The sequence below is a fragment of the Neolamprologus multifasciatus genome, chromosome 17, assembly GCF_963576455.1.
Source record: "Neolamprologus multifasciatus chromosome 17, fNeoMul1.2, whole genome shotgun sequence".
Lineage (NCBI taxonomy): Eukaryota > Metazoa > Chordata > Actinopteri > Cichliformes > Cichlidae > Neolamprologus > Neolamprologus multifasciatus.
In genome coordinates, this window is record NC_140455.1 from 18,343,764 (window position 1) to 18,415,852 (window position 72,089).

The 72,089-nt window shown below is 40.6% G+C and overlaps 2 protein-coding genes and 1 pseudogene across 2 annotated transcripts; 1 reads left to right on the forward strand and 2 right to left on the reverse strand.

The window, feature by feature from the left end:
- Positions 1-781: 781 nt before the first annotated feature.
- On the reverse strand, positions 782-24,451 carry LOC146499259 (uncharacterized). Its single transcript, XM_085138259.1, has 9 exons — positions 22,099-24,451; positions 9,229-9,297; positions 7,312-7,431; positions 7,109-7,183; positions 6,555-6,650; positions 5,187-5,288; positions 4,692-4,724; positions 4,517-4,609; positions 782-3,323 (listed from the first exon to the last, which is right to left on the reverse strand). The coding sequence occupies exons 1-9, from the start codon at positions 22,156-22,158 to the stop codon at positions 3,246-3,248; spliced, it is 726 nt and encodes a 241-aa protein (XP_084994385.1). The 5' UTR covers positions 22,159-24,451; the 3' UTR covers positions 782-3,245.
- LOC146499260 (uncharacterized) lies at positions 7,423-16,245 on the reverse strand. Its single transcript, XM_085138530.1, has 5 exons — positions 15,987-16,245; positions 15,775-15,849; positions 15,265-15,369; positions 13,288-13,353; positions 7,423-12,510 (listed from the first exon to the last, which is right to left on the reverse strand). The coding sequence occupies exons 1-5, from the start codon at positions 16,104-16,106 to the stop codon at positions 12,445-12,447; spliced, it is 432 nt and encodes a 143-aa protein (XP_084994656.1). The 5' UTR covers positions 16,107-16,245; the 3' UTR covers positions 7,423-12,444.
- Positions 24,452-54,736: 30,285 nt separating the features above from the next.
- LOC146499261 (uncharacterized) lies at positions 54,737-58,032 on the forward strand (annotated as a pseudogene).
- Positions 58,033-72,089: the final 14,057 nt, after the last annotated feature.

Here is a 72,089-nt window from a genome sequence, read left to right on the forward strand (position 1 = left end):
GAGCAGTAAAATAAACATTTGAATTTAAGTCATTATTTTATCAACGAGTGCACTCTCAGTGCTGCTGTTTATCTCTAAGGTGATGGCTGCACATTAGAGTTCTGAAACTTTGGTGGTTTCAGACCATTTTAAACCAAAACTCTGAACAAAACCTGCCATTACCATGGTGATTTAACCAGGGAAAAAGAAAGAGACACTTTCATGACACAAAAAATTCTGAGTTTTAAACAGTTTTAAACTCTGGATGTGATAAAAGCAGTTATAAGTTGCAGCAGCAGACAAGGAAAGACACAGATGGAGATGAGCACTGGTTTGTTAGATAAAAAGAGGCAGTTCCGCTAATTTGATTGGTGTTAAACAACCGTAACATCCAGTCTCTGTGCTTGTACTCTGTGACAGATCCCTTTTAGAACGGTATTAAATTATCTTTGGATTAAAATTTCCCTTCTCCACTTTAACCACATTAGTCCTCCAGTCATATTCCATCACTATCATTGCAGACACGTTTCTGCTGTCTCACAATCCTCAGTGTTTCTTGCCTTCAGCTATCACCTGACCTCTCTGTGCACACCTGTTTCCAGTCTTCTAATTAGTCCCTGAACATATGAACCACCATCATTTTCTCTCTTCTTTGTCAAATTGCCAGCCCTGGGACTTTCAACCCATTCGTCCAGTTGCCAGTTTTTTGGATCTTTTTGCACACCTGTTTTGGGTCAAACTGCTGTTTGGTTTTTTTGGGATTTTTGGTTTTGCTTGTTTGTTTTGTTTGTTTTTAAAAATAAATAAATAAATAAATAAAAGCTTTGATCTTTGTTTTAATACATTCTCTCTCTGGGTGGTGTGGTGTGCCAGAGACAAGCGTCAACCTCTTAAAAACTGCACTTCCTCTAAAAACAACTTGATGTTCCAAAAATGAGTATGCGATGTGTGAGTTAATTAGGTATCACTGAAAACACAACTTAGAAAAATAATACATAAAATGATACAAAGGTGTAACCACAAGATAACCAAAATACAAATAAATAACCAGGATCCCAGATTATGGTGCTTTGAAATATGACAAAAAATCACAATTTAACCTTTAAGCTTAAATCCACTAAAATAATATTAAGAAACACCTATGATTATGAAAGTCACATTTTTACCGAACAAACATCTCTATCCTATCACAGAGAAATACAGAAAACCACAAGCTGCTGGCCCATGGCTTCCCTGACAAATGAGCAGAATGCACACCAGACATTCCTTTCACCCGCTGCTAGGGACCAGGCTAACTTACCATGCTAGCGTTACAGTTATACTAGGGGTGGGCAACTCCAGGCCTCAAGGGCCGGTGTCCCTGCAGGTTTTAGATGTGTCCTTGAACCAACACAGCTGATTTAAATGGCCAAATTAGCTCCTCAACATGTCCTGAAGTTCTCCAGAGGCCTGGTAACAAACTAATCATGTGATTCAGGTGTGTTGATCCAAGGTGCGATCTAAAACCTGCAGGACACCGACCCTCGAGGCCTGGAATTGCCCACCCCTGAGTTATACCCTGGAGATAAAATTGTTAAAAACTTCAGTTAGTGAACTCAGATCAATACTCACACTGGATGAATCAAAAATTTAACAGAATAAAATACAGCAGTTCGGTCATATTCATATCAAAACTAATGGCCTTAAGAAACTTTTATTCAGTTAAGAGCAATGTGACATGCTACAGTACTGCGACTGGAGCACACTTGCATGCTCCCACATCATCACACAGCATACAACCATATACACAAACACACACAGACTCAGTACATGTAGGCAGGAGGTTACAACCCAAAATAAATTATTTAAGAAAAACCAGGTGCTTCAACACAACTGCTACACTTCCAGAATTGGTGTTATCAGCCTCACTTGTTAACAGCAGTGGCCCTCTCGATGAGGCGCTTGTTAGTAACCAGTCGTCAATAATTAGAAGCCTGGATAGTGTCCCCAAGGGTGTGTTGTATTTTAAGGGGTAGAGTAACTTTAATACTGAAAATTTTCTGTTACTGTTTCGCGAAGGGTTAAAAAATGAAAGCCCACAATTTAGATTTGGCAGAAAGTTTTATTAAATCAATTTGGTTAAGAGCAAAGCAAAGGAAAAATTTATGATTATAACAATAACAAAATAATAATCGTCATTTCACCTGAATCTTATGTGTCTAATTAGCCTGCTCTGAGCTAACAATGATTTTGTTCTCATCTTTAGGAGGAGGGAGGTTAGAGGAGAAATGGGCAAATCCATGGCTGAAGATGTATCTTCTCCCATTGCTTTGTGTTAATTTGAGTGGTGGTTTGATCCCTCTTAACGTCTCTCTGCTGGAATTTCCAATCATTGACTTCTGAGATCTGATTTTCTGACTGTTCATCCTGAAGAACTTCCAGGAACTAACCCAGAACATCTACAGGTTTTCCAATTTATGTTCTGTCATGTGTCCACTCGTCTCCATCTTCCAACCTTAGATATCCAGTCACTGTGTTTGCATAAGATCCACTGATACATAGCCACTCCCTATCATCCTCTCTATCATCAATCTTTCACTCACTTTTAACTAAGGTTACTAAGGTTATTTTGTTTCACGTCTTCCTTCTTTCTTTTTTTTTTACCTTTTTTACCTCAAGTAGATTTGCCTTTAGCCCTTTCTGAAGAAGAACATTGATTTAGGCACAATCCCTTTTAAACCAGCCAATCACAATTTACTCTCTCTATCCATTCTCTACCCAGTCTCTCAGTTAGGCCTTTTTTTTATAATCACCATTATATTTTGTTTCTCTTATTCTTATTCATCATTTTGGGCCAATAAACATTTTATATTCCAATAATTATGTTATGATCAGTATTTGATGTTCTTAAAACCAGACAACTGAGTGGTTCTTGAACTTTAATAGTTTTAGTATTTTTTATTTATTTTCAACTACTCCACACTCCTAAGGCTTACGAAACTGCTTCTTTTATATATAATATACCCCATATAAGAGGACTAGAATACTGCATACTATCAAATAACACACACCAAAAAATGTTTTGCTTTTTAAGTTATGCTTTGTACAGCTGGGAGAAAAAGTCTACGAGGTAGCGGTGTAATCCTACAAAACACCACAACCTCAACATTTGTCTCCTGCTTCTCTTTCTCTCAAGGCACAAATCCTGACCATTGAGTCTTCTTTTTATACCCAAACCCAGTGCAATGGTTAAAGGTAAGAGGACCTGCATTTGTAGTTCCTTTCATTTATCTTCCAATGGATTCATCAGCATTGTTACGTTTGACCTGACGGATCATGCAGATGGCCATGAGCAGGGCCAGCAGCTATAAAGACAGATAGATGAACATGGGGTTAGTTCACGAACAGACAGGCTATACAATTGAAAAAGGTGCAGTTTAACAACACTAAAGCCCACTGAGAAGGAAAATGAATGCTATTGCTCCAACACTGGAATGAATAGCTTTTACTCTGGAGCTTGTTGCTAGTAATGCGATGGAGGACACACCACCTGTATCAACTTACTATACAATATAGTTAATACACTAGGGCAGACCTTCCCAAAGTGTGGGGCCCGCCCCCTAGGGGGCGCCCTTTCTCACTTTCTCTCTTCCCCTCTGTTTTTCTTTCCCCCCTTCTCTTTCTCTTACTCCCTTTCCTTTCGGGGGATAGGAAAGGGAGAAAGAGTCATGTCTGTCCCGTCTGTAACAACTGAAAATAAAATAAAATAAATATTAATAACAAAGGTCAATCAAATGGACCAATACGGCAAGGCCGTGATGATCCACTTGGTAAAGTATATCTGTTGGGCATCTTTTTTGGCATTCAGACAATAATTCTGATGGCTAAAGAACCAAACGAGACAGGCAAAAAAAAAAAAAGAAGAAGAAGAAGAAGAAATTAAATATGAAATCTGCCAGTTTCAATGAATAGCTCTTTGGGAATCATGTTGTTGGTTCAAAACTACAATTTTATGTCAATGAAATTGTTATCTTTGGCATTTTCCATACATTAAACTAAAGAAATGGAAAAAAAATGTGTTTTTGTGAAAGGCTGATACTAACAAAGATGCAAACAAAATGGATTCTTTTCTAAGTTATTTGTGACACAAAACTGTTCCATCCCTGAAGTTTGGTGCCTTTATGTTTGACTCATTTGTAGGTCATTAATATGTAGTTCATGAAACAAACAACAAAAAAGGCCCATTCTCAAAATAGTCAAGTACAAAAATGAAAATGTGTCAAAGATCTTCAGAAACTCTCAAGCACAAAAACTGAAGCCCACTTTAAAAAACACACACAACAGCCAAACAAAAACAAAAAAACAGTCTGCTCCTTAGAATCAAATTTTAAAGAAATGTGGGTCTCATTTCCTGGTCATTGAGATTCTAAAGATGCCATAGAAAGACTGATTTTGTTTTTTAAAGTTATATGTTAAAGGTGGCCATGGTGATTTTTACAAAATCTTACAGAACCACATAGTCACGGTAACACAAAGGAAAAACAACAGTGGAACTTACTGCTGTAACAGCAAATGCAAAGAAGAAGCTTATAATCATCTTGAAGATGTAGTCCAAGAACCAAAAAACATGCTCCTCACAGGCCTGCAGAAGGGAAGAAAATAATTACCTGTAAACACAACTGACTTAGATTGTATCATGTTTGAATTGACTGGTCGCTTGATTGACTAAATACCTTTGCATAGATTGTCTGCGGACCTCTTTTTCCCTGCAAGAAAGCAGAAACACAACATGAAAGCAAATAAAAACAGCCCATTTTAATTTTCTGATACATTTTAGGAAATATAGTTTAACATAGAGTAGATCATAGGTATAACAGCAAACAATAGACTTTTTAAAAACCAAGAAAAAAACAATTCATTCTTGATGAATGTATGGCCACAAAATTCTTGAACTTTAATTTTTAAAAGTGACAATCTGACGCTGATTTTACACAGCAAAGACTTGATGGTGAAAAAGAGAGTGTTTACATTCACAACACCAGAGTCAATTTAACAGATGCTTCTGAAGAGATTATTCATTAGTCTGTCAAAATATTTAAAGTAACATGACTGACTACATTTAATCATTTAAACATGTCATGAGGATGAATTTTCCATGAAATTAAGTTTAAAGGTTTCCTCTTTTTTTTTCCAAGTCTGAGATTCTGGTTTTATTTTATAAAACTAACCTGAGGTCTGTATTTGCATTCAATTGCATCTGATGTGCATTCACAGGAATCTGGGATTTCGTTGCCCCAGTCCTCAGTACTCCCTATTCCACAGCATTTGAACTGTTTACACATGTCAAAAACAAATAGACAAATTAAAAATTTCAACACAATTCTGCAATATTGTTCATTTTTGCAATATGTAAACGAATTAAGTCCAGAAAATTATTAAAGGTTTTCTATATAAGATGCAATCAAAAAGTTCCTTGACTACAAGCAAAAATGATCAGTGATCATGAGTGTTGTTTCTTCTGTGTTAATGCAGTTGTGTGTATTTTTTCCCTGAGGTCTCACCGCCAGCGACAAGTTCTTTTTTAACACTATGAGAAATGTGAGGGCAAGCATTCACCCTAAAGAGCCGTGGCATGTGCCATGATGAACCTGCTCACAATGTACAGGAATTCATCACAGAGTTGCAGATACCTGAGTGCGTCTTGTTAGAGCAGAACTTCCTCAGAATGATCAGAAAGAGCAGCAGCCATTAATCAGTTCAGAGGTGCCCAAGGAGACAACCTTGAAGTGTAGCTCAAGGCAGAATTTAAAATGAGTATGAGTTTTACCTTTTATAGAACTTTCTGATCACGTTTTATATAGTAGGGAGAAATAGTTATTTTATCCTCTGATTAAGAAGTCATCCTATACCCTTAGCATAAGATTGGCCCGACAGCATAATCTTTCCAGCTCCGTGCTTGACTGTTGAAATGGTGTTGTTTGGGTCATAATCAGTGTTTATCCTCCTCCCAACTAAATGAGAGTCTACAATTCATTTCTAATGGCTGGTCATTTTTGATTGAAAAAAACAGAAGTGTACAAATGTTTAATAGCGCACACAAAATTGTATACAAACTAAAATAATTTATTTTGTGTGTTGAAATTCTCTTTGTGGACAACCCCTAAAATCTTAGGTCAGTCTAATCAAAAGGGATCAAACTCATTGTTTGATTGCACTCTCCTGGGGCTCTGTTGGTTTGTTTCATTCAGTGTTTCATTGCTCAACATTCTCGAACTCGTGACACTACATTTTTCAAAGATAAAACTTTTAAATTGGTAAAATTTGACTGGAATACAGCTTGAGATTGAATGTCTTTTGTTTTATTTTTCTGAATTTTTGGTTGACATTCTGTCTTAATCCATTCAAATTAAACTACCAAAAAATATAAAGTATTCATTTCTTTGTAAACGAGCAAATTAAGCAGGATATCAAAGAAGTATTTCCCCCATTGTATGTTTCTACTGGAATTCATATGTGTTGTGGAAAGAGTCCTGTCATATTTAAAAAAGAGAGGAAAAAAAGACTCTTGTAATGTACCTCTCATAGAGGTACATTACAAGTTCCTGTAGCATGTCAAGCATGTGTCTAATGCCTGGTACTTCCATGTAGGGCTCCACTAGTTCACTGGATTTACTTAGGAAGGCAGCCTTTATCTTCAAATAAAAAGAACATCTTTAGTATCATGGTACAGAAATGAGAGAATATATCATCATCATGACAGACAGAGAAGTCACAAGTCTCAAGTAGCAGAGAAACAATAACTAAAACCTAAAGATACTATAGAAAATTGAAGAATAGAAACCAAATGGTGTGCATCAAACTACGTTTTGACTTTTTGGAGTTGATTGATTTCTCCAAAGAAATACAGCTCTATGTTTTTGTCGCTAAGGTACTGAATAAATGAAAGAAAAACTATAATGACGAAAGAAACATCAAGGTAGTTGATCTCAAAGGTAGACAAAAAACAAGGTCATCAGACGATAAATGAGATTCTGACTATTCTAATATAGGGAGTATAATAACAAAGAGGAAGAGAGGACAACAGGATTAGGATAAGGAAAAGAAAATTCGCATCTGGACAGATCACTGGATAGGGAGAAGGACAGATGACCTGGTTTCTTCTGACAACTACAGTGATGCTACAGATTATCATGATGATCATTCCAGTCCCCACGAGACCTGCAAACTGTACATGAAGCAATATTTTAAAAATTAACACAATCATCACCTTGATCTTGTTGTTTTTATTGTGAAATTAAAAACACATGATAAGGAGGTATCAGCTCTTTATCTTGTTTGAACTCTTGTTCTTACTATTTTGATGGAAAGGTCTTTCTCACAGCAGGCAGCAAAGATTCCCAGGAAGGAGACACCGAGGACACCAAACGCAAACAGCCAAAACCAGCCGATGCTTGGCATGCCAAATGATGAGAGCTGGAAACAATGCCTTTGCCAGATTAAATTGGAACGTTTCTTTATTTGTTGAGATAAACCAAATACAACTAATGAATCTGAGTCTCCTCACTAATATCTAATAATATAGATCATGACTCAAGCATTTCAAAATCTGAACAAGGCCATACCAGGACCAACCTGCAACTTGCCACCCAGATTCAGATAGTAAACATTAACAGGTCCCACGATCTACCAGTTTCATGGTGTTTCTCTCTGCCCGAAAACTGTCTGTTTCCATATAAACACTGCAAACATTTCTAGACGAGTGTTGCAAATTTCAGATACATAATTTGGAGAATGACTGATACTACCTGGCTCAGTGCTCACAATTGCAAATTAGCTGCTTTTTTCTTCTGAGCATTTGTTTCAGAGCATTACTGCACTCAGTTACATTTTAGTAACAATGCAATGATTACAATGACTTCATTATTTTTACCCTGTTTTTTGTTTTGTTTTGTTCCCCCATAATTCTGCTGCTGCCCAGAAGAATCTGATGAAGGCAAACTGATAGTATGACTAGTAGTGACCATTAGTGAGGGCATTATTCTCACCTACCACACACGATGAGATTTTGAGACTTTTACCTGACAAACAGTCATATTTCCAGTTGATGCATTCGAGAAAGAATAAAAAATACTGGGCCAAGACAGCTGTTTTTATTCTTGGTGGGGAAGAAACTGAAAGCAAACTATAGTTACTATTAAACTATGCTATTAAATTTTGTGCCTTTTGTGAGAGCCTTCAATTTGTATGGCATAGTTCAGGGTTCGGGACCTATAGTTTTGCAGTTTTTGACTTTGAATTCTTGTTTATTATTGAACATTCTCTGTCTTGCGAATTTTGCAGTTTAGAAAGCTTTGAGGTTTTTCTTATTCTGGGCTTATACTTATCACATGTATCTGGTCTTTAGGATTCTTAGTCTTTAGTTCATTTTACTGTAATGGTCTGGTTTTGCTCGTGTTTACAGTTTCTATTTTTATTTGTTACTTTGTGTTTTAGCTTATTCTAGCATTTTTGATATATTCCTTTATTTTGTTAAACTTTTATCTGCATGTTCAATGGCTCCCTGTTTAATTACTTCCTGTTCCATTTTGTGAGTCATCCATCTCTTGTACCTTGCTATTAGTTTTATTTTCCTCCATGTTATTGTTGTCATTAATTTCAGATGTGTCTTATTACCACCCTGTGTGCAATTCCTTGATGATCTTGTGTGTACATTTGCAGCCCTGCTCTTCCCTTTGTTTTTGTCAGTGAAAACTTTGTATTTAGTTTCACTTTTCTTCAGATTTTGGCCAATGGTCTAAAGAAGAGGCTAATTTTTTTATTAAAGTTTGCCTTTCAGTCTTTTCATTTCTGGCTTCTTCCCCCATCCTTACAATTTTTCCAATGTTTCCAATGGTGGTAAGAAAAAGGTCGCTGGTTTGACTCAACCTAAAGACATAGTCTTGCACTTTCAAGGTTGAACTATTTCTTTATTGCTGCAAAATAACAAATGTACATAACATCTAATTTTAGTTAAACCGTAATTCAGGTTTGGGGTCCAATTTTCATTGAATGTTCTCAATGGAGATCATGCTAAACTTAATCTTAAGATAAGTGAGTGGGTATATCATAAAAAATAAATATACTGTGGATGCTTAAATCTTTAATAATTTTACTATTTTCCATTTTTTCTCTTTGTGTTATTGTGAATAACCTGAAGACTAAAGTGCTAAAACTGAAGACACACAAAACATGTAGTAGATTCAACAGTCATGTACGGTATTGTTTTTTTACCTGGGTCGCAAAGGAACTGAAGAGTAAAGTGAGCTGTGCTACCAGGAAAATCATTCCACATCCTCTCAGCTGAGGAAACAGAGTCACAGTAGTTAGTGTTTAATAAAATTGGTACATGTTGTAAACATACACGCCAAAATGTATAGAGACCTAAGTGTGTCAACAAAACATGAAGTCCAGAGAACTAAACTTTAAAAATACAGTAAAATTTATACATTATATGAACAAAATAACGAGTGACTAGTGACCTGAAGTCGAAAAGGAGTCAGAAGAATGTATGGGTGTATCCTTGCCTTCCAGTAAAAAACTGCATTGTTCATAAAAGAAGATATGAGATATGTATATGTGATAATATTGAACTGTTAACTGAATAAAGTTGATGTGCAATAATTTAACATGATTCAGCCCTGGTGGCTGAGAGAGAAGTTGGGGGACATGCAGGTGGAAGCTCCACTGGTCCAGTGGATCAGTGGAGCTGACAGGCAAACCACAGTTTGTGAGACTGCAGAGCTGTGTGTCAGAGAAGCTGAACAGCAACATAGGAGCATCCTAGGGAACTGTTCTGTCCCCTTTCCTCTTCACCATCTATACAGCTGACTTTAAGTACATCACAAAAACTTGTCTCATCCAGAAATTTTCTGATGACAGGGCCATTATTGGACGTGCAGAGATGGGACAGGAAGAGAAGTACAGAGGACTGATTGATCACTTTGTGTGGTGGTGTGAGGAGAATCACGTGCAGCTGAATGTGGCCAAAACAAAGGAGCTGGTGGTGGACTTGGGCAGAAACAGATCCCAACCCTCCCCTGTCCGCATTGGTGGGACTGATGTCAAAATAGTCACATCCTACAAATATTCTAGTACAACTGGATCACAAGTCATCATACATCAAGGAACACAGCAATGTGTGGAGGTTTGACAACAATGTGAGGAGGAGAATGGAGGCCATAAAGACACATGAGATAGTAAGGCAGAAAAAGGACACATAGGAACACAGCTTAAAAAATAAACAAAAGAGATCTGGGGAAACAAAACTAATGCACATGAGATGAAGACCAAAAAAATTAAAAATGAAGTGACAACAGAGACGGAGACTAGACAAGACACAGGGAAGGTAACCAAATCCAAAAAACCTAAGTTGAAAGCTGAATCATCATCAAAAACCTAAAGCTCCAGCATATAACTAGGGATGGGTACCGGTATCGGTTCTGACATAAAAGGTAGTAACCAGACCGAAAAGCAGCGCACATTTTGGTGCTTTATTTCGGTGCTTTTTTTCCTGAGATGTCATACACTTTGGATTCTAGCCAATCATTTTACCTTCACAAGCGTAGTAGGCGGGCCCAGGTACGTACGTGCTTTTAGAGCAGAGCTACAGATTAAAAATGCCCAAGGCGAAGCGGTCAAAAGTATGGCTGTACTTCACAGCAAAAGATGCAAACTCAGCAGCCTGCAACAAGTGCTTTAAGGTGATACCGTGCAAAGGAGGTAACTCCTCGAATCTGATGAAACACCTGGCAACGTATAGCATTTTGTTAAAAGCCGAGAAATGCGCCGTATTTGATAGCTTGCTGCGAGACCTCACACCGTGCACATCTACTGCGGGTGGGTTGCCTGTTATCGGACCCAGAGTTAGCAACATCCCCCAAAAACCCGAAGAGGAGAGTCCTGGCCCCTAGCCCTGTCAGTGTAGCAGAAATGATGACGGATGATGATGGCAGCAGCAGCCGTTCTTCTCTGCGCGAGTAGCTTAATGTTGTTCGTGTGTAATTTACGTTGAGTAGGCTAACCACGTTATTAAATTAATGCATGTAAGGTGAACTAGCAAACACCGTCATAGTTCCATGCGGCTGTCTTCTTGTTTGATGGCAGATACTCCCTTCACCCTGGCCAAAAAAGCTAAAATGATCAAAGAAAAAGTGGAAAACAGCAAAACATGAGAGGTTTTTGGACAAAGTTTGTGTTTTTTCCATTGATTAAGCACTGCTTCCAGCCAAGAGTGATACCATAAATCCCCTATAGCTGCAGAAAAGGCTAACATTGTTATCTTTTTACAAAAAACAGCTGAACATGAGAGGTTTTTGGACCAATTTTGTGTTTTCCATTCTTTAAGCACCGGTTCGAGCACCGTTTAAGCACCGGTTTGGTACTGGTATCAGATAAAACCTAAACGATACCCATCCCTACATATAACCCCAAGACATAATTACATGAACTGAAAAATGGGTAAGAAATCTCTGAAAGCAAGAGCGAAGAACAAAATAACTCAAAACAATGACCCAGAAGCCCTGACAAATACTCAGTTTACGCAAATGCACCTTAACTGGACATTGCTTTATTTTGTTTTGCTTTTACAACACAGAACAACCACAGAAAGACTTTTCAAATGAAACTATGACTGATGTGCTTCCTGCACACAAAAAACAACAAGATATTTTTTCAAAAATGCATTCATTGTTTTACATGTCTTTACAAGCACAGGCAGGTGTCAGGTTAAATGCCATTTTGACTTGATTACTTTAATGTGAGGAGGTTTTGGCTTTAATTTGAACATAATAAAAATTAAGATTATTAAATAAACAATAAACTTGACAGTTAATAAAGAAGTTAGCTAGCTTGTAACTAAGACATTTTTTTTTTGTTTCATATACTACCATACTGCTAGAAATTTACCTCCAATAAGATTTAAAGTAAGAGACTACTTAATGTCATGTGGTGCATGAATCATGTCCATGAGCCTATGGTTATTCTTTGCTATAGCACACTGAAAATGCTTTAATGTCGTACTTGACAAAACCGTTATTTTCTTCCAGTTTGGCACCATCCAGATTTTTAACTGGATGTTTCTACTATCCTCAACAACTTCAGTCTCCACAAATTAAAAAGGATTTCAGTATATTTTTTCAAATGTTTCTGCACAGGATTACTACAATACAACATAGCATCAAATAACATAAAAAAGATATGAGGCTTTTGAAATTTTTTTTTTGCTATTTATGTTGTACATAAAAAAGCTCCAAGAGAAAAGTCCTGCAGCATGCCACAGTGCCATATATCTCGTACTTCTCCCGCTCTATAAAAGCAAATATTACTTTTTTTTTCATAAAGGACAATTTAAAAAATCACCATCATGTCCTGACCTCTGAGTCAATTTGTTACTGCCTAACTCAGTGCAAAGGTTAAAGTCAGAGTGTGTGGCTTCACTTCAGTAGCTCCTCATGACAATGTGTCATTATGTTTGACCTGATAAATCATGAAGGAGGTAATGAGCAGGCCCAGCAACTATAAAGACAGGCAGATGAACAGGTGGTTAGTTCACAAAAGAGGCAGTTACATTTTAAAAAAAAAAAAAAGTTGCAGCTCGATAATGGTGGTGGTGAGAGGAAGAGAATGCTGTAACTGCGACTCCTTCAACATTACAATGACTAGCTTTCCAATGAAGCTTGTTACTAGTTGTGAAGGATATGCGTCCTATATCAACTTGGTTTAAACAGAAGTAAGGTTTATACATTCAAGCAACATTCACAGTTCAAAGCATCACAGTGGAGGGGAGAGGGGGGTTGCCTCTCCTTTCCGAAACTGTAGCAATCAGAATTATTGTCTGAAGGCCAAGAAAAATGCCCAACAGACTTTTTTTTTTTACTAAGTCGATAATTACGGCTTTTGCTATATTGGTCCACTTCATTGTCGTAGTTTATTTGATCTTTATTATTTATTTAGTTATTTTACTTTTAAATTATTACAATCAGAATAGACCAGACTGATGAACAGGAAAGAGAAAGCCAAAAAAAAAGAAGTTGGGAAGACAATTAACAGGAGGATCAATTTTAAAGTTGTTCATTTTTGCTAGCTCAGTGTAGTTTCGCTTTTATCACATGTATTTATTTTTAGGATATGGATCAACATGCAAAGGCATTCTCAGCAAACACTGATATCTGTATTATTAATAGATAATGGTGAACAAGCAAATAGAGTGAAATATCACTAAATATTATTTTATTAAATATAGAAATTTCTTAAAAAGCACTAGTTACAAAGGAAAACAACACTAGTACTCACTGCTATGACAGCAAATCCAAAGCAGAAGCCCATAGTGATCTCGGTTAGGACGAACTCCCTACAGGACTGATAAAGTGGAGGGAAAATGGTCATTATCTGGTATATAACTGACAAGCAGACAGCAACACCATTTCATGCAATAATAGGTCAAATGTAGACCTGGGAAGCAAAGGGGTACAAATATTTTGTTGCTGTACTTAAGTAGAATATTCAGGAAGTTGACTTGATTATTTATGTTTCTGACTTTTTACTTTTACTCCCTACATTTTAAAGCAAATATCTGTACTTTCTACTCCTTACACTTTTAGAAAAGACATGACTTGAAACATAAGCCTGAAAAGTAATATACTAGAAGACAATCCTATTAGTGTGTCACTATGTTGTATGGTATCACATGCAAAGATGTAAAAGACGCTAATCTACGTAATTTATCCAAAATATATAGCGCCATAAATAGTTGGTTAAAGTTACTCCAGTGTGGGTGTTTTTTGTTTGTTTGTTTTTTAAATGAGTGCAGATTGCCATAAGCTGTGACTGCAGAGTTTTCTGATCAGTCCTTGTGCCAGAAGAGGCATGTTGTTTTGTTTGTTTGTTAAGCCACTTAAATGAACCTAACAACTGGTTTGTGGAGTGCCCTAATGGACACTAATTTTTGCTCAAAATGTCATTAATTTGTATGTAGGGGTGAGAAGAGAGTGATGGGTGTCTACATTTTCTCCAGCCATCTGTAAAACACATGGAAAACTCTGCCATCGTTTGGGCCTGCTTTTCAGCCAATTATGTTAGGAATCTATTCCAAATTTATGAAATTATGAAGTTAATTATGAATGTAATATCATACATTTATACAGTCCAAACGTTTAACTGCACTGTTGGGTCTTAACAAGGTTCCAAGTAGAGCTTCAACATGCAACATATAGAAATGAGAGTGAGACAAAACAAAAAAGTCAAGTGGAAGACCCAAAAGATTTTCACCAGCACTAAGCTGAGAACTGAGGATCCAATTGGTTGTCTGTCAAAACACTGGACAATCCTCAACCCAAATTATGACCGCTACTGGTGCCAACTGGTGCAGTCAGCACCAGTAACCATCAGACGGCATCTGAGACTGAGGGGCTTCAAAAACAATAAGCATCTTTAACAGCCTCTTCTCCTTGAATGCCACAGAACTAACTGTTTGGACTTTGCAAGACAGCACCAAACATGGGAGATTGAAAGGTGGAAGAAAGTTTTATTCTCTGATGAGAAGTATGGCGGCACAGTGGAGGGGGCACCATAATGGTCTGGGGTGCTTTTTCTTTTAGTGGAACAATGCAGCTTCAGGAAGTGGAGGGGCATCGAACGCCGCTGGTTATGTTCAGATTTTGCAGAGAGCATCCCCAATTGGGTTTTTCAACAGGACAACATTACAGTATATAATATTGGATTGCATTTATATAGCGCTTTTTGAGACCCTCAAAGCACTTTACAATTCCACTATTCATTCACTCTCACATTCACATACTGGTGGAGGCAAGCTACAGTTGTAGCTCTCGGGCAGACTGATAGAAGCAAGGCTGCCATATTGCGCCATCTGGCCATCACCGGTAGGTGAAGTGTCTTGCCCAAGGACACAACGACAAAGACAGACAGAGCCGGGGATCGAACCGGAAACCTTCCGGTTACAAGATAAGCTTCCCAACCCCCCTGAACCACCATAATTATATAATCTCTGAAAAAATGTAAAAAGTATAGGTATACAGTGTGACAAGCTTTAAATGAATGTGCCCCTGGTGGATTCAAAAGACATTGCCATCATTTTTAATGAAATACTAAATACTGTTTAGTGGCATTACTACTCGTGGTTGCATAGTTTACATCACAGATAACAGATATCCTTATGGTCAAAGACCAGCTAATGACCAGCCAGGTGGATATTCTAAGTGGCTTTAACTACAAGGAACATTTGACATTCCAGTTCAATTTTTTAAAACCAACCTGAGGTTTTGATGTGCATTCATATCCTCTTGAAGACCCGCATTCACAGGAGTCAGGGTTTTGGTCGTGCCAGTCCTTAGCACTCATTATTCCACAGCATTTGAACTGTTAGCAAATGAGGGAGGGACTTTCATAAATGAAAATAATCAACAAAATCCTACACTACCGTGTTTTTATCACTATGATGGGTATAAAATCATTATCACTGCAAAACAATTAAATCCAGAAAATAGTGAATATCTGTATTAGATGCAATCAAACATTTCTTTGAATGCAAGAGTGAAAATGCCATGCTGGATAGCAATGTGCATCTCTGGGGCCTTCCAGTGCTACTGCTAAGTATGGACAGACTTGACTTTTCAAACGTGAGCCCTCAATCTGACCCAGAAACCAAACAGCAGTTTCCATTGGAAAAGCTGACAGAGTGAGAAAACATGACCAGGAGTGTGCTTGTCGTTTGTTTTATAATAATGCACTTGTATAAGACTGGCAGCATCAATTTTTTCTGACCTGGTTTCTTTCAACAGCTGCAATGACGCCAAAGATCATCATGATGATCATTCCAATCCCCATGAGGCCTGCGAACTGTACATGGAACAATGCTTAGAACATTACCACATCATCATTTTGTTCTAGTTTTGTTCATTGTAAAATTAACAACAAAAAGATAACAAAGAAAGTGATACCTGTTTATCTTGTTTAATGTGGACTCTTGTACTTACTATTGTGAGCATGAAGACTTTCTCAGAACATGCAGCATATATTCCCAGGATGGAGACACCTAGGGCGACAATGGCAAACAGAAATATCCAGCCCAAACCTGGCATAACCATATTTGACATGTCCTCCGGGAAAATAGGGAAACAACACAAACAAAAATAAACAAAGCATAATTTCTTGGAATGAAAAACATTGTTCTGTCTTGAGTGTTTATATGCTAATGGGACAGATAAGTAGCCCTGAATATTGTATTTCTATTGTTATACAGTGGGGCAAAAAAGTATTTAGTCAGCCACCGATTGTGCAAGTTCCCCCACTTAAAATGATGACAGAGGTCAGTAATTTGCACCAGAGGTACACTTCAACTGGGAGAGACAGAATGTGAAAAAAAAATCCATGAATTCACATGGTAGGATTTGTAAAGAATTTATTCGTAAATCAGGGTGGAAAATAAGTATTTGGTCACCTCAAACAAGGAAAATCCCTGGCTCTCACAGACCTGTAACGTCTTCTGTAAGAAGCTTTTCTGTCCCCCACTCGTTACCTGTATGAATGGCACCTGTTTGACCTCATCATCTGTATAAAAGACACCTGTCCACAGCCTCAACCAGTCAGACTCCAAACTCCGCCATGGCCAAGACCAAAGAGCTTTCGAAGGACACCAGGAAAAGAATTGTAGACCTGCACCAGACTGGGAAGAGTGAATCTACAATAGGCAAGCAGCTTGGTGTGAAAAAATCAACTGTGGGAGCAATCATCAGAAAATGGAAGACATACAAGACCACTGATAATCTCCCTCGATCTGGGGCTCCACGCAAGATCTCATCCCGTGGGGTCAAAATGATCATGAGAACGGTGAGCAAAGATCCCAGAACCACACGGGGGGACCTGGTGAATGACCTGCAGAGAGCTGGGACCAAAGTAACAAAGGTCACCATCAGTAACACACTACAACGGCAGGGAATCAAATCCCGCAGTGCCAGACGTGTTCCGCTGCTGAAGCCAGTGCATGTCCAGGCCCGTCTGAAGTTTGCCAGAGAGCACATGGATGATACAGCAGAGGATTGGGAGAATGTCATGTGGTCAGATGAAACCAAAGTAGAACTTTTTGGTATAAACTCAACTCGTCGTGTTTGGAGGAAGAAGAATACTGAGTTGCATCCCAAGAACACCATACCTACTGTGAAGCATGGGGGTGGAAACATCATGCTATGGGGCTGTTTTTCTGCCAAGGGGACAGGACGACTGATCCGTGTTAAGGACAGAATGAATGGGGCCAAGTATCGTGAGATTTTGAGCCAAAACCTCCTTCCATCAGTGAGAACTTTGAAGATGAAACGAGGCTGGGTATTCCAACATGACAATGATCCAAAACACACCGCCCGGGCAACAAAGGAGTGGCTCCGTAAGAAGCATTTGAAAGTCCTGGAGTGGCCTAGCCAGTCTCCAGACCTCAACCCCATAGAAAATCTGTGGCGGGAGTTGAAAGTCAGTTTTGCTCGGCGACAGCCCCAAAACATCACTGCTCTTGAGAAGATCTGCATGGAGGAATGGGCCAAAATACCAGCTACTGTGTGTGCAAACCTGGTAAAGACCTATAGTAAACGTTTGACCTCTGTTATTGCCAACAAAGGTTATGTTACAAAGTATTGAGTTGTATTTTTGTTATTGACCAAATACTTATTTTCCACCCTGATTTACGAATAAATTCTTTACAAATCCTACCATGTGAATTCATGGATTTTTTTTTTCACATTCTGTCTCTCACAGTTGAAGTGTACCTCTGGTGCAAATTACTGACCTCTGTCATCATTTTAAGTGGGGGAACTTGCACAATCGGTGGCTGACTAAATACTTTTTTGCCCCACTGTACATCAGAAAACTGTGAAGCTTTTATCTTGATATGTGCATAGACAGGAAGCAGGAAGTGCAGAGTACATTGGAAAAAGCATGGCTACACCTTTGAAATCTGTTGTGTTGAATCCAAAATAATCCTTCAGAGGAGTCCTTCAGAAAGCAATGGTGTTTTGTGACATTATTTTCTACCTGCAGTAGAAGGTAGAAAATAATGTACTTCAGTAGTACAGTAGTAGTTCATAGCTTTTGAGCTAATGATACAAATGTACGCTCACCTACTTATTTTTTGTTGTATTATTATTCAGATGTATATCTACACGATACTTATTTTGTAGTCTCCTATGTTACTGCCTAACTATAGTTACCTGCTGATTATATGACAATCCATTAAGAGTTTTGTTTTGTGTTTTTCACTCCAGTTCAATGATGTCAGGTCAACATGATTGCTATGTTCGAAATCATTAAAGGAGCAAGTATGCTCACCTTCCTGGCTCTTGAAAAGGAGTTTGGCTGGTTATTTATCTATGTTCACGCTCAGGGACTTCAACACATAGAGAGAACAGTACAAACACCAAAGACAATTGCCCCAGAAAACAGGTTTGTAGGTTAAGTTACATTTAAAATTGTTTAAAATATTTGAGGTGCTAGGTACTGGAGTCCAATAGAAATGGAAAGCATATTTAATTAGCTGAAATGAGCCAAAACATCACCCCATTATGACATAAGACATGGTTCATGACTAAATCATCCTCAGTGCTCATGAATGCATTTCAGGGCATTTGTTTCAGAGCACTACTGAACTCTTTTAGACTATAACAACAACAAGTCATCATGACATGATGACTTGTTATCATTCATCCATTCCTCTTCTACCTCTTGTCCAACTCCTGGAACCTATTCCAGCCACCTCCTGTGTACATCCTGGACAGGTCGCCAGCCTGTCCCTGGGCTAACACAGAGAGAAAGGCAAGTATTCCCACTCACGATCCTAATTTAAAATCACCAAGTAACCTAACCCCACTAACTGCATGTCTTTGGACTGCACAGACACAAGGAGAATATACACACTTGAGCAAGTATTTGCATATTTGGTCCTCAGCCGCTGTGGTAACTGCACTTTAGCAATGAGTGAAACCCCTGGAATGATAAGAATGCCTACGAGCTGTTTTAACATTTAGCTAAAGTGTGTACACGTGCACAGCGTTTATCAGCCAAAGAGCAGAGATTGCTCTCCACTAAGTAAAAGCTTTAAACACTGATGGATGACCTCAGAAGCAGTCTGTCATACATGACACTGATAATGATGTGAGCAATATTTGTGCATGTCTGCAATTTTTAATCAAAAAAACATCCATCTGCCCCCTAATATATATTTTTTTACAGTACTTTACTAAAGAAAACATTGGCTTAAAAGTCTTATGTTTTAAAGTTTACACTCCTAATCTGTCTTTCATATACGCATTTCACCAAAAACAAATGTACAACCAAACAGAAATTGTTCAAGCCTCTGATGAGTATAAACTATGTGCTTTATTGTCTTTCATTTCTCTTACGGTGTGCAGTAAGTAAAGAATGGTAGCCGTTGCTAACCATCATTGCCATATGTTAAAAAAAGATCTAGAGTGTGATTATAGTTGTGGGTGGGTTCTTTTACATTTTGGGAAAAGACAATTGAGTCAAATAACAGATTAAATGCTGTGTTGAGGCTGTCATTTTTAGCATCTATATGTAATGACACACTGAACTTAAAGATTAGGCTTGGACTGACTGGACATGAAAAGGAATTAAAATAATAAAAGTAGTAAGTCAGACTCGGGGGGCACTGGAAAATCAAATACATAAAATGAAATAATACAAAAATTGAACATAAATAATTTCTTAAGTCAAAAATAAAGAATCAGGAGGCAAAAACAAAAACTCAAAAGGCTGATTTGAAGACCCAGGACAGTAATAAAGTATATAATCTCTCTGAGTTAAAGCATAGTTTGTGTTTGGATGCTCAGTTCAGATTGTGTAAAATATTTTTTTCAGAAATGCTTGTATTATATCTGTCACGTCACTGGGTTTGGTGACCCAGTGCTTGTGTTTTTGGCTTAAGTTATACTCTTTGAACTATGGTTTTCTGTTTGTATTATATTTATAGTTCCTGATTTCTAGGTTTCTGTTCTCTGTGTGTTCTATGCTTAGTCTTATTTTTTCTTTCTTTATGTCTTCCCTGTGTTCTACGTGTAGTTACTTTTATCTCTGTGCTTCCTGTTCTCTCTGTTCCAGGGTCTGTCATGTTTCCACGTCTGTGTGTCAAATATGGGTCGTTATGTCTGATTTGTCCCAGCTGTGTTCCCACCCGTTCCCCATCCTCTTGTTGTCCTGCCTGTGTATTTAAGCCATGTGTCTACCTTTGTTTGTTGTTGATTCGTCTGCTTGTCATCCTGTGTTTCATCTGTGTTTCTCCTGCTGCTGGTTCCTCTGTGTTTCAAGGTTTTTTTCCCCTTTTCCTGGTTTTTTGTCTCAAGTTCCATGTTTCGGGTTAGCTTTCCCAGTTTAGGTTTATCTTAGTCTCTACCATTCTCTGCTTTTTTGTGGGTTTTGCATCCCACTGTAAATAAAGCTCACGCTCAGTAATCAGTGCCTGCTCTTGAGTCCACACTCTTCACCTCAAGTCAAATCGTGACACCATCATATATTAACTATTTTTTGGCTTTTTCAGTTTATTTAATATATTCAAATAATCTCTAGCTTGTTTCTAAATTGGTACAGGTGGATTCAAAGGACATGTTGTTGTTTCTTACCTGTGTGCTGTTGGCAGTGCGCTTTACTACCAAGGGAATAAGTGTACATCCCAGGATCTGAAGAAACAGAATCACAGTATGTTAGAATATGTGATGAACTCGTTTGCTTATCTTTCAAACTATAAATTAATAAAACGGTAACTATCAAATTTGATTTTCATACAGAACACTTAAAAACTGAACCTTACATTGTGCATTAAAAAAATGTTTAACATACATTTTCTAATGCTCATAACTTTTTAAGTTACGTGTCATACCATCAGTTAAGAAAGCACATGATTTTTCTTTTTATTCCTCGTGATTGAGATCAGAGCTTTTATCATTCCAGCTATGTGACACTTGAGGGAGCAAGAGAGCTAAAAGAAATGGATTGCTTGCTGGCCCAAACACCCATACAAAAAGTGTCTCACATTTATTCAGACAGAACTCTTCAAACTAGATTACTAATCTATATAATATGATAATTTGTCTAAAACAAATTCCACAAACATGCAGATATTTCTATTTAGAATTTTGTATTTAAAGATTAAAAAAAAAAAAAAAAAAGGAAACTGTGAATATGTGTGTTACACCTAAAAAGGAAAAATGTCTCTTATAAAATTGTTTAAAAAATTAACAGATTATTCTCTTGAACAAAATCATGCTTTTCAATTAAGTTATTGTATGAAAGATGTGTTTTCTATAGTCATTGATTTGATTGCATACATTTTTATGAAGTTTTTTTGTCTGACTGGAGAAATATATATTAAAAGCTAATCAAACACCTCATTTAATGCTTCAACCTCCATTGCCTTTTGGTTATTACATTACTACATTACTACATAATATTTTTTTATTTGATCGGGGTGTTATTTATACATTTAAAATCTATTTGAACTTTATGAAGATTAAAAAAAATGTATTTACATCAAGAATAGAAAAAAAGGCTGTTTTCTTTTCTTTGAAGTGACCTTGGCGTGACTGTAGCTCAGGTGGTAGAGCAGGTCATCTACTGATCGGAAGGTTGGTGGTTCGATTCCTGGCTTCGCCTAGTCTGCATGCCAAATATCCTTGGGCAAGATACTAACCCCAAATTGCTCTCCGATGCATCCATCGGAGTATGAATGTGTGTGAATGTTAGCTATAAAAGCACTTAGAGAGATGTGCTTGTGCGAATGGGTGTGAATGGGTGAATGCACAAGTTGTGTAAAGCGCTTTGAGTGCTCAGATGAGTAGAAAAGCGCTATATAAGAACTAGTCCATTTACCACTACCATTTACTTGGCCTGTCTGTTTTTTGTTTGGTTTTCTTTTTCGGGGGGTTTCCTCTTTAAGCATACCAAAGCTAGTAAAAGCTGAAAATCTTTTTTCCATCTTTTTTTCTTTCACCCCCCCCCCCCCCCCCAAAAAAAAAAAAAAAAAAAAAAAAGATAAGTAAGAAAAACCACAGGCACTGAAATAAAATCAGAAACACCAAAGTTTCCACTTACCGCAAAAAATGAGTTGGAGCCAATAAAAATACGCTTTAGTGGCAGATTAATTTTTCCCATTTTCACTTTGTAGAGGGTGACTAACAAGAGGTGAAGCAGAGTGGAGTGTGATGATGTGTAGCTTTGTGCACTCTGATAAACTCGCCTGAAAGTGAAAGTAACTACAGGAAAACACAGAAGTAAAGCACAACTGAAGACAAACCCTCACATGTGAACCCTTCATGAACTACAACCTGAAAACCGGAAACCATTTTCTTGTTTCATATATAGATTGTTTTTCTCTTGTTACTACTTGATGCTGATGACAACCCTCGATTGTTTTTTAAGAGATTAATTCTTTATAAGACATCATATAATGCAAAGTTTGTTTTTTAACAAAATGACACCAAATGTTATTTAAATTTTTATTCAAATACCACCAAAAGAATCATGTTTAACAATCAACACAACTGATCTAACCACACTAAACAAAGAATGAGAAAACATCCAATGAAAAGTGAATATCCTGATGAAATATTTCTTAAGTTCATAGCTAGGATATGTGATAAACAAACATGCAGAGTTCAAAATAAAGTCTGTGGACAGTTAAGATACTATGTAGATCGGGGGCATTAGACTTAAAGCCCCATTCAATTCTATCTGGCCCGTGCGATTGTTTCATGAGTCAGTTATTAATGGCTCGTTAGTTAGTGGGGGCCTCTGTTCAGGCTTCAGACCCATTGAGAATCCATACAGGCATGGGTGGGCACACCATGCGAGCACATAATGTAAAAGAAAGAAGGGGGCAAATGTTCCACAGCAAGTGTAGAGTACAGGCCACATAGAAAGAGAGAGAAGGAGCTGGATTAAATGCAAGTGTGTCAGAAAAAGTTAAATTAAAAAAAAAAAAACGTGCAAAAACGTAAAATGAGCATCTGTGTCACGATTTCCGGAGAGAGCGAGGAGTGGACCCAGATGCAGGCAAATGGAGCCAAAGGAGGATAATAACAAAAGGCGAGCCTTTATTGACGGCTGAACAAAGCTCCAAACATGTGGAATAGTGAAAACTAACCCAAAACCTAAATTGGGAAAACTAAGAATAAAATAATACAAACATGAAACTAGAAACAAGAAACTAGAACTAGCAAACCTGGAAACTTGAGGGGACTGAAAGCAGAGGTAACACAGGGGATGACAAGCAGAGATAAGACTCTCAAAACACAAGACACGGTTAGACACTGAGGGAGGGAAAACATAATCACTAACAGCAAGGAACTAAACAACCTAACATCAGAGAACCTAACCTTAGAATATTCTTTTAACCCGAAAACAGTCCAATAGAGACTGAACAGTAACATAAACACAAGAACCTTAACTGATAAAATAAACTTCTACAAAGTGTCTTAAAAGGCTGAGAAGCAGAAATGTATGCATCTAGCACAGAGCAATGGCTCAGAGTCTGAGTTTTTAAATGACTCTCACAGGCCTGAATGTTCACTTGAAACCACTTATAATTATAATTCTTAACTTGTTTGATCTGCTGCTCACCACAAACAACTATAAGCAGACATTTTGGACTTTTAACTGTATTTGTATTAGTTTTACAGCTTTACTGATTAAAAAAAAAAAACTCTCTTGGGGCCATTCATACTACACAAACTAGTCACAAAGTCTGGGCAATGAGCTGCCAGAACATTTTCTTTAATTTTACCCATTTATTTTTTACAATAAGTCCAAAATGTCATGCTGACAGATTTCTTTCTTTATCATGTAAAACAACTGTTAAACATGTGACTTCTTTACACAGACACAAAGGGGGAGTTTCAGTTTCACACACAGCCCACTCAAGATCAAAGTATGCTGTGTGTGGCATATAACGGTAAATGAGTTTGATTCCCTCTGGTGTAGATGATACAAAGTGACAGACTTCCTGTTCAGATCTGTCAAAATATTGTAGTAATGCCACACTGGTTTGCACCAAGAGTGCAACACACTGTGCCACATGCACAAATGCACATATTGCTATTGTTTTATTTATCTTCAGTTTATTTTATCTTCACCTTTCCTAAATAAATACCTGATGAAGGACACATTTTGTGCAAGATACAGTTATAGTGGCCCTTATTAATCTAATTAGAGTTTATTGGTATGCATATAGTAGTACAACAAACCCAGGCCCAGTCTCATTGTACTATACACTAGCTTCACAATAGCTACATGGGATCTGGGTTACAGTAACTTTCCACAAAATATCAATATGAGAACTGAATCTAGAACACAACTATCTGGCATCAGAAGAATCAAAATTTTAGTATCAATACACACACAGCTATTAACGAAAAGAAATTACACAAAATTTGCTCTGTGGATGCACTGCTGAGAAAAGCCCTCAATTGTTCACATGATAGTGCGGGGCAAAGCCTCATATCAGTTTCACCCGAAACCTCTGGTGGTAACAACCCATGCCTTTTTTCACATCTTGACTCATGTGATGATGCACATAGGTAGGTCAGTGACCCACTCAAGGGACAATTCCCACTACAGTTTAAATACCAGGGACTCTCCATCTTTTGGTCTTAGAACTGAAGAAGCTTCTTGAATGAGAGGTCAACAACATTCAAAAAGTCACCTTTTTATGCTCTTAAGAAACCTTCACTTTCACACTTCCTGCTATCCCTTTGTCACAAATCATCTCTGACACATGTCTCCACGCACTTCACCCTGCCTGCACTTTCTTCTTCATCTCTGTTGTGGACTGGTCATTGGTTTGAATGGTTGATCTCAGGTATATAAACTTATCTATATTCACTAAAGTATCTATATTCCTTGCATGTAGACCTTTCCACCTGTCTCCCTGTTATTCACACACAAGTATTGTAGGGTGATCGTGGCTCAAGAGTTGGCAGTTCGTCTTGTAATCAGAAGGTTGCCAGTTCGAGCCCTGGCTCGAACTGTCTCGGTCGTTGTGATCTTGGGCAAGACACTTCGCCTACCGCCTACTGGTGATGGCTAGAGGGGCTGATGGTGCGATATAGCAGCCTTGCTGTAGCTTGCCTCCACTAGTGTGTGAGAGTGACTGAATAGTGGAATTGTAAAGCGCTTTGAGGGTCTCGAAAAGCGCTTTATAAATGCAATCCATTATTACTATTATTCTGTTTTGCTTCTACTGACTTTCATTCCACTTTCCTTTTTCAAGCACCTTGAGGCAACTGTTGTGATTCGGTGTTATATAAATAAAATAAAATTGAAGTTAACTGAATTCTCTCTAATGTATACCTCTACCTCTGCGAGTTACCTTCTATCTGCTTCCTACTGTCACTGCAATTCCCAGTCATCTGCAAACATGATAGCACATGGAGACACCTGCCTAACCTCATGTGTCAACATATGCATTATTAACCACTATGAGCAAGAATGATGTCCAACACTGATAAAGTGACGGTGTCAGTAAGTGTCAGTAGTGCTTAGGTGGTACAATAACAGTTTTTGTCCATTATGCACAGAGAAGTCTCACAGCTTCTGGAATGACAATCATCTCCTTTGTCTTCTTCTCATTTAAACAGATATAATTTTTCCTGCACCAGTCCTCTAAGTGTTCCGAGTCCTTCTTGTAGCTGGTCTCATCATTGTTTGTGATGCATCCAACCACAGCTGTGTCGTCCGCAAACTTCAGCGTGAACAGGAGGGGACTTAGCGCACAGCCCTGAGGACAATGGAAGATGAGGAGACATTGTGGATCCTCACAAACTGCAGTCTGTTGGTCAGGAAGTCCAGAACCCAGTTACAAAGAGAAGAGCTCAGTCCAAGAGTCAGTAGTTTGTCTACTAGTGTTTGCAGGATCATAGTATTGAAAGCAGATGAGAAGTCCATGAAGAGCATACGGACGTAAGAATTCTTCTGCTCCAGGTGGGTGAGGGTGGTATGAACTACAGAAGAGATGGCATCTTCTGTGGATCGATTTCTCCAGTAGGTGTACTGGTGTGGGTCTGAAGTGACACTGATGGTGGCTTTGATGTGGGCCATAATCAGCCTCTCAAAGCATTTCGTGACAATCTGTGTGAGAGCTACAGACCAATAGTCATTTAGACCTGTCACAACAGAGCTCTTGGGTACTGGGATGATGGTCGCAGTCTTCATGCAGGTGGGGACCGCTGCCTGGATAAATGAGGAGTTAAAGATGTCTGGTCTGACAGAACCTCAGAGAGCTGATCAGCGCAGTTCCTCAACGCCCGCCCAAGGATGTTGTCTGGGCCGGCAGCTTTGCGGGGGTTAATCCTTTTGAGGCTCCTTTTCACTTCAGTTGCGGTCACACTGAGGGTTTCTTCTTCTGGTGGTCGGCAGAGTCTGATGCTGGGCGAGGGTGTGTTAGGGTCCTCAAAGCAGGCATAGAACCGGTTGACAGCCTCAGGCAGAGAAGGGTTTCTGGGGAATTGTGTATCCCTGGTTTTGTAGTCAGTGATGCGCTTGATACCCCTCCACATACTGCATGGATCCTGGGAAGAAAAAACTACCCTGAATCTTCTGCGTATATGTGGCTTTGGCTCTCTTGACGTCTACGGTCAGTTCTCTCCTAGCCCTCCTGAGTTTCTGTGCATCACCAGACCTGAATGCAGCATCCCTGGCTTTCTGCAGGGAACGGACTTCTGCATTCAACCAAGGTTTCTGGTTTGAATAGCACATCACAGACTTGGTGGTGGTAACATCCTCCACACACTTACTGATGTAGCTGAGGACAGCAGATGTATGCTCCTCCAAATCCAGCTTCTCCTTATGTACAGCAGCATCCTGAAGACCTGCCAGTCTGTGCATTCAAAACAATCCTGTAGTACAGAGTCACCATCATTGGGCCACACAGTGATGGTTTTCTGTGTCGGTTTGGAACGTCGTAGTGGGGAACGGTAGGCAGGGACCAGCATAATGCAGATGTGGTCAGAGACGCCGAGGTGGAGGTGGGGTACCCCTTATCAGTGAATCAGGCGGTGATGTGCCTGTATCAGTGAATCACTCTGTGGTGGTGAAGTTTTCTTTGGTTGATCTAATATCATCTTAATGATTTGAATGCCATGCCCTATCTTGAAGAACATCAGATCTCTTAAAACACTGCAATAAGAATAGAATAATCCTTTAATTGTCCCACAAGGGGAAATTTGGTTATAACAGCAGCAAAAGTAAAAATAAGCAAAAATAATCACACATAAACTGCACACTGGAGCATCTCAAACTGAAATAAAATGCTACACAAACATTATTTAGCAACACTTGTGTTCCATTTACCAGATTATGATTTGCTGAGCAGGTGATTGGTATATTGGATGAGCAGCCGTCACGTGAAATGTGAAAATGGATCAGAACCTCCAGTGATGAAGTGCCCAGTTACTATATTGAGGACTGATACTCTGTAATGTTTTATATAAATACATTTATATCTGTATCAATTTGATTTTTTTTTTCTTTGAAGCATGTTGCCATTTTGTGACTGCAGGAAAGTCAGCAGTGAACATTTGTCTTTAACCTCAAGCATGAGTTGAGGTTTTGGTAAACAACATGTCTGGCAGAAATTATTTTCACATCAGTTTCTGAACCACAAAGGGGACGAATGACATGAGAAGAAGATAAAAGCAGGTCAGTGAAAATTCTTGTAAATCTTTGTCTTTTTGCAAGTGGTTACTTAGAAATAGGTCATGGTGTCTGCACAACTCCCAGTCTGCAACCCATGCCTAGCAAGCCACATGCAGCTCTTTCGCCCCTCAGCTGTGACTTCTGCAAGCTTTTGGTGAAAAAATAAAACCAGGAAAATTTTAAATGTGTGGTTGAGCGCCTGATTTTTTTCTTTGCTTGTTTGTTTTTAACAGAATTGTACTCACAAACCCCTCCACCACAAGGTTTGCAATTCAAGGGGGGTTGTGTGTCCCAGGGATCCCAGTGACGATGTTGTCTGGGGGCTTCTACCCTTTATGGGGTATCCCATGGCAAATTAGTCCTGGGTCCGGGACCAGACAAAGAGCGATTAACAAATCTCCAATGAGCAGAAGATCAAGAGACTAGTTCACCCTGCCTGGAATAGGGTTACCAGGGCCTCGCCCTGGAGCCAGGCCTGGGGAGGATGACCAAGGATGAGCATCTGGTGGTCGGACCTTAGTCCGTGGGGCCCAGACAGGCACAGCCCAAAAAAGGGACATGGGCCCACACTCCTGTAGGCCCACCACCCACATCGGTCATGTGCAACATTTGTTGGGCAGTGGCCATTGAGAGCTTGGGACCACTAGCAGTTTCTGACCTGATGATGTTAGAGCTTGGGAAGATGAATGTGGTTTCAGCAGGTCACATATACACCGAGGAGCTTGACCAGGTAGGACCCTAAGGCTAGTACTAAAATTTTAAAATGAAACCTAAAATTTACAGTCAACTAGTGAAGGGAGTCCAATACTGGAGTAATATGAGACTTTCTGTTGGTGCCTGTCTGCGTTTATGTGCCGCATGACAGTTCAGAGTACATGGCCTTCTTGGAGTCCCTGGGCGGGGTGCTTGAGAGACTTCAACACTCACGTGGGCAAGACAGTGAGACCTGGAGGGGTGTGATTGGAAGGAACTGCCTGCCACATCTGAACCCTAGAGTCTTGTTCTGTTACTGGACTTCTGTGCAAACCACAGTTTGTCCATAACAAACACCATGTTCGAACATAAGGGCGTCCATAAGTGCATGTGGCACCATGACACTCTAAGCCACAGGATGATGATCTATTTTGTAATTGTATCATCAGCTCTGTGGCCACATGTTCTGGGCACTTGGGTAAACATAGGGGCTGAGCTGTCAACTGTTGGGTCAGGTGGCAGTGGAGGATGCTTGACAGACCTGGCGCACCCTATTAAGGGATTGTTAGGTGACAATATCACTCATCTGGAAAAAAAACCTCCAAATTAAAAAAAATCATATTTTATACAAAACATCTTTTTTGCTCTCTTATTACTTTGTGTTCTGTTATGAAATATCATCAGTTACAATTTTCATTGCAGTACCACTGATTTTAGGGGAGTGTCAGCACTCCATGGGACACCAACTTGGAATGGGAAATTATTTGTCAATCATTTTATTCACATAAATTTGCATTTCAAACTTGGCCTTTAGATTTCCTTTTAGGTATATTTTATTACCTTATTCCTGCATTCATGGATGTACCATTTGGAAGTTCGCTTTTTTTTTTTTTGATTAACTTTTAATACAGCAGCTAATGCTTCTTTCTTGGATTTTTGGATGCATTTACCATTATTTTTGCAACATTGGCACATTCTATATTCTATTGAAATTTATAGTTTAACTAATTTCTTAGCTAAACCAAGGGAATCTCCATCTGATCAGTGTAATGTGGAGATTAGGAAAATTTAGGTGAAATGAACGACACTAACAGTGACAGAAAAACAAAGACATTTGAAACAGAAATAGAAAAGACAATACCACACAGGAAATCATATTCTTTATATATACAGGGTGGGCCATTTATATGGATACACCGTAATAAAATGGGAATTGTTGGTGATATTAAAGTCCTGTTTGTGGCACATTAGTATATGTGAGGGGGCAAACTCCTCAAGATGGGTGGTGAACATGGTGGCCATTTAGAAGTCGGCCATCTTGGATACGACTTTTGTTTTTTCAATAGGAAGAGGGCCATGTGACACATCAAACTTATTGGTAATGTCACAAGAAAAACAATGGTGTGCTTGGTTTCAACGTAACTTTATTCTTTCATGTTTCCCATCATCATTTTCCAGTGTATTTAAGCCCTCAGTTGCCCTAAGTTTCTTGTCTCGTCATCGTCGAGTCCTTGTGTGTGTTTCCAGTCCAGCTCAGTCATTCAGTTCAGTCCAGTCCAGCTTAGTTTAGCCTTTCATGTTCAGGTCATCCAACCCCTTTGGGGTTTCATCAAAATGCCACTTTGATAAAACCCCAAAGTGCATTTTATCAAAGTTGAGGATTAAAGATGATTTTACCTATTTACAAACGAAGATGTTTACACTGTAACATGCAACCACAGATGTTTTCTGGTGGAATTTATAGCTTGAAATATTCATTCTTTGACTTTGAAGAAAGGATTAGAAAGTGATCAATTTAAGAGCCATTAAAGAGATGATAAAAACATGGGATCTTCCTTTTGGAATTGTTGTAAATCATGATCTTACGGCATAGTTTACAGTTTCTTATTTTTTTATACAATATTCTAGAGGTGTGGTGACAAACTCAGTCCACAATGTCATTTTATTAAAGTTTGTAATTCATATCAGTAATATTTGTCAAGGGCAGTTGCTGTCACTCTGGCTGTATCCCAATTCAGGATCTGCAGCCTTAGGCTGCATTTTAAGGCCGATTACGTCACAGCGACGCAACAAAGGCTGTCCCAATTTGAAGGCTGCTCGAAATGCGGCCCTCAAATGCGTCCTTCATTTCCCGGAATTTTAAGGATGTGACGGTGTAGACTTTGTGGCCCAACATATCCCAGAATGCATAGCACAGCCCGGCCAATTCAGTTTGGAATAATGGCAGTAAGTACAGACGCGGCAGAAACAGTGGCGGAGGGCACCCACATCCATAAATGTACATTACGTCGGAAGTACCGACACAATTGTCAAAATGCAAAAGATAATTGCAGTGTAATTGTACATGTCACGGTGAATTCATCCACAGCCATCACACGTAGGTGACTGTAAATACACAGCCCCGCTGATTTGAAACTGGCCGGTTTTTATATTACCCTGTGAGGGTCACCAACAAAAACCTGAAGATAACAAAATACAAAAATGTAACCGTGTAAATTCCAAATATCTGTGCAATGTGGCAACACATCACATATCTGCACAAGTGTGCCTACGTTGACGGAGACATCTGTTACCGATAACTTATCCAGCCGGCGAGTATTCCAACTCCATTCCAACGTCCCCACCCGCGCTCTGTCGCCACTCAGGTTGAACATGTCACAGAAGTCACCCAAGTAACTTACAAATGTTATTGCTTGGCCTATGACAGTGTTGTACTTGTTCCTGACAAAATCGGCTTGGCTGAGAGTGAAGTTGGGAGTCTGCACACAGCTGAATGTGCAAATGTATTATAGGGTACATCTTTCGCCATCTTACAATGCTGTGATTGCAGCCATTCCCCAACTCTCTGTGAATGGTACTCATGGCCATTGATCACTGGTCTTTGATCAGTGGGTTTTGGTCAGTGGTTGTTGATCAATGGTCATGAGAATTTGCATAATTACGATTAAGGAACTGACCTCCCAGCCCATTGTTCCTTCAGTTGGCTGGTTTCAGTCATTATGCAAATGTACTATTTATAAGATTGGGGAAACCTGCAGTCAGCTGAGACTGAAGAAGTCACTCGGATGAGTGACGAAACGTTTCTCCCACAAAACCCTACGTCCAGATGAACAGAATCAACTTTTGGAGATTTACTTTCCTGGATGATTGAGAATGCATCAAGACAAATGTATTATATTTCACGTCAAACAGAAAAATTATGACACAGAAGTGTAAGATGGTAGAAAAAGTACTCCAATGTCCTGTCATATTCTAGGGAGTAAGGAGGAGACAGCTGAGCTCATCAAACTCCGGGGTGAAAACAAACACCTGTTCACTGGTGCCAGGAACTCAGCCGTTGCGGGTTGGAGGTATAGCAACAGTATGCATGCATAAATCTGTCCTGCTCTGTAGTTGGCACATATTGCACATATTGCTGAGGATCCGGTGCAAGGATTAACATGGATTGACATGTCCTATCATATTCCGTCTACCAGGGCAATCCTGGAGCAGATGGGCCTGGCAGGCCAAATCACCCCGTTGCAGGCGGGAAAAAAAAATGGGACAACCGAAAGAAAAAATACAAAGTATGTGCAGTACCATTGGAATATGAATCATATGAACCTAGTCATGTAAACCTGTACTGTTGCTGTTGCGGTGAACTGCCACTTTGATTCCCTCTGCCTGTTGGATTGCAAGTATCCCGCATCAGGTGAGGGGGTGAGTGGGAAGACCACTGCTGCCACTTGGCCCTGGTTTGTCCCAATGGATGAGGTCCTAGGACAGAGGCCTTCTACCAGGTCTCCAGTCCCAATTGCCTCCATCCAGGAGGACACTCCAGGGCCCAGTACAGCAGTGGGCACCCAAGGGCAGGATGTGGAATGGCGGGAGAATGAGACCCAGCTGGAGGCAAGACCAGAAAAGAGGAAGAGGAACAGGGAGGATGAAGTCCTGGAATTGATCAAAGAGGAAATGAGGCTGCAGAAGGAGATTGAAGAAAGACGTGCGGAGCAAATGGACGGGATCATACGTCTACTGGTGAAGGTTGTGGAAAAACAAAATGAGTAAGGTAGTGTGAATAGGACCCATTGTACAAACTTACAGTTCTCATATTTATGTTTGTGCAGGATATGTGAAATGTGGACGAAATAATTTAAGTTCTGTTAATACAAGTTGCACTTTTGATTTGAATTGTTGAACAAATGTGAAAAATGAACAGAATGTACAAAGTCCTGTGAATAAAAAAAAATTGTTACACTCTGTGAGATCATTATTCAAACTATGTTATCTTATACCCATAGTCAAGGTAGACAGCTGTAGAACATAAATATATTCCTTAGTCTAAGTTGTGTGCAAAATATATAGCTTAGTTTTCCTTATATTTTTAGGTTAAAGAACATGACCATCTTCGCAGTATATTTTTGTAGTATGTTAGACAAATGTTCCAGTATATCTTTGGGGATTAAAAGAATGTGACCATCTTTGGGTTCTGTTAGGCAGGTGGGCGCCACCATTTATCTGCTGTGAATGTTTTACACTGTTTTCTTGTCATGTCAGACTGCTTAAATCATTTCTGAGAATGTTGTGTGCGAAGGACCTTGGGGCCGGTAACAGCAAAAGCAGACAACATTCTGTGCCCCCACCCTTGTAGGGGGTAGAAAGACAGGGAGCCCGAGGTCATAACTTAGGCGCCATGACAGATAAGGGACTGTGAATGTTTAGGTTTACGACCAGGTGGGGGCCAGTAGAAAGTATAAAAAGCTGTGTAACACACCACCATTTTGAGACTTGCTGTGACCCTCTCATGCATCTCTCCCCATCCGGATGGTTTATGCTCATTGTGTGAAAATTGTATGGAAATAAAGGATTGTTGATTGAGCATTTATACACCGAGTATTGTCCTTCCTTCAGCCCAAACATCAAAACATCAAAAGGTAAGCACAGCCTGTTGTATTATGAATAACAAATGTACATATTGGGCTTTCCAAATTAATCTGTTCGCTGAGTTACACGTATTTTCACATTAAATTGTCGGTGTCTGGTTTTCTAGCAAGATACTAAAACCATTCTACGTTGAGACTAGAATTCAAGTGTGTCATAGGAACTCCCTCTAGCAAGATACTAAAAACACACTACGTTGAGACTAGGGCGCAGCCCACTTTACCCTACATAATTAATTTTGTCTATAACTGGCTTCTGTTGCAAGAAATGGGGAAAAGCTTCCAAAACGCGGCCAAAGTGTAGAATATGAAATAGAGGTGAAATAGAGTCTGGCGTCTGGTGCGCTTGCATTTTCAAAGGTGAGCTCAGAGGTTTCCGTGTGTGTTTCTGCTGGTGAGACGCGCTTGTTGTGTTTCTGTGTGTTACTGCTGATGAGACGCGCTTGCTGTGTTTCTGTGTGTGAAATATGAACATGGTGACAGTGACGGTTGATGTGTGAATGAGAGGACATTAGAGCAAAGACACATTTTAGGATCAAAGGTTGATGCCTAGTGGACCTGTGGAAATAATTTTTGTTCATGGTGTGGCAACCCCCCTGCCTGTGGACGCGCAGTCAGGTCCAGCGGCGTCTGGTTAGCCGAGGTGGTGACTTGGGAACTGAGGACTCCCACATAGCTACAGAATAACACTGAAACGTCTGTGTAATCACGGTTTACATTTATTCTGGACTAGAGCAAGACACATTTTGCGAACAAAGGTTGAGTTCTAGAGTAGTAAAAGAGAAAAGGTTCAAAAAGGTTGTATTCCTCGTTTCAGTGGTTGAAATTGTTGTTTGCCTGTCCCCTGACGAGTGTTAAATTAAATAAAGAGGGCATTTGGAGCCACATAGAGATAGACGGGCTGAATTGGGTGTATTACTCTGTGGTGTAAAAAAAAAAAAAAAAAAAAAAAAGGAGAGAGAGAAAGAGAGTTGGAGGTGTGTAGTTTGTGTGAAAGCGCCGTTAGAGTCGGCGTCTCGTCAGAAGTACGGGAGTCAATTAAAGTAACAGAATAAAAGTGTGTTTGTTTTGTGCAGAAATTGCGGCAGGAGGCCAACAGGATAATTTGTGTCTAAAAGTGTGTTTGTGTTGTGCAGAAATTGCGGCAGGAGGCCGTGTCGTGAATTGTTGCAAACGGTGAAGTCATTTGGAGGGTTTAAAGGTGTGTAGTGGTGTGAAAATGTTGGGTTTTAAGTCTAACATAGAAAAAGGGGGTGTGCAGGGTGAGTGGAAAACTTTTGAGAAGCAGAGAGAGGAGTTGCTGAGGGCGCTGCAGGTCATGCGACCTGGGAGTGCACCAGAGAAAAAATTAGAGGTTGCAGCTGTGGCAAAGGAGATCAAGGAGTTGTGTGATAAAGAAGGAGTGATTGGTGAGTTACGAGGTTCATTGGCTAAAGTGCTTCTGGGAGTAGCACAGAAGCGCCAGGAGAAAGAGCATAAACTTCATGAACAGATTGATGCGGCCCCCATTTGGGAGAAATGGAGGCTTAAAAAACAATTGCAAAAAGTGCAGGAGGAGAGAGCCCGCGTAACGGGGTGGGCAGTAACGTGCCAGGGGGTGGAGCATTGGATGAGGGAGCCAAAGGAGGAGTCTGATAAGCTGATGCTGCCGGCTTCCCCGGTGAGGTCATCGCTGACGGCCTTCCCACCTCCCTATCAGGCTCCCGCCCCCCTCTATCCTGTGTTGAGAGTAGAGCAGGACTGTCTCACAGGAGGGGATGGCCAAATGTTAGAGGTTACAGGCGGTTGTGTAAATTGTGAAATACATGTAAAATGTAAAATGAAAAAGTCACCTCACATGAAAAAGTCATCTCATCAGGAAGAGTGTGTTGAAGAGAGAGTTGTGCAGCTGGTTGAAGAGGCTCTAATCACTTTAGAGCATAAACATAACATTTCTAATGAGACGTTAGGGAGTGAAGGATATGTTACAACACAGGCAGGGAAAGGTGTGGTGTGCGGCCCAGAGGAGGACGCGTATGAAGGGTGGTTATCTGGCACCCTCGATGACAACATTCAAGTGAGTGGAGGTAGGAAGAAAAAAGGTGAAGCAGGGCCGGAGCTAGGGGGGGCTTTTCACACTAGGGTAGCTAGAGAAAAGCAAGGAAAAGGCAGAGTAGTCAGATCTAAATTAGGACACGCACCACACCCCATGGTGCGCCGGAGTCAGGAAGATAAAGACCTTCTTGGCCCTCTTGGTGAGTTCCCCCTAGTGGCGACATCCGGAGGTCAACTGAAATATAAGCCATACGGGGTGGGAGATGTTAATGCTTTGATAAGTTTATTACCTCCTATTACTGATGGAGGTGCGGGGTGGCTGAAAGAGTTTGACAGAGCTACGACAGGGGTTCAGTTGGCTTTGGGAGATTTCAGAGCTGTGGTTGCCAGATGTGTTAAAGGTACAGCTCTGGATGACATAGAAAAGATAGCAGGTACTGCATTGATGGTTGACAGCACCCCATTTTGTCGTGTGGTGAATGAAATATCTGATGCATTGCGTGAGAACTATCCCACTCCAAATGCTTCTGCGATTTTGAAGTTATCATGGAAATCTGATCAGGCTCCAAGAGAGTATATAGAGCAGGCTAAAGCTTCGTGGGCCCTTAGAACTGGCCAGCATCCTGGTAGAGAGGGGATGCAACAATTGTGGTTCAGAGAAGCTGTGTTAAAAGGCGTGCCTGAACAGGTGAGAGCGGCCATGTTAGATAACCCAGATATGGAGGGAGCGGAGTCTCACGTGTGGGAGAAACATCTGGTGCACCGCCTGCAGAAAGCTTATGATGAGGCTATGAGTAAAGATGAGGACACTGATAAAATGAAAGAGCAATTGTTGAAATTACAGCCGAGTGAGGCGAGAGTGAAGGCAAATGACAAAAAGAAAGAGGACAAAATAGCAAAAGTCATGGTGGCCCAGGGTCACCAACAAATGGAGACAAATTTAGATCCTAATGTTTTTCCAGCAGACACATGGGGAACTACATGGGGACCAAATTGGGGTGGCCGTGGGGTCGGCAGAGGCAATTGGGGTTCACGTGGTGGCCAACGGGGAGGAGGCGGCGGCATGGGTAGACAAAGGGGTGCGCTCGGAGGAGGTCGCTATGTGCTAGGAAATGCGTGCTTTAAGTGTGGTCAGCCTGGACATTGGGCTCGAGAGTGCCCTGAACCATCTCAACCATGTTATCAGCCACAACCACCCGCCCCGAGGGGGCGCAGACAACATTCAGTTCCAAACACACATATGGCCCCACCGGGGCAGTTTCCGGTGGAAGCCTGGCAACAAGGACACTACTGACACACCCCACAGAGAGGCCTGGGCATAGGGGGAGGGGCAGACCCCCTGGTGCCACTGAGGGTTCAAGGACGTAACCTGCTCTTTTTAGTGGACACAGGAGCTACGGACTCCACCATTCATACGGCTCCTGACAACATCTCACGGTCAGACACCAGCATCAGTGTGATTGGCTTCTCTGGGGTACCAATGATCATGCCAGTAACTGTCCCTTTAAAGACTGAAATAGGACGGCAGTCCTTGACACATTCATACATGGTCTCACCACAAGTTCCAGTCAATTTAATGGGCAGGGACCTGCTCATTAAGCTCGGAGCTACTATCATGTGTGGAGCTGATGGATTAACAGTGACTTTGAAAGATGGAACTGAGTTGTCTTGTTTGCAATCAGGAATGAAAGGACAGTGGCTGTTATCAGAGGACTGTGAACGCACCGCACAGATCTACTGGGCGAGGCTGACCACATCAGATGGAATTCTGGCACAGTACCAACTCTGGCGCCCCTGGGTAATGTCCATGTCTGTTTACTCGACCCCGCGTGACCCCTACCACATGACCTTGTTTTATGACCGCGAGCACACCGAGTGGTATGAGGAGTTGTTTTATGAGTGTTTAGATGAGAAAGCCTGGGAGCTTAACTCTCAGGACATCTATGTTGGCTCGGCTGGAGTGGCAGCGTTTGTGGCACTCCCTGAACACCAAATGAGCTGGTACAGAATGGGGGATGAAGCAGTTCCACACGTGTCGCTGGCAATACATGCGGGTCATCAAGCAAAAGATTTAGGCCCAATGGTCAGAGCGGCCATAAGGGCCACAGATTGGCAACAAACACAACTCACTGATGTCGCCTACTCACTCAGTTGTAAGACTTACAGGATTTCTGTGACAGCCACTGATACGTGTGTTCTAGAACATAAACATTTAAAACGAACGCATGGAAGGGAGAGATCAGATCATGAGGAAGCTGTTAAAGGCCTGGCTGAACTCCCTGACACTTTGTGGTCCAAAGGCCCCACTGACGTGGGTTTAAAATGTTGTTCTCCTGTCACATTTGAGCTAAAAGATAACACACCAATTTGGCGCTCTCAGTACAGACACAGTCAGGAGGCAGAAAACGGAATTGCAGAAACAATCTCAGGGCTTTTGCAGGTGGGTGTGTTAGAGCTGTCTTCTTCTGCATGGAATACTCCAATCCTCCCAGTAGAGAAATCTGGAACGGGCAAATATCGCATGGCACATGATCTGAGGGGAATAAATGCTGTCCTTAAGACACCAACAGTACCTGTACCAAATCCCTACACAGCTTTGACTAATTTATCTCCAGACTACCGGTGGTTCACATGTATTGATTTGGCAAATGCTTTCTTTTGTCTCCCACTGCATCCATCTTTGAGAGATATTTTTTCATTTACCTATAGGGGCCAGCAGCTGCGCTACACTCGGTTGCCGCAGGGTTTTGCCCTTTCACCGGGGATTTTTAATCAGGTACTGAAACACGCTCTCTCTCCCTGTGTATTGCCTGAAGGATGCACACTGATCCAGTATGTGGACGATTTGCTGATCGCTGCTCCAACAGCTGATGCTTGCTTTCAAACAACAATGACGGTGCTTCGCCAGCTGGCCAAAACCAGTTTTAAAGTAAGCAGAGACAAACTTCAACTGGTCAGAACTGAGGTTACATTTCTAGGTCGTGTGGTGGCAATGCAGACGGTGGGCATGTTGGCATCCCAGAGGGAAACAATTATGTCACACCCCCAGCCACGAACAGTGAAGGAAATGTTGTCTTTTCTTGGGCTCACAGGTTACAGTAGACACTACATTCCTGACTATGTGGGCAAAACCAAGCCTTTGAGAGATTTGGTGAAAGAACACGGCATGAGAGACCTGACAGCTAATTTGAACTGGACCACTGAAGCTGAGATGCAGTTTATTGAGCTTAAACAAGCTCTGTCTCGTGCAGCGGATTTAGCAATCCCTGACTATCACTCAGACTTCTTTGTTGATGTTTCTGAAACAAATGGAGTGGTGAATGGAGTGTTGTTTCAGAAAAAAGGGGGAGTGAGACAGGTGCTGATGTATATCAGCATCGGTTTGGATAACATGGAAAAGAGACACCCCACGTGCACACAGCATGCAGCAGGGGTGGCAAAAATCATTCAGAAAGTGGCTCACGTAGTGAGGAGACACCCACTCAAAGTGCTAACTACACACAGTGTGGTGGCCTATGTGAACTCACAGGCATTCACAATGACCCCGTTGAGACAGCAGAGACTGACTAAGATTCTGGAGTCTCCAAACTTGACCTTCACACATGAAGGGATTAACATGGCAGATCAGATGGGAGTGGGAGAGCCTCATGACTGTGCACAGATAGTAGAGGTGGAGGAAAAAGTAAGATCTGATTTGAGAGCAGAACCTGTAGATGGAGCAGAAGATTATTTCACAGACGGATGTTGTTTTAGGGATCAGACTGAAGGTTTGAAAACAGGTTATGCAGTGGTGAGAGGAGTTGGAGACCAGCTGCATGTGGAGAAATCCGGAACACTGGAGGGACTCCAGTCGGCGCAGAGAGCAGAGCTTGTTGCAGTGATAGAGGCGCTGAGGCAGGGTAAAGGAAAACGAGTTAACATTTACACAGACTCAGCATATGTGTTCGGAGCAGCACATGTGGAATTAGGACAGTGGAGAAGGGCTGGGTTTAGAACAGCCACAAACAAACCGATTAAACACGAGGAGGAAATGCGACAGCTGGAGGAGGCTCTGAAAGAACCCATTGAAGTGGCCATCATAAAGTGTAGAGGTTATGATGCGTCTGACACTTGGGTGGCAAAAGGGAACAGAGCAGCTGATGAGGAAGCCAAACGGGCGGCAGGTTATCAGGAAGGAAAACAAATGGTAAGTATGGGGATGGAATGGGGAAACCTGCCAGCCCAACAACGAGAGGACATCGAAAAGGCGCAAAAGGGGGCCACGCCTGAGGAAAAGGCGATGTGGTGAGAGAGAGGGGCCGTACAATCAGAGGGATTGTGGAGAGGCCCTGATGGGCGGCCAGTCCTCACAGCAGAAATGGCCCGAGAAAGGATTAAAGAAGCTCATGGGTTAGGTCATGTAGGAGTAGCCCAAATGGAGAGGGACTTGTGCCATTGGTGGCACCCCTACATGAAAAACATAGTAAGGGAGCATGTGAGAACTTGCTTGATTTGTGGGCAATATAATTCAAAGCCCACAGTGAAACCAGAAATGGGTAAGTTTCCTCTGCCAGAGAGACCAGGCCAGGAGATTGTGATTGATTACACAGACATGATAACTACCGTTCGAGGGTTTAGATATCTGTTGGTGTGTGTGGACACTCTGACCGGCTGGCCAGAGGCGTGGCCGACACGTAGAGAAGATAGTAAAACGGTGATAAAATGTCTTGTGAATCATTATGTCCCCTGGCATGGATTTCCAGAAAAGGTAAGATACGACAATGGCACACATTTTAAAAACAGAGATCTCGCTGAGGTTGAATGTATGCTGGGGTTGCAACATAGATATGGTACCGTCTATCACCCACAATCTCAGGGAAAAGTGGAGAGAATGAATCAAAATCTTAAAAACAAATTGGCTAAAATCTGTGCACAGACAAACATGACTTGGGTTGATGCTCTCCCTATAGCACTCATGAGTGTGAGGTGCTCAGTTAATCAGAGCACCGGGTTTACCCCATATGAACTGCTGACAGGGAGACCGTTTCCAGGCCCTGCAGCAGGTGTAAGAGAAGAGAGGAAACAAATGTGTCTGACCATGTGAAACAGTTTAAAGCACTAAAGGCTCTTGTCTCTAGTTTCACTACGCAGGTGGGAGATCCGACCGGGAAGGAGCTGACCACGCCGGAGGTGAAGTGGGTGTGGCTGAAGGTGTATAAGCGGAAGTGGGACGAGCCGAGGTGGACAGGACCATTCGAGGTGACCACTCGAACCTCTCATGCGGTCCAGCTGAGAGGCAAAGGCGACACTTGGTATCACTGGAGCCGGTGTGCGGTGGCGGAAGAGCCTAGGAGGTCGGAGAGGCTCTTAGGGAAAAAGGGGGACACGGCCGTGACCCTAAAAACACAGGTTTGAGCGAAAAAGGGGCAGAATAATCCCCTGACCTGTGCAACGACCGAAGGGTAGTCTAACCCTGGAGGTTGAAGAAAGGCGAATCGACAACAGGAGGACATCGGTGGCTGCAGCAATAAAATAAAAGTTAAAAATTCCTTAGACAGAGGTTTGATTCCGATTAACATTGAAAAATCCATAAGGTGACATTAAAATGGCTGTGGGCAACTACCATGTGAAAATAAAGCTTTGGGAAAACGGGAGAGTGATGGGGATGTTAACTGTGCTCACTGTTGTCCTGGTAACGATTATTTTCTTATTGTGTGAATTGCCCAGTTTCAGAACTCATCCAACTTCTCTCCCTCCAGCGGACCCTGAGGTGACCCGACGTAAGCGCGATGTAAGTGAGACATCTGATCCTTGTTTATCACATTATGGAGGTATAGAGGTGGATTACGTTAAGGGATCCACCACAGCTTTCACGTTTGATCTTTGTTCGGTGATAAAGTGTGGAGGAGATAGTGCTAGTTGGCGCAACTATGAGATTTGGACTTGTCATGACTTTGAACTAACGGAGGTTTGTCTTCAAGGCCGTCCTACCGCTTTGAGGCGTGGCAAGTGTCTTGATTGGACGATGGTGACGGCCTACATAGGCACAGGTTGGAAGCATGCGCGGAGGTGGAGGGGGTTCGAGATTCAGCGGGATTATAGCAATCCAATTACAATGTCCATTGGAGGGTGGTGGAGGTCGCCTCAGGGGCAGGGTAGACTAGATAACGCGTTTTACTTTTTGTTGGGGGTAGAGGTGCCCGGCAAAGACCCAATGGGTGTGATAAAAGTAAACTTTAAAGATCCACCAGTGAATGCATCCATTCTGTGGCTGGATTGGCTGATCACAAATGCAAAAGAACAAAATGTCTCTGATTGTGTGGCGTGTGCTACTGCACACCCCCACTTATTTACTGAACCAGCTCCCCTGTACCCAGAGGACCCCTGGGGTTTTGATTGCATAATTAGACTTACTCGTAGAGCAGTATCTTCAGTGAAATGTGCTCCTTTGTCCGTTTTGTTTCCTCCCATAGATAATGACACCGTGCCAGGACCGTTTACAGCTAACTACACCTGTTTCAATTTTACAGTAGGCGGCCCGGGTGAGCAGGAGTATGACGCTGGAGAGATCCCGGCTGACTGGTGTACGGCGACGTATCCAGGAAGAGGGAATGTCTCGCGTACGGGCATCACGAATGTTGGCACTTGGGCTCGGGCCGGTTTGTACTATTATTGTGGAGGGGTGAGTCTGTACGTACGCATACCAAAGGAAGCTTTTGGTGTCTGTGCTATGGTCAGATTAGGAGCCCCTCTGCTGTTAATTGGAGAGAGAATTAAACCCACGGCAGCGACTAAAGGTAGTGCACAACTCACAATTAGGCGTAGACGTCACATGTTGTTTAAAAGGTCATCCTGGACTTTTGATTTGACTGCTAACTCGCCCACTTACATAGATTCTATAGGTGTGCCAAGAGGTGTCCCAAATGAGTACAAATTAGTAGATCAGATAGCAGCAGGCTTTGAAAACATTCCCATTGTTTCGGCCTTTTTTCCTGTCACCCCCAACAAAAATGTCGATAGGATTAATTATGTGCATTATAACGTTCTCCGGCTGGCCAATTTGACGCGTGATGCAGTTGAAGGGTTAGCAGAGCAATTAGGTCCAACCTCTCTGATGGCAGTACAAAAAAGGATGGCGCTCGACATGGTCCTGGCGGAAAAGGGGGGCGTGTGTGCTATGTTTGGACAAATGTGTTGCACTTTCATTCCTAATAATACTGCTCCTGACGGCTCGATAACCAAAGCTCTGGAGGGGCTGCGAACTCTGGCCCATCATATGCATGAACACTCAGGTATTGAAAACCCGTTGGAGGAGTGGATGACTTCTGTTTTTGGGCAATGGAAAGGTTTTGTCATGTCAATTATGGTTTCACTGTCTGTTTTCACTGCAGTTCTTACAACATGTGGATGCTGTTTCATCCCTTGCCTCAGGGCGCTGGTAGTTCGTCTTATTGACAGGGCCATAGCCTCGGGACCGGAGGGCCCCGGGGTCATGATGGCTCTGTTGAAGGAGGGCCCTGGGGAGCAAGTCGATGTGGATATTGCAACCCTAGAATGTATGTTGTAAGTGATCTCTCCAAGGAGAGATCAAAGGGGGAGTTGTGAGATCATTATTCAAACTATGTTATCTTATACCCATAGTCAAGGTAGACGAATTATGTTAAACAGCTGTAGAACATAAATATATTCCTTAGTCTAAGTTGTGTGCAAAATATATAGCTTAGTTTTCCTTATATTTTTAGGTTAAAGAACATGACCATCTTCGCAGTATATTTTTGTAGTATGTTAGACAAATGTTCCAGTATATCTTTGGGGATTAAAAGAATGTGACCATCTTTGGGTTCTGTTAGGCAGGTGGGCGCCACCATTTATCTGCTGTGAATATTTTACACTGTTTTCTTGTCATGTCAGACTGCTTAAATCATTTCTGAGAATGTTGTGTGCGAAGGACCTTGGGGCCGGTAACAGCAAAAGCAGACAACATTCTGTGCCCCCACCCTTGTAGGGGGTAGAAAGACAGGGAGCCCGAGGTCATAATTTAGGCGCCATGACAGATAAGGGACTCTGAATGTTTAGGTTTACGACCAGGTGGGGGCCAGTAGAAAGCATAAAAAGCTGTGTAACACACCACCATTTTGAGACTTGCTGTGACCCTCTCATGCATCTCTCCCCATCCGGATGGTTTATGCTCATTGTGTGAAAATTGTATGGAAATAAAGGATTGTTGATTGAGCATTTATACACCGAGTATTGTCCTTCCTTCAGCCCAAAGATTCAAAGAATTGGGAGATTTCAACAACTCCAACTGTATTTGAAGCAGTCAGTTATACTGCATACAACGTCACAATATATGTGTAACTGCATAAGGATAGTCAGTGTGTGAACTGAGGGAATACCATCAGTGCAACACAAAATGACACAAGACACCCAAACACAAAATGACACAAGACACCCAAACACAAAATGACACAAGACACCCAAACACAAAATGACAATCATTCACTAGGACTCATCACTCCAGTCCAGGATCAACCTGAGTGTCCCATTATGCATAGGCACTGTTAACTAGGCCTGTTATGTGGCTGAGCAGGGAGTCTCAGACAGTACTGCTCAATCTGCTGGACCAGGACCACAGAAAGGAATGAGGTGCCTCAAGTGAGACCCTTGGTTTGCATTTTCAGCTACTGAGTGGAGCATATATATCATATACATATCCAGCTTGGTGGCCGGGAGTCATTTAGGGGGTGCTCATTTCCACTGTCCACCACATCATCTCATCACTTGGGTTTACAAGGCTGGTGTAACTGACAGCTGCCATGTCCCTGAGATGTATGGAGAAAGATGTAAGGACAAAGTGCACACAATCCTGTTAATATGGATGTCACACGTAATATTCTAGCACTCTAACAATGCTCTACAAACAGCATACCTGCCTTCTAACAATAATTGTGGTCCAGGGGTACCCCCTCCAGGGCAGACACCTCTGCAGATAGCCGATCCCGCCAGAGAGCACCACTGCTGCCTCCAAACCAGCCTCCCCCTCATCTTGCACGTCATCCTCGGGCTCATCCTCCAGGGCCACAACATTCCCGACACCGAGGCAGATGTTGTGCAGGATGGCACATGCTTTTATGACCTGAAACAGATGTTTTGTGTTGTAAATAACATTAATACACAAACATACACTGTAGTCCCCATTATATCATGATGACTATTATTGAAACACTGCTTATGTATCCTACTGACTTACATGTGGCACAAAGGTGTGGTGCACCTTCTGCGTTTGGAGGAAGATAGCCCAGAACCTTGTCTTGATCATTCCAAAGGCACGCTCTATAATACAGCGTGCCCTGGAATGATGGGAGTTAAAGCGCAGGGCTCCCACACCTTGGACTGGCCTCTTGTAGGGAGTGATGAGGTGGAGTGGATGCTCGAGACATGGGTGCCCTCCATCTGCAAGGATGAAGTGCCCTGGAGGAGGGTAAATGGCCTACCGATGCAGTGGGCTGTTGCAGAGCACCCTGGAGTCATGCACTGACCCTGGCCAGCCCACATATGTATCAATGAAATGGCCCTGATGGTCACAAACCGCCTGCAGGATTATGGACGGGAACAACTTCCTGTTCCTGTAGCACTGAGCGTCAGGACTGCTGGTGGGATTGATGCGGACATGGCAGCAGTCAATTGCACCAGCAGCATTCACAAAGGCCCTGTGGCCTGCCAGCTGTGCAAACCCATTGGACATGGCATCTTGGTCTTCTGGGGTCCGTGGGGGGTGGATGACCTGATGGCGCTTGGCCACCACCTCCTCTGTGACCTTGTGCACGATGCGGTGGACAGTGGAACGGGGTATTGCGAACACCCGGAACACGACCCTGTAGGCTGCTCCACTCGCCAGCCAGAAGAGGAACACAAGGGCCTCGATTGGGGCACCCCAACCATGTCTCCGATCTTGGTTCAGTAGATTCAGCAGCGCACCGTCCGTAGTACGCGTACTGAGCGTATTCCGAAGCGTGCAGTCGCTGAACTGGGACACAGCCTGTCTTTATCATTTCTGACTCCTAAAGGGCTGAAAAACACAGGCTGTTATTGGCTGGCTGACACTGGGATTAATGTCCTTGAAGCAAGCAGTCTTTAATGTCCAGGTTCAGAATGGGCAGGTGAAAAACAGTCCTTTATGCTCTCTGATTTTCAATAAACAGTCCTGATTACTGAGGAAGCAGAGAAAGTGTCTCCATCACTCACCACAGCTGGATGCTCTGAAATCCTGGAAACCAGCTGTGAAGAGGAGCGCTGGCGGCATGAATGCAGTTTAGTAGTCAGGGAACGGGAGACAGGAGGGAAACACAGCTGGGACCAATTACACACATGAGACAGGAAACAGTAAAACAGGACTGTCAAAGTAAAACAGGAAATATAACACTGGGTCCAAAATAACGAGACGTGGGACAGAGTGAAGACACAGAAACAGAAACCAGAACTATATTCACGAAACAAACTGAACTCAAAAACATAAACAGTGAATCAGCTGACCCAGGACTGTGCCAAAAACTTTGGATCCTGGTTAATAAGTTTTATTGTTGAATTGTTTCTGTATTATTTTGTGTATTGTTCTTATAAGCTGTTGTTGATGATTTTTCAGTGAAATATTATTTGTTTTGTTGACTTTGAAGTGCTTAAGTTGATATTTTATAACATTGCATTTAATTTGTTATATTATTGTAGAGTCGATAAAACTGTAAAACGCACAGCTCCTTGCAGCATGGCCTGAGGAGAGGTGGCTGAGCAAATGCACAACACACAACTCACAGTTTTGGATTTCTATATATTGCAGATGTTGCATAAATTGACAGTAAAGAACTCAGAGATCCAGCACTGTCTCCTGCCCCTTATTTATACACAAGAACACAACGCACTGACAGGCGTAACTCACACAAACGGGTAACATGAGACTCATATGCTTTGGACATGTTCACATATACTGGACCCAGAATGATGAAGATGGAGCTGCCAGGAAGGAGGAAAAGAGAAAAACAGAAAAGATTCATAGATGTGGTGAAAAAGGACACGACGGTTTTTCTTTATAAGATTCAGAAATAAAGATAAGATCACGTTTGAATATAATATTAATGTTCTGTAATTACAACAAGTTGTAAAATATTTACAGAGTCAGACAGAGACTGTGCAGAGACTGTAGAAGGACAGAGCAGCAGCAGGGCAGTCCAGATACACTGATGATCCTCTGTCAGATCCAGAGGGACACACAGGGATGATGCTAGACTCTACATTGTGTCTGACAGTGGAGCTCAGAGCAGTTCACTCTGCAGCACTGACAGTCATCTGCACTTCTTCTCATTCCTCTGTCAGTCACTGCTGGATGATGCTGGACTCTCCACTCCACCTCCCAGTAACATGGCCCAGTCAGAGCGGCTCTACACACAAGCTGCTGCTGCTTCAACCTCTCTGGATCATCAGGACACAGCTCCTCCTCTCTCATCACATACACCCTCCTATATGTGTCAACGTTCACCTGCAGAGAGAAGGAGGAAGAGCAGAGGAGATAAACGAGTGTTTCCAGAGACTCTTCATCAGCTGTCAGTCAGTGATGCAGCACATCCAGTGTAAAGAGCAGCAGGGACTTGAAACTTGTTGAAAGGGAGATAAAGCAGCTAAAATCGGGTCTAAAAGTAAAGCAGAGGATGAGTTGAATATAGGACACTCAAGGCTGGCTTGGAAAGGAATGAAGTCCATGGTGGGGATGCAGAACAAGGACCAAAGATGAATGTGATGCTGAATCAGCAGAAGACTTGGACTCATTTGATTCCAGCTTTGATATCATTGATTTCAATGAAGAGCTTTGTGATTTTAGCAAAGGGCTGGTAGCTCTGAGAGTCCCACTGATAAGGTGTTTGTGTGGAAATCTCTTAGTGGGATCAAAGAGAGAAAAAGCCCTGGTCCTGATGCTTTGGGAGGGAAATGATTGAAGTGTGCTGTGAGGAACTGACTGGGAGATTTTCCACACATTTTCCAGTCCTCCTTGGAACAACAGGAAGTTCCCAGCATATGGAGACAAAGGTTAAGTGTCCTATGGCACTCAGTGATGATGGTGCTGTGGGCCCACCACTTCCACCGCTTTGTAAAGGAACTAACTGTAATCTGAAGCTTCAAATGGAACTAAGACTTCCTCCACTAGGTGGCAGTGTCTGATAAGAAAGTGTTAGTGGAGCTGGCCTGGAGTCAGAAACAGGAAAATGCAGGATTTGGGCTGAAATGGGGGGAAAGTGGTTAGCACTAGTGCCTTAAAGCAAGAAGGTTGTAGGTTGAAGCTTGTTGGTCAGCTGGGCCTTTCTGTGGAGGTTGGATGTTCTCCCACAGTCCAATGAAATGCTGCTTAGGTTCATTCCACAGAAAACTGATAGAAACTAACAGTTGATAAAGAATAAAGAGAAATGTGATGATTTAAAGCCTTTGAAGTGGTTCAGATGATCTCTGTCCACTTCTGTCCACTCATTCATTCATTCATGTAAGCTTTCTAATGCAGCTTTGATCTTCACAGTCTGCTTTATGAAACTCATTCTAACCCTGAACGTCAGAGTGTTCCTCCTTCTCTTTCCCATCATTCATGCTGGCAGTGGAGGAGATTTGGATGTTGGACTGCTGTCTGTATGTTTGTGTTGGACTGCTGTCTGTAAAGCAAACGGCCATTTTGCTATGGATTTCAGTGTCAGACAGACTTTAAGGTGGAATGAAGAGTTTGAGAGTTCCACAGTGAATTATGATTCAAAAGTTATTGAATCATTTTCCTCATAAACCAAACAAAATGATTGACAAACATGTTTTTACAAACTCAGAGTTGGACTTGGATGAGCAGATATTTAAAGGCATTTTAGTCTCGCTGTATGAGAGTCCAGTTATTGTTTATGGTCTTTCAGTGTTACACTTTGTAGACACTCCCTGAGCCTCACAGCCAGCTGCACATAGACCAGCTGACATTACCCAGCTTTAGAGGCAGGTATAAAAAAAAAAAAAAATTAATTTTCCCATTTAAATTGTTTTCATTTGAATTAATCGATTTTTAATATAAATGTATTTTGCCAGAATCTCAGGTTAAAGCTCACAAATTATTTCAACAACCAGCAAACAGCTAAAACAGTAAATGAGAGCAGCTAAACACACAAAGATGGAAACACAGAGCGTGGCTCTTTCACTCGACGCCACATACACGGACATGCCGTCGGGGCTGAAAGTCAACAGCTCACAGATCCTGAAGCTGCAGGTTTCATCTCTCTCCAACCAAAACTGACTAAACCAGCAGCAAAAGATCCAAATTCTGCTTCATGTTTGATAAATATGCTCATTAATTCTCTTAAACAATCTGCGTCGCAGATCGTCTGGAGGAGGATTTGGACCCAAACGTAAGCACAGACAATAGCGTAGCTGTGAGAAAATTTATTAACAATGAAAGGCAAAATAAAAACCAAAGCAGAGCATTGCAGGGAGCTATGCTAACAAAAACCTAAACTGGGAACAGCTACAAAATAACAATAAAAAGAACAAAAACCTGCAATGAGAAACTTGAAACATGAAAACCTGAGACGTGAAACCTTAGAACATGGTAAAACACATGGCAGAAATACAGGGGTAGACACACAGACAAACCAGCAACTAACACAGTGAAACGCAAGGCTTAAATACACAGAGGGATAATGAGGGAATAAGACACAGAAGGGGAACACAGCTGGGAGGAATGAGACCTAACGAGACAGGGGGAGCAAAGCTAGAAACACAGACATCAGACATGAACATGAACCTTCTATTATCTATAAAAATAATAAACAAAGCTCCAGAAAATAATCCATGATGCAAAAATAAACCAAAACATAAAACTGAAAATGCTGGGTCAACACTGACCCAGAACTGTGACATTCTCTCTGACTTTGGCTGTTACTGCCTGCACAGCTCTCTCTCTCTCTCAGCGTACTCCAAGAACAGTTTAGCTTCAAACATCTGTTTCTGCATCATTCACTGTTTATTAGCCACCAGTCTGCTGTTGTGTTCAGTGCTGTCGGCCTCTGACAGTAAAGCCTCATTTCTGCTGTTCAATGTAAACTTTTTAAAATTATCACAAATGACAAACTCTCAGCTGTGTCTGTAATCAAACCTCTGTAACTTTGCTTCACTTCAGCAGCATCAGGTCATGTTCACATGTTGATTCGTGGTTTTCTTTAGTTTTTGGTTGACTGCAGAATATTTTGAAGGTTATCTACTATAAAAAGCCAGAACAGGAAAATCTGCTTCATGTGTTTCTGTTTGATACTCAGTTACTTTGACACAAAGGCCTCTGCTGTGATGATCACATCTCTGATCAAGTCTCACAGTGTCAGAACTGATAAATGGTCAGAATTAGAATATTTCTGACTGTCTGTTGTTTGCCGTGACCTTTGACCTGCTAAATAGAGTCAGCTATGGATTATTCATTGTTGTGTCTGATACTTAGAACTGTGAGGATGAACGCTACACAGTTAATCAGGGTCCCCTCTCTCTGAATTAGGAAAGGTGGGCAGGCCGCGTGTGGGCCGCGGCCATACGTTGAGTATCACTGTTTAAAATGTGAACATTGTTCTGCTACAGTCAATGGACTAAACCAGAGAAGAAGAAAACAGACTTTACCATGAAGATCCTCAGTATAATATCAGCCTGATGTCTGCAGTTTAGTGTCAGCACAACTTTCACATCAATATTCATCTCAGCACAACTAAAAAATGCTGTGTTACCCATGTTACCCATGAAAAAAGATTATCATGATCTTTTACCCAGTGTAAGTGAGTAATACAACAAAAAATTTGCCTCCTGTGCTCCACGGTCTTTGTAATAAACTCTGTTTCAGCTTAGGTGGCTTTTTGTTCCAAATAAAGGAAGAAATGTGACTGTTCAGATTGTTAAAAAAGACTTTACTAAAAACATTGGGAGACATTGAAAAAAAAATACTAAAATTTAGGAAATATGCTCATCTCGATGATATTTATTCTACCACCCAGCGAAAGAGGCAAAACTCCAATTTTCCAAAATCCTCTTTAAGCTTCGACTATAAAGGAATATATACCCGTCGGAGCCAGTAGATTTTCCAGACTGCATGCTCCGTATGGCCGTTTCAATTTCAAAATTACAGATAGGTTCCTCCAGACTAGCGATCACATCTTCTCCCAAGGAGGGAATATCAAGTCTTTCAAAAAGGTTTTCTAGCGCTACCTCATCGTTTGCCTGGGAGGAGCTGTATAAAGTCTGATAGTATTTTTAACTTCTGTACCATTGATTCATTAATGCTGTATTCTATCACAGCTGCTCTATTCCCATGTTGTTGCAGTATATTAATGACTAAACTTCTATTGTGGATGGATTATCTTAGTTGTTCTCCTGACTGAAGTTTGGTCCGTTTACAGCATCCTGCCATGCGATTGCATTTGTCTCCAACCATCAGGAACCTTCACGTTAACTTTTATCGAGTGGAAAAAAAGTTAGCGTTCATCCTCCAGCTTCACTGTTTATGTTATGCTAACATAGCTGTGTCGCTAGCGATCACGTAGCACATCATTATATACCAGCTAGCCCAACTTCTGTAACCCTACAAACGTCACATCTGTTTAGTTTCCTGTCTTCATTTATGTTGGAAATGATAGCAGGGCTGTACGTTTGAATTTTTTCAGAAATTTCTCAGTCAGAACCCAGATTTAGAACAGTTTAGGACCCAGATTACTCTCAGATTTACGAGCACCTTAGTCCGACAAATACGGCAATAACGACGGCCCGCTTGCATGTTCTAAAAAAAAAAGTGCTTTGGTGGGTATCTGACGGACAAACACCAAACCAGTTCCACATCACTGAAGTTGCACCATTTTTACAAACCAATTCTGGTTCATCCGTTTCACTCAATGATCCACTTTCTCCCTTCTCATTCTCCGTTACCCATGCTTTTTTGGCCATATGCGTATGAAAACAAAGGCACTGCGCATGCGTGTTTTACCCATATTCTATCACGATATTTCATTTTCTTATCATTGCCTAACATTGTACCGGTATTACCGTGAATGGTAATTCCGGTACAATGGTAGTTAATCATCCACAACTATTTTCAGTTGCAGATGATAAAGGATTCAGAAAGTTTATTCATGCAGGCCCATATGACAGAGCAAGGGCATAGATTTGGTTTTGGCATTGGTGGGGACGGATGATTAAATCACGAACCGTGCTTGAAAGCCTTGAAAATGCAAGAATTTTAATATTGTCTTTTCAAGGTTTGAAAAGTGCTTTAATTTCAGATCTGGAGCTTAAAAGTGCTTGAAAATGTAATTGTATTTCATTCACCACAAATAACTTTCTGATTGAATAGTTTTATTATTAGATAAAGAAATAAAATGAGTTGCAAAAGCAAAATTTCTCTGCCTGGGCTGCCTTGCACGTCAGTCTGTTTCAATGTGTGACACCGCCCCTCCCCCGAGCAGTTGGAGCTGAGTGCAATAATCATGCCTGGAGCAGTGTTGCCAACTTAGCAACTTTGTCGCTATATTTAGCGAGTTTTCAGACCCCCTAGCGATTTTTTTTAGAAAAAAAGTCGCTAAAAAAAGACGTGAAAGACATTACAAAAATAATAATTGCTAAAAGAAATTTAATTTGTAGTTCTAAATAAATTCTAAATGCATTTAGGACGCTTTTTGCTCACTTTATGTCTCGTCCACGATGTTATTTCTCTCTCCAGCAGCGTAGGTTACAATTACATTAGCATGACCAATTATGCAAATTAGGTGATGACGTCATTTAGCGACTTCTAGCGACTTTTAGGACAACCAATAGCAATTTTCCTTACTGAGGAGTTGGCAACACTGGCCTGGAGGCTGCCGCTTTAATGAAGATTGGCTGGAAAAGGAGAATTACAAATTATGGATAAGAAGAGGTCCGAATCCACACGTAGCCACATGCAAAGTTTGCAAAAAAGATTTGCAGCTTTTCACGATGGGGGAATCTGCCCTTTTGAGTCACATGAAAGGTAGGTCTTAGTAACAATTTCTTTTTCTGTGCACGTTACAGTAATGCTAATTTGTTTATGTTCGCTAGCTAGCGAATCCGCGGGAGAAGTTATTAAAATGGATTGAGTGTGAAGCAGTATGGCAGCGCTAGTATATCATCTAGTTATGTCGTGGTAATTTATGGAATATGTTGCGAATTTAGCTAACATTATTTAGCAGTAGCACGAGTTACTTCCCTCAACTGAAAGCTTTAAACAGTAGCCTGGTACATAATTAGCTAATTCAAGGCATCCGAAAACAGTCTACAAAGCAGCGAAGTCAACACCTAATTAGATGAATACAGGGTTGTTGTTTTTTTATGTATTTTGCAATCTGCAATGTTTTTCAAGTATTATGTTGGTGCCTTGTGTAACGATGTAAAAGAATGAATATGGTTTTGTTGTTGTTAAATTCCTGTTAAACTTGGGATCGCAACCATGGGTTTATTTTGAAACTTTTATTTTGAAAATCCGCAGCGGAAGTCTGCTACCGGTAAACGGGCTTTCCCTAAGCTTATCCGTTAGTAGCAATGAAGCTTTTGCTGTGGTAAGTCCTTCCTCAGCCCGCCCTGACTGAACATGAGTTTAAAACATATTTGAAAATCCTCATTGAAGTTAACATGGCAGTGCATTAACAGCATGAACTGCCCATACAGTAGCATCTGAGTAGATTTCAGTTTTATGATCTTGTTTTGCAATTAACGGGTTAGACGGTAGGAAAAATGGACACGCTGAGCTAGCGGCTAACAGCTAGGAGGAGACTGTCGTGTCTAATAACTTTGAAACTTCTTTTGATAGTTTGGGCGGAATCCTGTTGCTGGAAACCCATGGTTATTCATGTCCCATGTTATTGCAGGTATGTGTATTTTGAAACATGTATTTGGTTGAGCTGCAGGCTAATTCTGTTTAAGAAATACTGCTTGTTAAGTTTTGCCCAGTAGATGGCAGCATTGTTCCATTTACTATTGTACATGAAAGGAAATTTGGCTTTGGTCATTTAAGTGAATTAATTTCTCTTTTGTTACCTAAACCACAATGCAGTAATGTTTTTATTTTATTTTCCGTAATAAGTTTTGTTGCCATTTTATTTTTCAATCAATATTTGTTTTTTTATTTATTTTAAGAAAACTGAGAGTTCCACTATACGATCATTAGCTTATCGTGAGTAGCAATGAAGCTTTTGCTGTGTTTGGGCGGAATCCTGTTGCTGGAAACCCATGGTTATTCATGTCCCATGTTATTGCAGAGACCCACAAAAAGGGGAATAAACCACGCCTGAGCCCTACCCATCTCGAGTCCAGAGAGTTTTACTCATGCAGCACCGGAGATAGAGACTGAGGGGGGTTACACTTGTTGGTGAATCTCAATGCATCCTGTTATTCTATGGCGTTATTTTTGTTCCACTGTTCTGAGCGCACGTAAAAAAAAAAAATGCTAGTCCAAGTGTTGCATTTTGAGGAGAAAATTATCTCCCATTTTGAGCAAAGAGAGGCTAATTTTCAAGGAACAAAATTCATATCCCCTGAATTAAAATGTTCCGTTCTTATTTAAACAGATGACTCTGAATTAAATCTAACATAAAAAAAATATTTAAATTCAGGAGGAAACATTTACATAATATGACCATTTCAAACTCTGCCACTCTGCACTCCTCCGCCTCTGCCTTGTTTGAGTTTTGGACGAAATGCATTCTGGGATATTTGCCTGGTTTTAACTAGAGATGGCACGATACCACTTTTTTATGTCCGATACCAATACCAATATCATAAATTTGGATATCTGCCGATACCGATATGAATCCGATATAGTGTGTTTTTAATCAATAAAACTGTTTTTTTAATATCTTGCTGCATTTTGTATAAGTTCATACTCAAGTTTAAATAAACAACAACACTAAAGCTATTCTGTTATACCTGTATGTAAAAAATACACTGCACCCAAAATATTTCATAGTTCAGCAACGCTGATCAATCTAATAAACGTAAACCTACTCAATCCTTCCTATTCTGGTATTTTAAAGAGCACTTAGCAGAAATATTAAGCAACCTAACTAATAGGGTTGCAAACTCCCAGCAAAAAATAAATAAATAGGAAACCACCCCCCAACCTCTACCTCATGATGCTTAATCGAGGTAATCAACTTTAATTTGATGCAGTGTGGGAAAAAAATGCACAGAAATAAATTATTTTTCAAGAATAATTAAATAGATTCAACATCTTCCTTCAACAGAACTGCAGATTGCACAGATGGTACCTTCCCAAAGGAAAAAGTACTATAGCTTACTAGGGTATATTAGACTTAACAGTTACTATATACAGTAATGGACTTCTATATATTTTACATAAGATTAAAACTTATGTAAAACTGGGTGTAAGATTCAGATAATTATTTATTAAAAGCTAGACATTTTAAATGAAAATAAGAAAGAAAAGTATGTCTTTGTGCCCCCTTTTCCCTGTTCATGCCCTATCTGATCATTAAGTAGTTTCACGATTGAAGTAGCAGCAAGAAGAGGCAGTCGCTCCAGGTATCGATTGTTAAGCTTAACGCGGGAATGCTTTACAAACATTCAGAGATGAACCTACACACTTGCTTTACTTCTCTCTGGGATAACTTTCTCGGAGATGAAATGCTGGTTTGGTAGCGAGGCTCCAAATACACACAGCCGCTCTATCACGTGAGCACACTGCTCCGAGTGCTACGGTTATGAGCAGAGTTACGCCGTGTCGCAAGTTTTGTGAGGTGCTTTTTTTATATTTAATGGATCGGATTACATTTTTTTATTTCTCTCCGATATCCGATCCAGTAATTTACGTCAGTATCGGACCGATACCAATACCTAATATCGGATCGGTCCATCTCTAGTTTTAACTACAGTAGCTAGTGAGCTGATTGGAGACCAAAACAATGAATCTGAAGTTTTTGCATCCAAGTCTGTGATTGGCTGGTTTTGTGGCACAAATATGATGGTGTATAGAAAGAGCTGAACAGGGGCAGAGATGTTGAGAGCGCGAGTAACACTGCGAGCAGGCCCGCAGAGATCTGAGCAAGAGCAAATGCAAAAACTGAGCAAGAGGGGCTGCTATTGTGTGTGTGTGTGTGTATATGGATAATAGCAAACCCTGAACTTTGTTCCTTAAAATTTTGCCTTTCTTTGCTAAAAATAATTTTCTCCTCAAAATGCAACACTTGTACTTGCAAATTTTTTTTATGTGCGCTCAGAATAGTGGCACAAAAATAACACCATAGTATTCAAGAACAACAGGATTGCAGCAAAATATTGTGTAATTGGGGGGAAATAATGGTAATAAGAGGAGCTGATCCATATAGGTTAAAAGAATAGTCACTTTTTTAAGCACTACCTAAGTTACAGTAACAGTTAAATGTCTTTTTTTTAAAAGTTAAACTTGTCTCCTGTTTCTCGTGTGTCATTTAGGAAAGAAGCATCAAAATCTAATGGCAAGGCTTATTAATCGAGGTCCGGCAGTGGGTGATTTTTTCCAGTCAACAAGCCACACCCCAAACAGTAAAGCTAGATCCACATCAACATCCAGCAGTGTAGAGAGTGATAGTGCAGTGGAAAGCGCCATTGTGTTAGAAGCAAGGGTTGCCCTCTACCATCCACAGAGACATTTAATCCACATCCGACTACCACAAAGACAGCAAGCACTATAACATCATTTGTTACATCAAATCCAACTCTAAAAGCAGAAATATGCTGGGCAACAAAAGTTGTAACGAGCCACTATTCCTACAAATCATGTGAGAATGTCGGGGACATATTCAGAAGCATGTTTCCTGACAGTGACATAGCAAAACAGTTTACAGGTGGGGGAAAAAAAGTGGCATACTTTACTGCATTTGGGATTGCGCCTCATTTCTCCTCCTTAATGAAAGCTAAAGCCAATAAAGAATCTGCATATGTACTTCTATTTGATGAAAGTCTGAATAGGGAAATGAAGAAATGCCAGCTTGACATTCACATGAGATTCTGGAATGATAACCAAGTAAAATCACGGTACCTGACATCATTTCTCATGGGTCATCACACTGCAGACCAAATGTATGAGAAGATTGAAAAAGTGTGTTCTGATATGGGCTTCCAGAATCTGATTCAGCTGTCAATGGATGGTCCAAATGTGAATTGGAAGACCTTCTCACTAGCCCAGCATAACATTGAAGAACAAACAGGCAAAAAAAATGTTAAATGTTGGAAGTTGTGGTTTGCATATCCTACACAATGCCTTCAGAGCAGGGTGTGCATCCACAGACTGGGATCTGGCAAATGCTCTTTCAAGCCTTAAATGGCTATTCAAGGATGTTCCAGCACGTAGGGACGATTACACAGAAGTCACTGGTTCCACATCCTTTCCTCTTGACTTCTGTAATCATTGATGGCTGGAAAATGTGGAGGTGGCTGTGCGTGCCCTTCAGATTTTGCCCTTTCTGAAAATGTATATTAGTGCTGCCAAAACAAAAACTGTAACAGAGCCAATTACGAAGTCTTTCAAAATGGCTCAGATGATTCTGAAAGATGAATTCTTCCCAGCAAAGCTCAACTTCTTTATAATGGTAGCTAGGGAAATCATGCAATTTTTAGTGTTATACCAGACTGACAAACCCATGCTGCCATTTATGTGTAGTGATCTCACAAATATCCTGAGGAGTTTAATGGAGAAGTTTATCAACCCAGTGTCATGAAGAATGCAGCTACCCCGTTAAAGCTTCTTCAAGTTGACTATGCTGATCCGATGAACCACATGGATATCACCAAACTGAGAGTTGGATTTGTCACAGAGCGAGCCCTAGAAGAACACATAAAGAACAACCCAGGAGCTGAGAAGCTGAGGCTCGAGTTCAGGCAGAACTGTAAGGTGTTTTTGTTGAAGATGGTCACCAAGCTCTTTGAACGAGCACCCCTTAAATATCTTCTTGTAAGAAGCCTGTCGGTTTGGGATCCAAGGGTGTTCCTCAAGAGCAAAGAGTTAAATGTCCGAAAACTCACCACAATTCTACGAATCCTTGTGGAAGCTGGCCGCATCAAAGAAAAATGCTGTGATAAAATTCTGAGGGAGTTTGGCCATTTTTATGACCACAGCATGATTTCAGCATCAGATTCTTTCAAGAATTTCAACCCACTAAGTGGAAGGTAGATGAATTTTACGATGAACATTTATCCAACAAACCAGACTTTCACCACCTGTGGAAGGTAGTAAAACTTGTCTTGGTTCTCTCACATGGTCAAGCCTCTATTGAGAGAGGTTTTTCCGTTAACAAGGAGGTGATGGTTGAGAACCTTAAACAGCATTCACTGATTGCTCAGCGGGTCATTATTGACCATGTAAACCATGTTGGAGGTTTGCACAATGTAGCCTACACAAAGGAGCTACTGCTCTCTGCAGCTGCAGCCAGGCAGAAGTATCACATGTATCTTGAGGACCAAAGATGTCTAAAGCAACATGAACAGAAAGCACAAAAGAGGAAAGGACTCATGAAGGAGATAACAGAGATAAAAGCCAAAAAGAAAAGAATGGAGGAGGATATGCAGGTTCTCCTAAAGTCTGCTGATCTGAATGCAGAAAAAGCTGAGTTGGAAGGAAAATTGTGCTGTATCTCAAAGTCCAATGGGCTTCGAAGAGCTGCAAAAGAAAGGGCTAAAACTCTGGAGGTTTTGGAGAAACAGCTAACTGACAAACTCAAGGAATGAAAGACACTCCTTAATAGGCCCTACCCTATTTGACCTTACTGTGTATTGTTTTGGTGTGAATAGTACAATAGTACAGTGTTCTGGTTTTGCGGGGGGTCTCAACACATGATAAATACCTTGACAAGTTGATTCATTCATATTCTACATCATTCAACATCTAAATTTATTGGTGAAATGTGCTTTTCTGTTTTTTTTCTCAGTTTATATAATATATGCTTATAGTGCAACATTGACTTTTGGAGTATTTTGTGTGGTACATTTTCTGTATTTCACAAAAGGGGTGGGGGTGGGGGGGCATTTCAGTCAATCCAAGATGATTTTTTTTGCACATAGTGTTACTGAGGAAATGTGAAGCAAAATATGCTTTTTTTTTTTTTTTTTTTTTGGGGGGGGGTATCCCCTACATATGTATGTATATATGCTTATAATGCAGTTTTCCCCCCTACCAGAGTTCCACCATGTATTTTTGCACTATTTCGAATTGTTTTAGCATTAACTCTGTATGATTTCCACAATACTTTAATACAATGCCTACCTGAAAGACAAATTCTATTATTTCTCATTTTTACTGTGAAGTTGTTTGTCAAGTGACATATGGCATAATACAGTCTTTTTTATACAATTTAAAAAATAAAAGTGAAATTAAAAAAAAAAAAAAAAAAACCCTGCAAGTTACAAGTACAAATTTTGACCCTATTTTTCTTCCTTTCATCTGATTGGTCAATGTCATGTCAATCACAAATTTTAACTATCCAATCAGAGAACAGATGGGTTTGGCTGTCGGAGGGGCTCTTTTTTTGAACTGCAGATCCTTGAAGGGTAATACAGTTTGAAGCTGGAGGATCTCTATATAAATATCCGATAGAAGCTAGGTCCCCTAACTTTCAGCAGATGTTGAAACGATAAAGTTGTGGTATATCAGTGGTTAGAAATACCATTATTACTTTAGGATTAGTTTAACACAAAGTCTGCACTGACCCGGGACCATTGCTGTGAGTCACAGTGCGCAGCATAAAGGTCCTTTCTCATCGGACGCAGGATGTGCTAATGCTAACTAAAAGCAAAGGATCCAGAATCTGTTGCGCTGGCTGCTGAGCTCTGTGGGTTTTTGCAGCAGCTTGACCGATCTTTTTTTTTTTCTTCTTTCTATCGGTTTTGTTTTTCTTTACTCGAAGAGATCAAATTATTGGTGGGGACAATTCAATAATTGCTGGATATTGGTGGGGACATGTCCCTTCCGTCCATGCCAAATCTACGCCCTTGTGACAGAGAATATGCATCTTCTTTTTGTTTTCATAATTTACATTTAATTGTGTTGTTGTTTGCAGTGTTTTGTGTTGTTTCCTTTTAATTTCTTTAAAAGGAAAAAGCTGAAAATTTAAATAGTTAAAAGTTGAATAGTTGTTTTTTTGTATTATATGATTTATTTATTACATTTTATGTGGAGTGAATAAATAAAAGTATATTTACAGTGGCACCTTGAGACACAGCACATACAAATTCCAAAACATCAATCAATCAATCAAAGCTTTATTCGCCACATGCAGAAATGGGACCCCCCCCCCCCCGAACTTACACACACAACACATTACAAGACTTTACATGGGGATACAAGTCGGAGATCAGTAGTGTTACAGAAAAACACTGAAATATACACTACAGTGGGAAAGTACAAGAGGAAAAAAAGAGACCTCTACTCATGCTGTGCTTCCATGGTAGGAGAGCATGAGAACAGGAAAAAAAAAAAACTCCTCTGCACAAAAAAGCACATAAATGTCTACAGCACAACTTTGTGAAAGACATGACAAGCCACAGGATTGGGTGGGGGGTGAGGAGTAATCCGAAGCTAACACAGCAGCCGCCCTGCACAGCGCTACCATTCCAGCGCGGGACACAGACCCGCCGTGTTCCCCCGCAGGAAACAAGCATCGAAGGCGTTTTGAAAGGGAGGGGGATGAGTGTGTGCTTATCAGTGTAAGTGTATGTGTGTGCGTGTCCATAGTTCAGCTGAGACAGTGTCCTTCGCCCTGCCAGGCTAAGTAAACAATCTTCCAGCCAACCCAGGTGGCCTTGCATGGAATGGGAAGGAACAGACTAAACACAGTCGTTATCAGGGTGTTGTTTTTCGGCTCCAGCCTCGAGACCGCCACTGGCACCAAGGGGTATCTGCATGAAGTGATGGTGCTTTTTACTTTAGTGCGAACAGCTCATATGAATTTCAAAGCAGTTCTACAACAACACTGGTCTCTCAATCTCCCGTTGGAGAGCCGCGAGCTTCGCCATGTAAAAACCCCGGAGCACGTACAAACTCCAAAGCACATACAAACTCCAAAACACGTAAAAACTCCAAAACACGTAAAAACTCCAAAACACGTAAAAACTCCAAAACACGTAAAAACTCCAAAACACGTACAAACTCTAAAACACATAAAAACTCCGAAGCACGTACAAACTCCAAAACACGTAAAAACTCCACAACACATAAAAACTCCGGAGCACATACAAACTCCGAATCACGTACAAAACACAACAGAAGTGCTAGGCGCAGTGTTGAGCTTTTGTTACCTAGTGGCTACACAAGCCAGGAAGTACCAATGACTGGAGTGTGTGGTAGTAGGGCTGGGCGATATGACCCAAAATTCATATCTCGATATTTTTTAGCTGGATGGCGATATACGATATATATCTCAATTTTTTTTTTAAGCCACAAGGTAAGAACAAAAAGAGAGTTCTTAGTCAAAGCTGTGTCCCAGATGTCACACAGGCACTTTTATTAACATACAGCATAGATGTACATGAAAAACTTACTCAAAAATAAATTATGAGCATTTATTAAATAATAATGCTCCATAAATAAAAGAAAACAATGTTGTTTTTGTGCATAACAAAAAGCTCACAATTGTGCAGTCAAAATGTAAACTAAAATAGGGTGACCATAATAACAAAGACAGACAGATTTCACAGCTGCTCTGTTTCCAAGTTCTACTATGTGACTGACAGCCTGGAGTTTGAAATCCTCTTTGTAACCACGTCGCTGAACAGGTGCCATTTATGGTCCTTATGCAAACACAGTACGGTAATATTACGTTGAAGCACAGTATGTATTACTCTGTGAGGCTCCTCTGTAGCCATAATGCTTCGACAATTAATCAAGCGGTGCAGCTCCGTAGCTTACCAAAGTTGTACTAAAACATTTGACAGATTGCTGAGCGCCGTGTACCACATAAAATCAGTTCACAATCATCAAGCACAACCAGAATTCATATACAAGGCGCACTGTCAACTTTTGAGAAAATGAAAGGATTTTAGGCCGTGCATGGTGTTAGCGTGGTTAGCTCATTAACACGTTGACGCTGTCCAGCCCCACGCACGGGGCGATGCACAGTAATTTGTTAACAGAGATTTGCTGTGTCCATCTTGTCGTTAGTGATGTGCGGATCAATCCTGAAATATCGATTCCTCTGATACCAATCATTTATGTTCTAGAATCGATTCTCACATTAAAATATCGATATTTTAGTAAATTAGGGTAAATTTGTAGTTTATCATTAACAGGAACACAGTGGAAAGAAACTATAACATTCGGATTGTCTACATTCAAAGGAACTATTTCCTCTTCCGCCTTTCATAGTCATTTACGAAATAGGCTGTCTCGCAGCCCCTTGGCGTGCGCACTCACAACAATGGCTGAGTGTAATTGGAGTCATGTGCGAACCTATTTTACCTCCACAAAAACTGAGACGTGGTTTGCGATACATGTGGCAAAAACAGGAGGTGTTGTGGCCACACTAGGGAGACATTCAAAAAGGCTGTTGGGGGGGATAAATACATTTTATAGTGTTTATTTATCTGATGAAATACGTTAAATGTCCGGAAACAGCGGGGGTGTCCAAATTCAGAGGCTGCTTCCACCTGAGGTCCCGGCCTTCGTGGTCGAGAAAGCCGGGTATACGTCACGAGCTCCCTCGGTGGAGTGAAACTCTGCTGTCTGCTCCTTGCTATCTAAAATATAACCGGGCGCTGGCGTAAACTCTCCACCGTCTCACACTTTTGTTTAATCAGTTTTCTGTTTGACGTTTATTCAGCTGTGTGAAAACCCCGGAGGAGCCCTCCCGAGGGATTAATAAAGTTAAATTTAATTTAATCTAATCTAATAACTTTAATCTCAGCCAAACTGATTTACTCACGAACAAATAAAACACTGAAAAAGCCAAACAATAACATTTTTAAGTTATCTAAGTGACTAATATATCATGTTTAACCCGAGTAGCGAAAGACCTCGGGGATTTGAAGACGATGTGTCGGTCGGCTCAGATATTTAAAGTTTACACAGCTACATTCTCACCTGAAAATATGTTAAAAGTTTTTTTGCGACCCAGAAAGAGAAATAAGAGTAATATTAAAACTAAGCAGCTGCCGTCATTGTTGGAAACAAGTACTCTGATGTCCTGTAATCATTATGATGCTATAATTTGAGATACAATAAATAAAATAAGTTTTTGTACAAAGTATCGGTATCGGATCAGTATCGTCAATACCACCCTGAATATTACTTGGTATTGGATCGGAAAGGAAATTGGTGATATCACACATCACTACTTGTCGTTGCCTGCAGGTGAAGAAATGGGGGAGGGGGAGGAGTTGTGTTCAGTAGTGATGGCATTTCCGGCTCTTTTTAGAGATCCGGCTCTTTCGGTTCGGCTCACTAAAAAGATCCGGCTCTTTCGGCTCCGAACCGGCTCTTTCGGCTCCGAACCGGCTCTTCAGGTTGTTTTGTTGCTTTAATTAATTTATTATTAACAATAATATAAAATTATGCACAAAAGGAATTACTGACGTAAAAAAAAAAGTGGTTTTATTTATATATGTTTATATATAAATATATGCCGTGGCCCCTAGAGACAAAGCACGTACAAACTCCAAAACACATTTCTAGCATGAACTTAACTTCCAAAGCAGAGCTACTAGATCACTTAAATTACACAATTGAAAGCATGTGTGTATTGTTTGTGTATTTATACACTGCACTCATATATATTCAAATAATTTTAAAAAAAGTTCATTTACCTGTTACTACCACACACCAAATCGGGTCGTTGGTACTTGCTGGCTTGTGTAGCCACTAGGTAATAAAAGCTCAACACTGCGCCCAGCATCCTGAAGCACTAATGTTGTCTTTTGTACATGTTTTGAGTTTTTACGTGCTTCGGAGTTTGTACGTGCTTCGGAGTTTGTACGTGCTTCGAAGTTTGTATGTGCTTCGGAGTTTGTAAGTGCTTCGGAGTTTGTATGTGTTTTTACGTGTTTTGGAGTTTGTACATGATTTGAAGTTTGTATGTGCTTTGTCTCTAGGGGCTGTAAATATACTTTTATTTATTCACTCCACATAAAATGTAATAAATAAATCATATAATACAAAAATCAACTATTCACATTTCAAATTTTAACTATTTAAATTTTCAGCTTTTTCCTTTTACAAATTTAAAGTGAAACAACACAAAACACTGCAAACCACAACACAATTAAATATAAATTAAAATATGAAAACAAAAAAAAGATGCATATTCTCTGTTATATGGGCCCGCATGAATAAACTTTCTGAATCCTTTATCATCTGCAACCGAAAATACTTGTGGATGATTACTATACCTTTCTAATAGTGATGGGTCGTTCGCGAACGAAATGGCTCTTAGAGCCGACTCTTTGAAGTGAACGACGCGAGCCGGCTCCTTATTGGGAGCCGTGAGGTTTTTTTTGTTTTTTTTTTTCTCTTTCTCTCACCCTCTCTCTCGCCCTTTTTTCCGCTAAACTCCGCACGCGCGGCCTGTACCTTGCGCTGGGCAGAGGGGGGAGGGGCGTAAGTTACACTTGCAGTAGCACAGGACCAGAGCCAGAGAGAAAGAGAGCAAGGGACAACAACGTCACATTAGAAAGGTATAGTAATCATCCACTATTTTCAGTTGCAGATGATAAAGGATTCAGAAATCATGCAGGCCCATATGACAGAGAATGTGCATCTTCTTTTTGTTTTAATATTTTAATATATATTTAATTGTGTTGTGGTTTGCAGTGTTTTGTGTTGTTTCACGTTAAATTTATTTAAAAGGAAAAAGCTGAAAATTTAAATAGTTAAAAGTTTAAAATGTAAATAGTTGTTCTTTGTATTATATGATTTATTTATTACATTTTATGTGGAGTGAATAAATAAAGTATATTTATGGTGGCCCTTAGAGACAAAGCACGTACAAACTCCAAAACACGTAAAAACTCCAAAACGCGTAAAAACTCAGACGCACTTACAAACCCCGAAGCATGTACAAACTCCAAAACACGTAAAAACTCAGAAGCACGTACAAACTCCAAAACACGTAAAAACTCAGAAGCACGTACAAACTCCAAAACACGTAAAAACTAAGAAGCACGTACAAACTCAGAATCACGTACAAAAGACAACAGAAGTGCTCCAGGATGCTAGGGTGCAGTGCTGAGCTTTTGTTACCTAGTGGCTACACAAGCCAGGAAGTATCAACAACCGGATTTGGTGTGTGGTAATAACAGGTAAATGAATTTTATTTTTAAATTATTTGAATAAATATGAGTGCTTGGCTATAAATACACAAACAATACGCACATGCTTTCAATTGTGTAATTTAAGTGATCTGGTTAGCTCTGTTTTGGAAGTTCAGTTAACGCTAGAAATGTGTTTTGGAGTTTGTACGTGCTTTTTGGAGTTTGTATATGCTTTAGAGTTTGTACGTGCTTTGTCTCTAGGGGCCATATATAAACATATATAAATAAAACCACTTTTTTTTACATTAGTAATTCCTTTTCTGCATAATTTTATATTATTGTTAATGATTAAATAATTAAAGCAACAAAACAACCTGAAGAGCCGGTTCGGAGCCGAAAGAGCCGGCTCTTTTTAGTGAGCCGAGCCGAAAGAGCCGGATCTCTAAAAAGAGCCGGAAATCCCATCACTACTTTCTAATGTGAAGTTGTTGTCCCTGGCTTTCTTTCTCTCTCTCTGTTCCTGTGCTACTGAGTGTAACTACTGCCCCTCCCCCCTCTGCCCAGCGTAAAGCACAAGGCTCGCGTGCGGAGTGAAGCGGAAAAAAAAGTGCGAGAGAGAGGCTGAAAGAAAGAAGAAAAAAAAAAACCACGTGACGTCTCGCGATAAGGAGCCGGCTCGCGTCGTTCACGTCAAAGAGTCGGCTCTAAGAGCCATTTCGTTCGCGAACGACCCATCACTAGTGTTGAGTGAAGGAGAGAGGCGAGGCCGAGTAACGTTGCGTAGAGACAAAAGTGGACGAAAGAGAGGCAAACTTGCGGCTCCACAAGTATAATTATAACGTAACATATACTATATATATATATATGAGTGCTTGTGTATAAATACAGAAACAAAACACATATGCTTTCAGTTGTGTAATTTAAGTGATCTAGGTAGCTCTGTTTTGGAAGTTCAGTTAACGCTAGAAATGTGTTTTGGAGCTTGTACGTGCTTAGTCTCTAGGGGCCACTGTATATATTTATAAATAAACATATATAAAAAATGACTTCTTTTTTTTTTTTACATTAGTAATTGCTTTTGTGCATAATTTTATATTGTTGTTATTAATAAATTAATTAAAGCAACAAAACAACCTGAAGAGCCGGTTGGAAGCCGAAAGAGCCAGTTCTCTAAAAATCCCATCACTACTGTATTAACAAACATGCCATATTGCCCAGTTTAATTTTCTTATCATTGTTGTGAGGAGACCATGAATAGCATTTGCATTTTCTGTTGTACACTTCCTTTGCTGTTATGGAGTTCTTGTTATGGATAAAAAGTGTCTTTTCTTTTGTATTAAAATAGCTGATAACTATTTGCTGATAGCTGCCAACATCTGCGAACTAATATAATTCTATAAAGTTGTTCTATATAGTGTGTAACTGTTAATATAGAGCGTTATTAAATTTATTGCTAATACAATCATATGGCACATTGACTTTTGAGGAAATTTTAGATGGCACTCGTCATCAGAAAGGTTGTCGACCCCTGGTTTAAAATAAGTAACGAAAAAACTGACACGATCACATAGAATTAAATCAACAACAACCAAAATTCTCTGGCATCACATTGTTACTCAATTTTTCTTGTCTTTTTTCTCTGTCTTTATAATGCCTTTTTTCTTTTCTTGATGTCTTTAAGTGGGATCCAAAATGGAGTCTTGCTACTTCTGAGCTTTTTTGGATTAAACAACTGTCTTCTTTTTTGGGTGCGCCACTGGAGACTCGAAGCTAGTCCCAAGGGGCATCTTCTTTTACTCTGTTTCTTTGTTTTCAGCTGTTCCTTCTGCTCTCAAACTGTCTTTATTTTTATCTGCAGTCTCTGTTTTGTTCATGCTCATCTTTGCCTGTGTCCTGTGCGTTCAAAGTGTTGTTTGGTTCTCTAGTCTCTCTGTGTTGCCCTTCATTAGCTATGCCATATGTCCTTAATGCTTCGTCTTTATCTGTAATCGCTGTCTGTGCTCTTTTCATCCTCTGTTGTATCTTCTGCTCTCAAATAGTTTTTTTCTTTAGCTGGGGTCTCTATCTGTGGTCCTGGTTCATTTTTGGCTGCATCCTCTGTGCCCAATGCCTTGTCTTTATTTGTTGCCTTTATGATGCCTATTTTCATCTTCAGCTAAGTCTTTTGGGCTCAGTCCTTGGTCTTTTTCTTTGGTCTCTCTCTGTGCTCTCATTCCTTCCTCTCTTGTGTCTTCTGCTTTGAAATTGTCTTTTTCCTTGGTTGTAGCCTCTGTCTGTGATCCATGTTAGTCTTTGTCTATGTTCTCTGTGCTCAGAGCTTTGATTTTGTATGTAGCTTCTGTCTGCAGGTGACTAGAAGCTTCTTTGTCTGTTGTGTTCACCAGGGGACCATTTTCATCTTTGTCTTCTTCATTATCTGTAGTGACTGTTTGTATATTTTTTAATTTTAGGAGAATTCCAACATTTATACTTTTTAAGAAGTTCAGTAGGACAAGTGTTCTGTGTCCTTTGTGTCTTCTTTCTCCATGGCTTTTCCTTTTTCTGCAGCATTTTCTTTGTCTTTAGTGGATCCCAATATACCTTCTGCTGTAAGGTCAATGTGTTCACAATTATCGTCACAATCTTCCTCTTCACTACTCGTTGTAGTCCCCATCCCTGGTGTATCTTCATCACCTGTTGTGTCTTCTTCTACCCTCACTTCTGCTTTTCCCCAGCCAGTCTTCATATGCAAGTGTTTTCCAGATGTGTTTCCTACTGTCAGGTCAATAAAGTAACTTCACTGCTACTTTCATCTTTGCTGCTGTCTGTGTCAGTGATGTTTGATTGCTGTTAGGTCCTCCTTTTCACATTTTCCTAATCAGAGAGAAGCTGGTTTTTCCTGGGATGCCAAACTTCCTCCATGCATTTTGAAATAATGTCATCATCTTAGAATAACGCCCTCTATTGGTGTTGGCAAAAATGAATTGTGATGGTTCACCGGTATCTGCAGCAGTACACAAAGCGTTGAAAGCATACATATTCCTCTTTTGTTAGGGGAACAAGTGCATGACCAAATGTTTCTTTAGTCTTGTGCTCTTTTGCTTGTAAAAGAATCAGCAGCTAAATTATGATACACATAGTCATTAATGTTCCTGGTAAAAAAAAAAAAAAAAAAAAAAGCTGAATTGCTACTTACTACACTATTCATCTTGTTGGGACACAATTTGCAAATCTGAATCACTCATTTACCAAAACTCTAATCACATTCTCAACCGCAAAACTCATTTAGCAGTGTGGTGCACTCGTACCCAGAATGAAGCACACAGGCTACAGAAGTTAAACACAACTAATACTGTTGTCATCTTTTACACACTACCACTTAAAATTGAAAACACATGCTGCGACCTCCTCTCAGGGGTGGATCGAGATCAATTTTCTTAGGGTGGCAAAGAAATCAAATGGGGTGGCAAAATCAAAGCCTTTTTTCAAACACATATGCAGGTGGTTATATGTGGTTAAAATGATTCAAATGCAGTAAGTACACATGTTTTTCATATAAATATAGTCTATAACTTAATTATTGTCTGTAGCCCACATAATTACACACTTTAGTTACATAAAACATGTGAGTTATGATTCTATGTACTGTATAGCCTGTATAATAAATAAATATGTAGGCCAATAAGTATAAAGTCCAGAAAGCTACACAACTTGGGGCGGTTCATTTACAAACGCAAATCTAACTTAAGTTTCACACTGTTTTTTGTTAGAAAACAATCACATTGTTACAGCTTAAATTACACAAAATGTCAGAAATCTGCACTGTCATGAACAAAAATCTAAACCTAATTTTTCATGATTTGTTGGACTCTGAGGTCTGAAATTTTTTGACTCCTTTTGAGTTTACATTTGTATTTCACCCTCAAATTGTTTCATTTCATTTTTTCCCCTTGCCTTATTTGGTATCATTCTTTTCAGCTCAACTGAATTTAGTTGTTTTTTCACTGACATACTGTATTAGTATTACTGAGCTGAAATCACACAAAGAACTTGAAATCCTAGTAGTATTTTTTTAATGTAAAAAAAACCCCACAGACATGTTGAGTACATTTTTATAACTTAGAAAATGTTATAAAATGTATGTTTACAAAATGTACATTTTGTAACTATGTTTCATACAACTATGTTTCCTTAGAAAACGCTTAAAACACAAACACGAAAACGTGACAATTAGAATATTTAGAGAAAAAAAAGCGTGGCTTATATATATTATCATAACTCGGGATTTACTGGCCTGTAATTAAAATGTTAAAACTTTGAAGTCAGAACTTTCAATGTGGGCTGAAATAGAGACTCAGCGTGGCTGCAGCTTGTTGCTATGTCAGCTTAGATCAGTCATGTGATTTGGAGGTGCAACGTGTCTGTGGACCACAGAGGGTTAATAACAATCACCTTCATTCCATTTCCAGAGTGAAACATCCAACCACCTGTGTAAAAAGCGAAATTCCCATGGTGTTGTTCAAAATGTGCTTTGGCACAATCATAAACATCGCTTGCTACTGAAAACGAGAAAAAAGACGGTCCTGCTATGGGCTGAACCATTTGTTAATGGTGGAGGGGGGGAACACTATGCAATATATTCAGTTTTATCATTTATATTCACTGTTGACTGTAACTACGCTCAAACTGTTAATTAGGGATAGGTTTTATCTGATACCGGTGCTTAAACGGTGCTCAAACCGGTCCTTAAAGAATGGAGAACAGAAAAATGGTCTTAAAACCTCTCATGTTCAGCTGTTTTTTTGTAAAAAGATAACAATGTTAGCCTTTTCTGCAGCTATGGGGCATATATGGTATCATTCTTGGCTGGAAGCAGTGCTTAAACAATGGAAAAAACACAAACTTTGTCCAAAAACCTCTCGTGTTTAACTGTTTTCCACTTTTTCTTTGGTCATTTTAGCCTTTTTGGCCAGGGTGAAGGGAGTATCTGCCATCAAACAAGAAGACAGCCGCATGTAGCTATGATGATGTTTGCTAGTTCACCTTACATGCATTAATGTAATAACGTGGTTAGCCTACTCAACCTAAATTACACACAAACAACATTAAGCTACTCACACAGAGAAGAACAGCTGCTGCTGCCATCATCATTTCTGCTACACTGGCAGGGCTAGGGGCCAGGACTCTAATCTTTGGGTTTTTGGGGGATGTTGCAAACACCGGGTCCGATAACAGGCAACCCACCCGCAGTAGATGTGCACGGTGTGAGGTCTCGCAGTAAGCTATCAAATACGGCGCATTTCTCAGCTTTTAAAAAAAACGCTATGCGTCGCCAGGTGTTTCATCAGATTTGAGGTGTTACCTCCTTTGCACAGTATCACCTTAAAGCACTTGTTGCAGGCTGCTGAGTTTGCATCTTTTGCTGTGAAGTACAGCCAGACTTTTGACCACTTCGCCTTGGGCATTTTTAATCTGTAGCTCTGCTCTAAAAGAACATACGTACCTGGACCCGCCTACTATCCTCGGAAACGTAAAATGATTGGCTAGAATCTAAAGTGTATGATATCTCAGGAAAAAAAAAGCACCGAAATAAAGCACCGAAATGTGCGCTGCTCTTCGGTCTGGTTACTACCGTTGGATACCGGTACCCATCCCTACTGTTAATGCTATCTTATTTTAATAAACAACACTGTCATATGCAAAACTGGGGTGGCAAGGGATCATTTTAGGGTGGCACTTGCCACCCCATGCCAGCCTTCTAGATCCACCCCTGCTTCCTCTTCTCCTTTTTGATGAATACATGTGCTGCATTGCAGACACAGCATACATTCTAGTATAGAGTATAGAGTTTACTTTAAAAGTTTACTTACTATAGACCTTGCCACACTGCGTGAGTACTGTTGTATTCACGGAGCATGTGCTTTTATTCTACTGCTTGGCAACAAGTGAAAACAGCCATTGTTGTTGTAGGCCCCAACACACCACGAGTCAGGCCTGCAACGTGGTGTTTGTTAACACAGAGAGGCTGTTGCAGTTAAGGTGTGTGCGTCGGTGAGAGTGTGTGTGGGCCCACAATATTATTTAAATATTTGGTTTCAGTTGATGTTAAATACTTTACCATTGCTCAACAAACTATTCATTTTACTTAATTTATTTTGTGTTATTGGAACTTATCCTTACTAAAGTGGAGTTAAATTACAATTGACCTGCTTGTGTGTGGTTCATTTTCCTATCGTCTATTTTAACACACATTTCCTATTACAAGCAGCAACAGGAACCCAGGGCCCCTCTCAATAGAACATTGGACGGGTGTTACACTTGGCTGATAATGAACCACACCCATTTTAACACCTTGGCTATGATGTGATTAGGCACATGATCAATAGTAGGTCAATGAGCCTCTTTATGTGCAACTCTCAGTAGGGTCTAAAATATGAGAATCTCCAGCATTTGGTCTTAGAACTGAAAACGTTTCTTGGATGAGAGGAAACATCTTCAAGAATTTCAAAGAAGTCCAGTTGCTTTTCTTTCCAAGCTCTTTAAATTACCGTAACCTGGACGAGTGAGAACCTACACAGATATAAATGTTTTAGTGGTAATTTTCTAGTACACACATGCTGTCACATGTAGCTATGAGGCAGGCTGAAGGTGGACCCAAATGCAGGACTCCCAAGAGAACACTTAAACTTAAAAAGCGACTTTAATGCAGAAATACCAAAATATTACACTATGAAATTCAGGTAGTGCTGGAGCCAGGAACTAACTAATCTGTACATCAGGGAAGGGACACAGAACACACAGGGAACAAAAACTAGAGACTAGACAAGACACAGGGAAGGCAACCAAACCCTTAACAAGAATAATTGTTAAGGGATACAAGAAGACATTTACTAAGATTCAAGGACTGAATTATTATCCAAAACCTAAAGCTCCAGCATATAACCAAAAACATAATTACATGAAAAATGGTTAAGAAATCTCAAGAAAGCAAGAGCAAAGAACAAATAAACTCAAAACAATGACCCAGGAGTTCTGACAAATACTCAGTTTACTCAAATGCGCCTTAACCTGACAGGCAGGTGTCAGGTTAAATGTCATTCTGACTGGATCATTTAACGCGAGGAGGCTTTGGCTTTAATGTGAACATAATGAGGAACCTGGAGAGCTTGACATTAGCTACACGGAACAACAGGTGGCTGCTTTCCTGCGGTCCAAAGGAATTGACCTGGACTGTAACTCTGTCGAAGCATGCCACCCTCTTCCCAGGAGGAACGGCAACATACCGGCTATTATATTAAGGTTTGTAAATCAAAAGCACAAGATTACGCTGCTGAAACAAGGAAGAAAATTAAAAAGATCTAATGTCTTTATCAATGAACATCTAACCAAACACAATGCTGAAATAGCCAAAAAAGTGCGACACCTTAAGAAGCTGGGAAAAATCCAAAGCACTTGGACGACGAACTGTAAAATATTCATTAAACTAAACGGATCACCAGAGGAAGCCAAAGT

Coding starts and splice junctions, on each gene's coding strand:
- LOC146499259 (XM_085138259.1), bottom strand. CDS start 22,158: ATGGGAAAAATTAATCTGCCACTAAAGCGTATTTTTATTGGCTCCAAC. Junction 6,651..7,108: donor TAGTTGTCAGAAGAAACCAG/GTCATCTGTCCT, acceptor TTTTATTTGAAG/ATAAAGGCTGCCTTCCTAAG. Junction 5,289..6,554: donor TTGACATGCTACAGGAACTT/GTAATGTACCTC, acceptor ATGTGTAAACAG/TTCAAATGCTGTGGAATAGG.
- LOC146499260 (XM_085138530.1), bottom strand. CDS start 16,106: ATGTCAAATATGGTTATGCCAGGTTTGGGCTGGATATTTCTGTTTGCC. Junction 15,850..15,986: donor AAGTCTTCATGCTCACAATA/GTAAGTACAAGA, acceptor TTCCATGTACAG/TTCGCAGGCCTCATGGGGAT. Junction 12,511..13,287: donor TTGGATTTGCTGTCATAGCA/GTGAGTACTAGT, acceptor CTGTCTTTATAG/TTGCTGGGCCTGCTCATTAC.